This window comes from Haliotis rubra, unplaced genomic scaffold, assembly GCF_003918875.1.
Source record: "Haliotis rubra isolate DU_JTF1 unplaced genomic scaffold, ASM391887v1 Scf138, whole genome shotgun sequence".
Taxonomy (NCBI): Eukaryota; Metazoa; Mollusca; class Gastropoda; order Lepetellida; family Haliotidae; genus Haliotis; species Haliotis rubra.
Window position 1 is genome coordinate 173,074 of NW_025765314.1, and position 72,089 is coordinate 245,162.

General features: G+C 37.7%; 2 protein-coding genes across 2 annotated transcripts; one reads left to right on the forward strand and one right to left on the reverse strand.

The window, feature by feature from the left end:
- Positions 1 to 6,505: 6,505 nt before the first annotated feature.
- On the forward strand, positions 6,506 to 9,250 carry LOC124268433. The gene is made up of 6 exons (XM_046703393.1): positions 6,506 to 6,676; positions 6,910 to 7,039; positions 7,683 to 7,862; positions 8,201 to 8,231; positions 8,384 to 8,410; positions 9,115 to 9,250. The coding sequence occupies exons 1-6, from the start codon at positions 6,506 to 6,508 to the stop codon at positions 9,248 to 9,250; spliced, it is 675 nt and encodes a 224-aa protein (XP_046559349.1).
- On the reverse strand, positions 7,343 to 27,022 carry LOC124268434. The gene is made up of 20 exons (XM_046703394.1): positions 26,949 to 27,022; positions 25,336 to 25,438; positions 24,812 to 24,935; positions 22,557 to 22,682; positions 21,975 to 22,119; positions 21,566 to 21,673; positions 20,515 to 20,552; positions 19,756 to 20,179; positions 18,209 to 18,344; positions 16,415 to 16,504; positions 15,751 to 15,933; positions 14,921 to 15,386; positions 14,469 to 14,646; positions 14,085 to 14,168; positions 13,514 to 13,636; positions 12,912 to 13,010; positions 10,292 to 10,354; positions 9,496 to 9,569; positions 9,223 to 9,224; positions 7,343 to 7,354 (listed from the first exon to the last, which is right to left on the reverse strand). Exons 1-18 carry the CDS (start codon positions 26,959 to 26,961, stop codon positions 9,547 to 9,549), a joined length of 2,526 nt encoding a protein of 841 aa, XP_046559350.1. The 5' UTR covers positions 26,962 to 27,022; the 3' UTR covers positions 7,343 to 7,354; positions 9,223 to 9,224; positions 9,496 to 9,546.
- Between the last annotated feature and the right edge of the window lie 45,067 nt (positions 27,023 to 72,089).

Consider the following 72,089-nt stretch of genomic DNA (forward strand, 5'->3'; position numbering starts at 1 on the left):
AGCTTTACAGTAAGCAACGTAGCTTTACAGTAAGCACCATAGCGTTACAGTAAGCACCGTAGCGGTACAGTAAGCACCGTAGCGGTACAGTAAGCACCGTAGCATTACAGTAAGCACTGTAGCATTACAGTAAGCAACGTAGCTTTACAGTAAGCACCATAGCGTTACAGTAAGCACCGTAGATGGTACAGTACGCACCGCAGCATTACAGTAAGCACCGTAGCATTACAGTAAGCACTGTAGCATTACAGTAAGTACCGTAGCGTTACAGTAATATTACAGTAAGGGCTAGGCGGGCTGGAGGGCACACAGCTATACAAACTTGTCAAACCCGTGTATATATTTTAGTTTTATTTAGTTAGTATTGTAATACTCTTCCCAGTATCATAATAGTTCGCTTCATGTGTTGATATAGAACAATCCAGTCCCTGAATACAAAAGGAAACGGGCGAATGCCAGGAAAAGAATGGGGAGATTAAGGCAAAGGGTATGTCTTTTAACTTTAAGACACTGTCTACGTATATTTATGTTGTGCCTAATAACTAAGTTTGTGTTCGTATTCGTTCATGCCCTTCGTTCATGCCCTATAAAGTTTACATTTTAAAAGCTTTCCTAGAGAATACATATTTTTCTATATGAAATAAATACAATATATTCAAATTCTTTATCATTGTTGTTTTACTTGCCTTACTTTACATTAAGGTGCGGAATTTTTGTAAAATTCAAGGGATGCCACAAATGGCCCTAGTGCACCTCGCAACCGAGGGAACATTGAAGGTTGTTGGTATGCTTTTTTTACATTTCATCTGAAATCATATCCAGATTGTTAATGTCGAATAGCCTGACATGCCGTCTTGGGTGTACACAAATAGAGCTCTCGTCAATGCTGAACTTCTTAATTACTGATATAGTATTTAAAAACAAAGTATATGTGCTAATATAAAAAACGTTTCGCTCAATTGAAATAACATTTCGTTCCCATATTGTAAAATATATTATATATAAGTAAGTGGACTATCTATTGAAAAAACTCGTGTCTCATCGCTTTACCATAAAATACAATCACTTAAAGCTTTTAATGCCTTTTAACTTAATTATATTAAAACAGGACACCAAGATATGGTTGAGGCTGTTGGCCGCAGCAACCTGGTTAACATACTGAATATTGCCCGGTAGCGCCCGCTACCACTCAGGAAGGTACGTGCTCTCACTCCTCATACTTTACTTACAGTAAGAGCATAACATATATCATGTTAAATACCACCTTATTTAATTTGAAATATTTTTAGAGGAAAAAGTCGACCTTCGACGCATTTCCGTGGCGGTGGACTACGCCGACGTCCGGGACGTCCACCTATTAAGACGAGCGGTCACTCAGGTCACAATTGACAAAGGTAAAGTCTGTGCGTTTTGGGTGCGTGCGTGCATGCTTGTGTATCGTCACACATAAGAAAGAATTATTCAATATTATTTATACCATATTATTAGAATTACCTGCAATGTAACATATATGATATAATCTATCCTGTTGTTCCCAGGTGCCAAGGGATCCCGATGTATTTGGGGAAACGAAGGCCTTCGGCCTTCTTGGTGGCCTGAGGGTGTGCCGTTTGTGGCGCCCTCAGCAACACACACGGACGATGGTATGCTTATCACACAAATCTCCTAATCTCAAACTTTTACTCAGGAATGGAAATTATGTAAAGTCCACTTCTTTCCCAGAATGAAAATCGATGTTAATTAAGGTCATGTACTAATAATCTCAAGTACATGACCTTTTAATGGATAACAACTTCAGCATAACAGTCACCTAATCACGTACCCATAAGTAGCACTGGTACGTCCTTACCAGCAATAGACAGTTGTCTCCATGTCCTTCCAACGCATACCACATGCCTCGCAAAGAATCAATAAGTACTTTTTTCCAACTGTATCCTTAAGAATTCATATGGAAATAAATATAGCAATGAGCAATGATATATTTAGTTAATGTTCTTCTCAACACGGTCCTCGCTGTAGTCGACGCACAGTATATAGTGCTACTGAGAAACATGTTATTGCTTTCATGTGGATGCTTCGTGTAGAAGTCGTCAATAAGGGGCATTAACACGATTGTTGAAGAAGGGGGGTTCAATGCAACCTGTATCATATGTATTATTTATTCAAAAAATAATAAAAGTGTATTTGTAATTATATTGTGTCATTCTAAAAGTTTTTTCAGTGATTAAGTTGTAAATAATATTCATGCTCACGCATATCGGTTACACTTTACAATTATAGAAACAAATAAGGTGTTAATAATCACAATAATCTTCGATCTCAGCTGGCACAAAACATCGGCTGCAGACGGCAGACAAGATGAGACATATCATGTGCAGCTGGAAACGCCACGTGATATCGGTAATATACATGATATATTATATTCTTTTTCTGAAAACCATAAATTAAAGTATATTTTAAATTATCTCTCTAGCCGAGTTATAGTTCAGGAGGCTGTCTTAAGGGTTCTCCCTCACGGGCCTTGTTTTGAGTAACTTTCATTGTTGACAAATTACGAACGGAAATGGATTCTATTTATTCCTTTTTCAGAAACTTAATTCTAGCGGTTATGTCAATTCGGCCGATAGCCATGAAGTGGTATTATCCCTGTATTTGCGTTGTTTGTTGAAGTTTCTATTTAATTGTTCCTTTTCCTTTCAGTTTTCACAATACTAACCAACATATAGAGCACTGTCTTGATATAGACATGACTCACCTACACCATCATTCCAGCGTGCAATGTACACAATACTCCATTAACTGTAGGTAACTTTTACATTTTGCCGGTAATCCGCCCAATATCAATCTGGCAATTTTGCTAATTTCCAAAGTTCTTACCCCAAACTCTCGATCAGATTTCTACAGTTCTTAATTGTTCTTAATTGAGCAAAACATATTAGGTTTTATTTAGTTTATATACTTTCAATGTACAGCAAACATTATGCTTGTACATAATCATTTTTGTATGTTTTGTTACGTAAGAAAACAATGCAAACAATGACATTAAAATATATTATGGAATATTAGGGTTATAGTTCGTGTCTTTCATTGGTGTTCTCACCATGCACAGCTAACAAGAGCATCTGTACTTCAATAGACTGACTGACTGAGTTTAGTTTTACGCCGCTTTTAGCAATATTCCAGCAATATCACGGCGGGGGACACCAGAAATGGGCTTAACACATTGTGCCCATGTGGGGAATCGAACCCGGGTCTTCGCCGTGACTAGTCAACGCTTTAACCACTAGGCTACCCCACCGCCCACTTCAATAGAACATGTCATATCATATATTGAATAGCTGGTATCTACTCATCAGAGTTGCCAATTTCTACAATTATGTTTCTTATTTTATAGTTTATACACTAACTTCGTTATGTAATGAATCAATAATTTTTGAATGATATAAAGTTAATTGTAATAAGTTCAACATTTAATTGAAGCGTTATGTTTACGCCTAAGTGCATTTCGGCACACATATTCAAAGTAAATTATCCTCACATTACATATTTTTTTGTCTTATAGCTTTGTGTCTAATGGCTATATTTATATTTTAGCTTGAACAGATAATCAGCAAGAACCTAGTAAGTAAAATCATTCATAACAACAAAGCATTAAAACATATATCCATTTTGCGTCAGAAAGGTAACAGGTCAATAAAACAATCTGCCATGTAATAAACACCACATACATCCATGTTGCATCTGGAATTCTGCTGATTTCTTTGTATTTGTACCACGTATTAAATGCCTGCTTCAATTACAATGCAACTAATACACACACAGGATCAATGCCATGTGGCCTTCACAAATCTCATTTACCCGTTTACTGCTTGTTGATGAACTTATGGCGCTTACAGGTGTAGTGAGGACGTTTCCTTACCTAAACAGTGAGATGTTTATGATAAATACACAGTACCAATGGAAAGTGGCGCTTACAACTGTAGAACGTCCGTTTTCTGACTTAAGCGCCTCACAGGTACACTGTTTGCCAAAAGTGAGATGGTTCTAATAAATACGCACTTCATGAATCACATGTGGTGCTTACAACTGTAGAGTGCCCGTTTTCTGACTTAAGCGCCACACAGGTACCCTGTTTGCCAAAAGTGAGATGGTTCTGATAAATACACTTCATCAATCACATGTGGCGCTTACAGCTGTAGAGTGCCCGTTTTCTGACTTATAAGGGCCTCACAGGTACACTGTTTGCCAAAAGTGAGATGGTTCTAATAAATACGCACTTCATGAATCACATGTGGCGCTTACAGCTGTAGAGTGCCCGTTTTCTGACTTATAAACGCCACACAGATACACTGTTTGCCAAAAGTAAGATGTTTCTAATAAAAACGCACTTCATCAATCACATGTGCTTACAGCTGTAGTGTACCCGTTTTCTGACTTATAAGCGCCACACAGGTACACTGTTTGCCAAAAGTGAGATGTTTCTGATAAATACACTTCATCAATCACATGTGGCGCTTGCAGCTGTAGAGTGCCCGTTTTCTGACTTATAAGCGCCACACAGGTACCCTGTTTGCCAAAAGTGAGATGGTTCTAATAAATAAATAATAATAATAATATGGTAATGTTTGCGCCTAGAATCCAACACGATGCTGCTCTCTGGCGTTACATTATTACCCTGACGGAATTGTACTTTCAAAGCTGCTACTAAGCGCTTCGCGCGACCGTATAGGTCCGTACATCCGCTTCCCAGGTACCCATGTTAAACAGCTGGGTGGACTGAGTGCAATGTGGACGAAGTGCCTTGCCCAGGGACACAACACAGTATGAGACCCAGGTCACAAATTCTGGTGTCTCCACCGGGATTCGAACCCCGGCCTGTGGCGTGCGAGGCCAGCATGCTAACCACTACACCACTGTGCTCCACTTCACATGTGGCGCTTACAGCTGTAGAGTGCCCGTTTTCTAACTTTAAGCGCCACACAGGTACCCTGTTTGCCAAAAGTAAGATGGTTCTGCCAAAATCACAGTAAGATGTTTCTGAATAAGCGCCACACAAGTACCCTGTTTACCAAAGTGAGATGGTTCTGATAAATACACTTCATCAATCACATGCGCTTACAGCTGTAGAGTGCCCGTTTTCTGACTTATAAGCGCCACACAGGTACCCTGTTTGCCAAAAGTGAGATGGTTCTGATAAATACACTTCATCAATCACATGTGGCGCTTACAACTGTAGAGTGCCCGTTTTCTGACTTATAAGCGCCCCACAGGTACCCTGTTTGCCAAAAGTGAGATGGTTCTGATAAATACACTTCATCAATCACATGTGGCGCTTACAGCTGTAGAGTGCCCGTTTTCTGACTTATAAGCGCCACACAGGTACCCTGTTTGCCAAAAGTGAGATGGTTCTGATAAATACACTTCACACGTGGCGCTTACAGCTGTAGAGTGCCCGTTTTCTAACTTAAGCGCCATAAACCTATACAGTTGGTAACAGGCGCCCAGAGTAAATATACAAGATCAGTGACCTGTAGCAAGTCCTTCTTGAACTAGTTTCAACTCGTGTCGTATATGAAACTTAACGAATTCCATCTAACATGCTGCCAGGAACCTCTCAATGACACACCGTTGTTTTCCCACTTGTAGCCACCAGCCGAAAATATAAGCCAGCAATCCCAAGAGAAATGCTGCGGCTTGGAGAGCGCCATGAGAAAGGTAGATTTAGACAGGAACATTTGCTTAAACCTACCCCGTCATTATCCTCCAACCTACTCACATAGAAGGGATGCGTCCCAAAAGGTTTAGACACTTTGTAAATGGCATGTGGCGCTTACAACTGTAGAGTGCCCGTTTTCTGACTTATAAGCGCCACACAGGTACCTTGTTTGCCAAAAGTGAGATGGTTCTGATAAATACACTTCATCAATCACATGTGGCGCTTACAATTGCAAGAGTGCCCGTTTTCTGACTTATAAGCGCCCCACAGGTACACTGTTTGCCAAAAGTGAGGTGGTTCTAACAGAGAACAAAATTCGAGTAAACGCGTTTTAAGAGTCATATTTTTGAAACCTTAGAGCCATATGAAATAGTCTAGAGTTTAAACAATCATTTGTATTTTATTCGCCTACAGAATGATCCCAGTGGTGCCATCTCTGCAATAGTGGATGGACTCTATTGTATGAAACATTTGGAGGACATCGAAGCGGGAGGCATCTTTAAATTCCGATTTGCGCCAAACTGTGTGCCCAACACGAGAAGGTATGGTGATAGTAAAGCGAGTTGGTATTCGTATATACTCTAGCATTGTTTCAGCTGAATATAACGGTTATTTTTTTACATAATTAGGTCTGTGCGCAGCATACGGCCTACAATGACATCCAATCATGCAACATGGTCACACGTGTGAACTGATCTGTATCCACTCTCTAAGGCCATGGTTGCGCCGTAAAGTCGAACATCACACTATAACTATACTGTTTAGACATTTCTTAGTATTAGGACAAAAATGAATCAAGTCACTATATTTTCCTACAGGCAATTTGTCGAGGTACCCTCTTCAAAGGTAGCATTTGGGGAGGGGAGCTCACTTTGGGAAGTATTCGGAGGATTCCCCGATGTTCTTGTGCTGGCCACTTTCGCACATGGCTTTGTGCACAAGGAGCATTACGCTCAACAGGTGAGTATTTACCAAAAGCCAAAAGTCCTTTGTAAATGAGACATTCTAAATATCAACAGCTCACTTTTTGCGTAATATTGATACCATTCCCCGCTCTGTAATTCGTGCTTTTTATGTCGTTAGTTGAACTTATTCACGAAGGAATAAGCACAAGATGTAAATTTTGCCACAGCACATGTTTTTGGCCGAAATATTTGTACACACATTGACGTACATGTCCAATATATTATCAGCTCATCAAGTTGGGCGAAACAGCCGAATCTTTAGGCGAGCGTTTCGGCATCCGTGCCTCCACTGAACAGTCAGTGGAGGATGTGGTAGCAGCAGCAACGGAAAGGATCCTAGCTGGTCCCAGCATGCCCAGTGAGTATTTAAACAATTATGTTTAGTTTTCCATTATGTTGATGACATCTGTGTATATATTTTCTAGGACTCACTGGTACCTACTTGCAGTGGCACCAGAGAATGCATGGGTTGCTACAAGTAGTACCAATGCCATCTGTGTATATATTTTCTAGGACTCACTGGTACCTACTTGCAGTGGCACCAGAGAATGCATGGGTTACTACAAGTAGTACCAATGCCATCTGTGTATATATTTTCTAGGACTCACTGGTACCTACTTGCAGTGGCACCAGAGAATGCATGGGTTACTACAAGTAGTACCAATGTTGATAACTAATGCATATACATTAAACTTTATATTGATGTTCAATTAATCTTTTCAATAAATATCCCATGTTGTTGTTATATATGAATGATTTACTGAAGTTGACTCAATTTCATAAGCGTATTATTATAAAATATTAGGAGCTATTCGTAACTTTGTTTCCTTTCTTCTGTGTATCTGTAATGAACAATGGTTAGGGTGACTTTGCAGTGTACGGACCTATCTGAAAGCGTTCCACGTTTTATGAACTTTCCCCCGTCTTGGTGTTCGATTACTTCTAAGCGGGGCGTTATAAAGCTTAAACAACCACTCACTGAACTAACTTCTGCAATCCAGACATCGGAACCATTATGCTCATTGCTGGGGCACTAAAGAGGGAGGTGGTCGTGCACATGGAGGATAGAAAAATTTCAGCACCACCGTGCACATGTTTGGAATACTTTGAAGGCGAGGAGGTGCATGTGTACGTGGACAGAGGCAGAAGGGCCTACTATCTGACGACAAAAACTGGTGATGGTATAGAAACAAAACTGTAGTCTTGGAAATTTAAATACTTGCAATGTTTGTTTGCTTGATATTTAATGCCGCACTGAGCAATATGTCAGTTTTAAGATGGTGGTATGTAAATAATCGAGTCTGGACCAGACAATCATCACTGTTTATGCTACTCGCCTATTAGAATTATGTATTCATAATTGTGTTGCATGAAGATCCTTTCAGCAGATAACGTTGTTGAAATTGAAAGGGTTTTGTAACTTTTAGTTAAGGTATATGCAGCGATATATGAAACAAGAGATTCCAGCTGTAGTCACCTGTATACCTTACTCACTGTACAATGGCGTCTCTTGTTGCAGAAAAGACCCACATCATGAAGGAGGCGAACAGGTATGTACTAGGTAGTTATTAACATGTCAATCAAGAGTCATAATGACTAGATGTAACTAAACATACAAAAGTAAAGAGAAATTTTCATGATTAGTTTATTCCGTGACCAGTTTATAACCAGCATGATAACCTGTACTTTATTCCTGCTGCAGATTTGAAACAGAAGATCCTGACAGAAGGTGGGCAAATTTCGAAAACACATAAACTGCCACTGCATCCGGCCTGACCTAATTCATATAATGCTTAACAGACAAATATAACATTTTAGAAGAATGAAAGAACTTACATCTCAAAGTCTTTGATAATTGTTCCAAAGTTTGTTATCCTGCTTTTGTCGAGACGATTCCGGCCATAAAGAAAATCCTCTAAATAAATGTTAAAGAGAAAACTTGACCCAAGGAGGAAGGCTTCAGGGACAATAAATATATGCAACTATCTTTTTCAGAGTCATACTTTATAAAAGGCTTTTCGTAACAGCAACAGAACTCAGAGCTGTTATGGCTAATGAATGGCTTGACGACCATGTCGTCGACACCCGTCTTTGGTAACTATCTGCTTTGTTAAAAGAGAAAATATATTGGAAATATACCAGCGGAAAGATTAACTTTCAGTACAAGTTAGCAAACACTTACAAAACATAAGAGATCCCTTTACTCAAAACCGACCAAAACATTGCATATCATTGTGCAATTCTATTCCAAAGTTCACTTAGGTATCGTTCTGGTGTATAAAGTCTTGGAGGTTGTCATTTATGAAAATAAAATTTAAAACAAACGTTGTTCGACCTTGCCAACTCTTTGAATAGTTCATCTTTGATAAAAGCAAAACATTACAAGCTCTTCAGAAAGATCAACAATTTATCAATATTTTATTGTACATTTAGCATCTTCAAAGACGAAAATGACGCCGAGACGGTGGTCATGCTGGCAACCACGGGGATTCTGCTCCAAGCTAAAACACCACAGTACCAGTCAGTATCTGTTTCGCGAACATCTTGTGTCATCACTAATTTACAGTGATCTTTTACTATGTATATATTGTTTGTTGCTATTTTGAGTACGCCCAAGGAAGTTTGGCAGATAAGCAAACTCATTATTCTTTAGCGTTGACTATCGTGTATGATCGTAACTAGGTCGATGTTCCCCAAAGTTCACTCATGAACTACAAACTAAATGTTTGGGCCGAGACATTAAGACCCCCATCCCCATCGTTGGCAAATAACCACAATGCATTGTGTCACTGGGCTATTGTGTACATGGATTACCTGATCCTTCACGTGAAGATCCTGTCAACACTCCATTGTTTACAGGTCACATCACATGGCAGCACGTGTGTGTCCTATACAAAAACATTTGTTTTTCATATTCAAATTGTGAGTGGCACATGCTAACGGCAGGTCCTTAGATAGAGTCAATTATGTCCATAATTTTCACATAATCAAGACTAGATATTCTATGACTTTTGATGTTTCACATTTATGATAAAATAGAAAACTGGTTTATGTTAACTTAGAACTTATGTTTTCCAATCTGATATATCTTCTTACTACCTATAACATTTTCATCTGAGATTCCCTATTGTACATATGAGCATGACCAATTTCTTTTCTTCTCTTCCTAGGAAATTGAAGAAAATGACATGCTTCCTGGGGAACATGATTGTTCCCATATGCACAGGGTAATCATATGTACCGTATTATTTGTCTTTCATATTCAATTACTGGGAGTGAAAATTACCTAAACAATAATATGTTATTATCACTACCTGTGTGCAGGAATTACTACAGTTAGTACCATTGGCAACTGTGGATCGTTTTTCTAGGACTCACTGGTACCTACTGTCAGTGGCACCAGAGAATGCATGGGTTACTACAAGTAGTACCAATGCCATCTGTGTATATATTTTACTGGCAGTGGCACCAGAGAATGCATGGGTTACTACAAGTAGTACCAATGCCATCTGTGTATATATTTTACTGGCAGTGGCACCAGAGAATGCATGGGTTACTACAAGTAGTACCAATGCCATCTGTGTATCTATTTTCTAGGACTCACTGGTACCTTCTTGCAGTGGGACCAGAGCATGCCTGGGTTCTCTGTTCCATGGGAGGGCGGTACCGGGTGCTAGAGAGGAACATAAAACGGTAACACTCTGCAACATGTAATCTCTGTTTAATATTTAGCTTCACTTAATGTGTGACAATACATTTATTTAGATGTTATTAAGATTACCAAGATTAAACATATAATATATCTATAGCATGTCAGCACTATTCCAGCTATGCAGTTGTGATCAAGTGTTGGTCAGCATGCAAAACCACTAAAACCATGTGCAGTAATCCATGTCATCTTTTTGGTTACATGCAATTGGCCAAGCGCCTGACCAATCGATTCTCCACAGTGGTTGGGTTCTTACACCAACAGATAAAGGAAGTAAATGTTAAGACATTACTGCTCTCATTTCCACATTCATTTCATACACATGAGTATATAAACAATATCAGGAAAATATTCTTTACGAACCTATCAAAAGAATGAAGATATCATAATTTCATTGCAGACTACTAGGAAAGACATGTATCTACCCTAAGGTAAAGTCGAAGCTTCAATTCAATGTATTCATCAATTTTACACAAGCATATATATACACACCCGTGCATTAATTAAGCACCATATGGCATAATGCTGCAGAAAAGTTAGGGTGTAGCCATCAATTTGATCAACCTACAGTTAAAGAAGCTTTATCCATTAACAGGTTTACAAATACCACACATGAAATAATTATTACATTCACTTTTCAAAATAAGGTAACTTGTTTTAGGACGGGAAAACACACGTTTCTGATATAGACAGTTATCCTAATTAAAGTACTACGTTATTTCAATCATGTTTTCGTTTTTAAAATATTATATGCTTGCTCTGTCAAATTATCAATATTATTTTTCGGAAAGTGTGTAGATTTTCATTTCATACAAAATTAACTGGCAAAAATACAGGGTGGTGCTTACTTTATGCACGGATGTATATCATTAATAATCCAACAGTTTCAACAACAAATTAGAAAGCAATCACATTTAAGATATTTGATGAAATGTATTAATACTTCATTCTCGAAAACGTCTTAAAAAACATGCTGGTGTTCAAATGTAAATTATCATATCAATAACAATTATAATTTCTAGGTTCCTAAACAGACAAATGGCCGAGACTGTGGCGTGTTCACAGTGATGTATGCTGTGGGTCTACTGAAGGTACACCATCATGTCTGATATTATTAAACAGCAATTTCTCTGAAATAAATCAGTGAGATGAGTCAGTAGTCAAAATAATTTAGTTGTTTTTTTTTTTAGTCAGTAAAGGACATTTTACGGTAATCTATTTGAGTAAAATGTGACTATTCTTACATTTACAATTTTTTTGGTTTAATTTTATATGTTAAATGCAGAGTACACCCTCATCCAACACAAAACAATTTCTTGTACAAATTTACAAATTACTAATGAAACTGTTTTGTGCCTTTTAAGGAAAGCAATTGGAGCCAAATACAGTGGCCAACACTCGTGTCATCTGACATAGAAGACACGGGGAGACAGCTCATACATGACACATTAATGAAATGGTGCTGTTGAATACAAACGTGAGTATGCCAGAAAAGGAAAACAATTTATACATATATAACATTATGTTTCTTTGTAAAAACATCTCTATTCATAGTGAATCAATATTAAAACCCTAAATGTGTTGGTGTTGCTATACCTGGTAACCTGATGTTTTTTTATATCTGTAATGTTTTACAGACAAAATACATTCAACATGAGCAAACTGAAACAATTGTCAACGTGAGTAGAATACATAAAACTGAATAACCACCAGCATATACATATGTACAATACGGTGGAGAAACTCTATGTATGTGCAGCTCAATTCAATTTGCATATTTATAATGCAAGAAACAAAAAGTAGGGGACCAATGAGACATCAACATGAGAGATCAGCTCTTACACAAAATTACTCAACAGCCTCTAGAAACACAATGAAAAGTATCTATTTATTTGTGAAGGCACTAGGAGAAACTTAAGGTGATATTCTGCATAGGTAAGGTCTGTTGAAGCAAGTGGACTTGAAATTACCAAATACCAAGTGTATTTCTTGCTGACAATCATTATACCAAAAGACATTTTGATAAATGACAACTTAAAGCAATAAATGTTAACCTTACATTTTCAAAGTTTGATTTTTTCTCAGATGACCTCATATTTTCTTTAATGTGACCTGGCATTGACATTGCAGTGTACTAAGTAAAGTACCATGGATCAAGGGACATAACAATTTTCAAACTCAGCCTGTAGGTCTTAGATAAGCATGCAGGAAGCATGATAGTAACTTCAGTAGCTTCTGAGAAAACTTGTCCCCATTGCACACACAATGTACGGAGTTGATAAGAATGGAGCAAAGGCCATAACTCTGTTTGGATGTACAGTGATGGTCCTGTTTGAACAATATTTCAAAATGAAAGTTCTTATTTATAGCGTTGAATACACTTTTGATAGAATTTGGAAGAGGGCAGTATACTGTTTTAGTTTATTTTCTTGCTTTGCTGCCATTGATACCATGCTTCGAAACCAAACATAAAATTTACAGTGTGACATAAAATGGTCTACATCCATGTATGAAAGCATACTTCTTAATTTATTCAATGTAGCATTCCGTTGTTCAGCTACTTGAGTATTCATGCTTCTGTATTTATTGTATTTTGATAGATTGTATCCATCATGACAACCTGCAAACAAAAAGTAGGTCAATGGATGACTTCAGAATTTTATTATCATAAGAGGTATGTAGCCAGAGACTTATGATGGTTACCAAACCAAAATATGTGAAGTATTGACAATTATGCTACTGTCACAGAACAATGCTGTGCATTCAGACAAGGATAAGGTTACAGGTATACTACCACCAAATGGTTATATTACCAAACATATTGCTGATGAAATAAATAAATGATTGACAAAAGCATATATGTAAAAAACAATGACATACACACAACATTACTGATTCATGAAAAAGTGCTTTTTAAAGGTATTGGTAAACATTAAATGATTCAAAAGACTAAAACCCTTCATTTGAACTTCATGTATACTGAAAATTAAAACACAGACAAAGGTACCAGTTCAATGCTTGCCTGATGTTTCAAAGCTTGTGTATACTGCTATTAATATTATGATGCATTACTGTCATGATTTACAATAAATCATAATGAAAACTGACTTTAAAAAAGGTTACCTTTGTGATTTGGCCAGTGGAATCGGTCAACAACAAACCAGGTGTTTTTGAAAAAACCTGGATCTCGGTTCATACAATATGCATGCAGGTTACATACATTGTCATAGATGACCATCTTGGGAGCTGTGAATATAGATATGCTGTTGAAATGTTTTGGTCATGATAGGCATTAAGAAGTTGCGTATTTAAGTAATATTTTTTATATCAACTTATCTGTTGTCTACACACAGGCGAGGGCTACACCTCACCTTCTCGAACTACATGCAAACTTTGGGCAGGGTGTGTGTACATATACAAGTTTTATTGTCATAGCTAACAGCAAAGTCATGATTCAATTTAGTTCTGATTTATTCTGAGAGCAACATTCAAATAAAACATACTCTGATCACAAACATCATTTTCTGCATGATAAAACTAGTGGTTTCAGCCATACCAGGGTAAAGAATATATACATGCTGAAAAACAATTGAGTGAACTTTATTTACCCAAGGCTGTAATTATCAATACATGTACAAGACAAGCATGCAATGACATGAGCTCTCTAGAAACTGAAAGAAGGATATCAACTCACCTTTCTTGAACCGTGTACGGAGAAGGGTGAAGGGAACATTTGGGGACTCAGCATCCTGCATCATTCTAAATCCATAGCACACACCTACAAAAGATGTTTTTGTGAACAGATTATAAGCATTCACCCCAGATTATAACCCTGCATGTTAATCCCATAATTGTGTTATTGGTTTATTAGTTAAGGACTAGAAAAACATTTGAATGTTTGTCATTATTATTACCTTGGGTGACCTTGATATTAATAGAATGTCTTTTGAATGAAATCACCTCACTTAGTATAATGTATTGCAAGTATGATAAAAAATATTCAAGTTTGTATTGAGTTCTATTGCATAAAACTTTATGATGAACTAGTTGATGAGACATAAGGCCAAACAACATTCACCATGTTGACAGGATAAAGTGAACAATCCTGGGGTCAGTGAATGATGACTCCCAGGACTTTTCCTGCAGGGTCCCCTTTGGTTCTTGTCATCCAAAACATATGAGCCTCTCCGGTTGCAGACATTCAGTGATGGAAAGTACAGGGTCCTCATGTCTGGATGTGCTTCTGATTCAGAAATCTATGAAATAAGATAAATTACTTTATAAGGTGAAAGTAAAAATCCATTTAGTTATATTTCATGAGAAAATATAATGAAAAGTTTATGTAATTCTGGGCTACACAAATTCAAAATTTAATACTAAGTGATTCATTAATAAGAAATTCTTGTATCATGGATATGGAAAAGGTATTTCAGGTGCAGATTACTTTCGACGTACTCCATAAAATAACATCTATCAACAAGTAACAACCATTTAACAATTCAAGACGAAGACTGAAATTGCTGTACATGCCTCTAAATCATGTTCATCGACCTTCAAAAACTGACCCACATTTTCTACAAAAGCAAGCAACAGGGGACGAACATAAGCAGGAGTTTCTGAAAAATGAGACAGCAGTGAAAAGAGTGTTGGGACTTTATCTTCCAAAATGGCCATGTAAGAGATGTTATGTCTAAAATTTGCCCCTTTAGACTCATCCATGAGAATATCCAAAACAATTTCATCTTCAATATGAATTAAAGCCAACAAAGGATAATCCGAGCTCAAGGTACAAATGATAGAACTGAAAATTTTGGGGCACTTTCCATAATGAAAATTTGAACCAATTTCTGAAAACAAAGGCTCCAAAAAGGGTGTATATGTGGTCAGCAGCGTCTGAAGCTCCGCCATTTCCTGTTGGGTGAGGCTGCGAATTGTAAACTGCCTCAACAGCTTTCTACAGCTCTGATTCTTGATAAAGACCCTAGAGCTGAAAGTAGTATAAACACAATTTGGACATAAAGCATTTGTCACAAAAGTAAGTGTTCAAAGTTGGGATCAGGATTGTGACATATAAGCAATACGAAACACGTATAATAGCACCTCAGGTTTGGCTGCATCTATGTGAGAATCAACTTGTGTTTAACATCCTGACCATGCTTGATGTGCACTTGGTGACAAGAATTGTAGATATATAGTACTCAATAACATTGCATAGAGTTTTGTTCTGTCATTGTTTCCACCCATGTGCAGTGATCCTGGCATGACTATATAAATAATATAATTCTAGATATAAATGCATATCTATATTAAATCTGTGGATACTTTGTCAACACTAATAATGAAACTGTTGTGTTACTTATCTTCCATCCAGATTCTGTGGTTCTTCTTGTGGCATCTTCCAGTCCATGTGGGTGTTTTTGATCCCCAGGGTGACACCATCCATAATGACTACCTCTGGTGACTCCCCACAGCAGGGGCACTGGAAGCCCTCCTCATAGGATATATCCAGCAAGTCCAAGTATGCATACCATGCATATCGGAATCTTAAAGACAAAGTTAATGTTGTGAATGTATGTGTTGATAATTCATGTTGAAAATATATGAATAATGAAGTTATTGTGTATGTGAGGTCAATTTCTGCAATGATGTACCTCTCGTCATGATTACCTATGATAAACACTATTAACAAAATGTTCAAGGTAGATCATCATTTCACACCATCTTGGCTTTAGGCCTGTGTTAATAAATGTTTTGTACAGACATGGATCAGTTTTGGGAACCGAATCTGAAAATTTAACATAATTTTAGTCATTGTATTGTGACTTCTGAGATTGTTGATACTGATTTGATTGACAAAGGAACTTGTTTCCTTTTTACAGTAGGTGTATGGATATCAAAATTGGGCAAAATACATGAATATATGTATGAATAGACATATTGGGTAACCCCTAACATATTGAATGTTGCATGATTTGACTTGTTGTGCAAGCCATGACAGACAAAAATAGTTGTTAAAACATAAACCTGTAGTAGGACAGTTGGTTACTGAATTCCTGATCACCATTTTCAGCATGCTGCCACACCAATGTTTTATAAAAAGAAGACAGTGTTGTTCTGTAAAATAGAGGAATTTAGATAAGTGCTTGTATCCTACACAACTATATCAACAGAATGATAATGTAATTTTTTAAGTAAAATTGATATTTTATACTTATCCTGACTCATGATCTTTTGCTTATTTCCCTTTCCCTTTCGAATGGTAGTAGAACACTTGAATCCCTTGATGTTCCCGAAGCGGACGTATAAATACTCACCCACGTGTTACCTCCCTTCCTCTTTCCCTCTTTCAGCTGTGAAATCACAAGTGTCTTCAACGGGGAGGTTGGGAGGTCTTGTTCGTCATGAGTCAGGATAAGTATAAAATATCAATTTTACTTAAAAATTTACATATATTTTCTTTTCATGATCTTTTGCTTATAGAATCCGTCGGAATAGGTGGTGGGTCAAGCCACTGGATTCAACAGCTGTCCTTAAATACGTCCTGTATCCCCCCCCCCCCCATGGGAACTGCGAACGGCATTTCCTTGGTCCTGTTCTTCCAATTTGCGTAGTAACTCGGGGGGACCACTCCTTGTCTTACTTCAATCTCAGACAAGTTGAATCATGCTGATTCATGTGGTTATAGATAAACTAGTATTCTCCTGTACTAGATATCTTATAACAACCCATAGATTATGAAAAGGTCTTTTTCAAACACAATTTTATACTGTCCACACGTGTAGCTGGAACACTGCTGGGTTCCCGTGGACTTGCTTGGTGTGCGGATGTATCAGTAGGTTTGGCCAATATGGAAGCTTGATTACTGGGCTTCCTAGGTTTTCTATTAGATCTGGAAACCATGCTCTCGCTGGCCAAAGGGCGCGACCAAAGTCAGTTGTAGCGTCTGAGTCTATTTGATCTTGACCAATACTTTTGGCAGTAGTATCGGGGGTGGAAAAGCGTAGCCGTTTAGTCCTTCCCACGACATGCTCAGTGCATCTGTTGCCCAGGCTTGAGGATCTGGAACTGGTGAGACGAACGTCTGTAGTTGTTTGTTGAACCTCGTGGCAAACAGGTCTATGGAAGGGAATCCTATTTCCCTTATGGAGCATCCATTCCGTAGGTGACAGGTGTAGTGGGGGTGGAAGACTGCAGTCGTTCCGAACTCTGACATCAACGTCTGGTACCTCTGGAAGCTCTGGGGCCGCGGTCTCTTCCTGAGTTTCCCCTGTAGTTTACAACACGATGAAAACACGACTCAAAGTCAATATATTTTAACAAATTTGTACAGATACTAGATAATGATTATAGCAAAATCCATACACAGCTTAATTTAAAAGAATAGGCCTAAATAGAAACGATAAATTGCCGTATACGGGACTCCAGTGTTCGCCCAACCATCCGCTTGGGCGAAAAGGGAGAGAGCGACAAGTATGGGCACGTCACATGGTACGTTTGCGCGGGAAAGAGGAAGGGAGGTAACTCGTGGGTGAGTATTGATACGTCCGCTTCGGGAACTTCAAGGGATTCAAGTGTTCCACTACCAATCGAAAGGGAAAGGGAGATAAGCAAAAGATCAGGAGTTAGGATAAGGAAAAATTTGTATATTTATAGCATATGCTGTAGATAATGGCAGGGCAATTACTGCTGCTTTTGAAATATGATTTATGCAACATTTTTTGTGTGAGTTTAACATGTTAACACTCCAGTTTTATCTGAGATTAAATAATGATTGCGGAACTTTCAATGCCCTATGAAATGTAAAAATTCACATATTACCCATCTGTGAGGAACTGTTTGGAATACTGTCGAAAGACTTGGTGTGAAACCATATAGGTTCCCATGTTGAGAACATGCTGATCCCCACCATCAAATTCTTTTGTTCTTTGGCAGTTGCTGCACTGTCTTTCAAAAACTTAACAAATTGGAAAAGAAACATGTTTTCTTATTATACTAATAACCTGAATAGCGGTGTCCTCTTACTTAGCCAGATTCTGTCAAAACAGGTCTCTCACATAGCCAGAGTGGGATTTGGCTGTTAGTTTCAACAAATTGCTCACCTAGTGAGATTAGTGAAATTTGTAATTAATGTGAGATACTTGTACATTGATATGGTATTATTTGAACTTTTTTTTGAGGATTTGAGGTAATGCTCAATTGGTGACATTAGTGACATCTGTATTTAAGTGAGATACATTGATATGGTATTATTTGAATTCTTTTGGAGGATTTCAGGAAATACTCAATTAGTGATATTAGTGAAATGATTTTAACTAGTCCAAGATTATTTATGCAAAAATATTTATTATTCCGAGCACAAAGATTTAGGCCTCTGGTTTCAAAAAGACGCAAATTGGACTGCACAGATAAATTCAGTACTCCATCAAGTTTCACCAATCATTATCTTTTTATATGTAACAACTATGATGCTATAAAAAACGATTTGTTTTCTTTCAAACATGGATATAGCATAAATGACGCTCCATATGGTAACCTAGAAGTACCTAGATCTAAACATCATATTATTATAAAATCAGTACATAACTTTATTATCACTTTAAGAATATTTAATCAATCTTAAGTTTTCATCTAGCCCTTTGCAGAACTAAAAGTATTTTTGCTGTATGGATGCTATATTGCATGCTTAATATTGTTTATGATATCATGTACTTTTGTAATAATGTTATGCAATACAACTACAAGTCGCATAAATGTTATTTTGTCTGGACAGGCATTATTATAAGCTTTTTGCTTGTTTGCCGATACAGTGTGGGAACAATATATCAGAAATAGATATGTTTAAATCGAATTTTCATATTACAAAAAACGCACACAGACTTGCATACATCTTAAATAATGTTACATTGTAGATATCGACTATAGCCCATGAACAAAGGCTCATGCTTCAGTGGCTAATTCTTATTACCTGGCTCGCATCTCTCAGTCTCACATAGCCATAGTTCTATGTTGTCTTAACAAGACCTTTTTGGTTAGACTCTGGCTGAGTGAGAGTGAACCTGAATAGCACTTAAACCTTTAAAGCAAGTAAAAATGTAAAAAGTAACAAAAGCCCTATCGTTGTTCTAGTTGTTTAACTAGTAACCAAATGTTGATATACTGGTAGGACAAGTGAAAGAACAATTTGAAATTGTGCATGAATTTGTTAATATGCAAAAATAAACATTGATCAGACAAATGACCAAGTGTAATGTTCTTCTTTTCAATAACATGTAATTTAAACCACTTACATGAAGCTCAGGTTTTTTTCTCAATTTAGACATATTGATGTTTTTGTAAACTGGAATTAAAAGGAAACATCTGCATACCTCTAACACTGGATGAAGTGGTTGCGGTGAACATCATTGAGTCCAGGCCATCTGTGAGCTCACCCCAAGGAGATCCACAAACACAGATGCCTGATGTGTCTGGGGCAAAACTGTTTTCATATGTTCCTTGAAAACTAGACATGCTGAAATCTATTTTTTTTTTTGATATTGGATAAGGGACATATCGTGCCCTGAAAGATGGTTTTGATGACAACAGCTCTTTCAGTACCTCAGCTAATGAGTGCCCAGAACACTTGATGGCATCTGTATGTGGGCATGGTGCCTTTTTGCATACAGAACATGCTAATGAGTGCCCACCTTGAAAGTTTAAGCTGACAATGGCATATGACTCGTTGGATGAGTTACCGGTAGATATGTGGACACACACAGCATGTTCTGTTGACAAAAGGGGATATAACTCCACCTATAGGATAAGAAGACAGGCCTGAGACATGCGAAACATTTATAGGCATTAAGGCACACAATGCATAATGTCCTAAAAAAACATAGTATGCGAAATTTAACAGCTTGAGATTACAATAGTAAGATAAAAACATTGATAAACAGTATTTGTGATTTGAAAAAATGACTATATAGTATTATGATATAAATAATCTACTTGTGTACATATGGGTACAAAATGATTGAATTTCTAAACAAAATATACAATAATTATCATGTTTTCTTTAAATTCAAGTAAACATTTAAACATTTACATGTAATTGTAAACCTGAGCCAAAAAATTTCTCGTGAACTTACATGATCATTGGACTTGCAATATTGGTGATCTGACACATCTAGATTAAAAGAATAAATATTGTATGAAATACAACAGTAGTTTGCCAAGATTCATAAAATTACATGTGCACTTACACTATAAAGTACATGTAAGTGGTTTAGGCTGTACAATATATTCCAACTGGAACAAAACACCAAACAGGAAACGGAAGGATAAATTCACAAACCAAAATATTCTATGTGAATCTCTTAAACACTCTTTGAAATGTAATCAATGAATGATACAGCAAGCATGCACATGGCATAATGGTGCTTTCTCAATACCAGTATAGTGTATTATACATAACATTATAGCTAAAATACATGGAATTATCATGAAACGGCCCTCCCATTATCAGAAATTTGCGGTCCGCTGCAAATGATATTGGGACCGCTCAACCTTAACGACGGGCCACTATCAGTTCTGTTGTCAAGTGACGTCATGGTTCGACATTAATTGTCTTTCGACTGGCAGATATTCTGGGTCAAACAAGTCAAAGCAACCCAAATTCCCGCTTTAAATAGCGGTAATATTGGCTTTCTTGTTGGTGCTAACCTTAACAAATGCACTATTAAGACTGTTGATGGACTAAAACTGAACACTGTCATAGTTTGGCATGTTGCAGGCTATGGTCTTGTCAAAGGCCAAGGTCGAATATGGTCACTTTCTGTTGTGACGTCACTTGAATTGTTCGATGACGTAATTGCATTCGGGCAGTCAACCCCGTCAGAAGTTGATTTGGGTAAACTTAGTCAAATTCCTTCATTGTTTCCTTTTTCTTTTCAACACAAATTCCATGTATTTTAGCAATAATAACGGTAATGCTATTTTTGAGGGCATTATCATTTGCAGAAGCCCTCGGTCTTTTTCAACTGCCCTCCTTCGTCGGGCAGTTAATGGAAGACCTCGGGCTTCTGCAAATGATAATGCCCTCAAAAATAGCATTACCCTTATATTATAGTAAAGCCTGAGGAATACCTTAAGCAATGTAACTAATTTTTTAGCAGAAAAAAAAATTGGGGGTTCAAATACCATTGACAGAATGGGAATTGTAGTCATCAGTCGTGATGGTGCTCCTTAACAGCTCTCTGCATGCCTTGATATGAAGACATTCGACATGATTGGCATGCTGATCTAAATCTGCAATAACAATCAGAGGAAAGCTAAAAACGTTATTTGCTAGTAACATATGTTTACTGTATCATGCAAATACCAAAGCAAACATCTACAATGAATGCTAAAGGTAACAAGAGATAGTAAGCCTGTAATTGTAGAACATTTACTTTGTTTCACTACTTCAGACATAATATGAGGTGGATGCAAGTAACAACAATAATGATTTGGTGTCTTGTATTTAACTGATATTTAAGTACATATTAATACATATGAATGTTATAAAGGACCCATAGCTTTTTACATTTCACAAACTAACATAACAAACCTTTGATTTCTTGGACTGAGCAATTATACGGTTGTTCAATGGCAAACACCAGTGTCTCCCTTGCCCTTTCACACTGGCAAGCATAGACCCAGGTATTTCCATCACAACACGTAATGTGCCGTCTCCGAACAATGTAATAGACATCCTAAATACAAAAAAAATATGTAAAGGTTTAGTGAGACATGAGACATAAATTGATAAAACAGATATGTTAAATAATGAATCTAATTAGAGGTAATTGGGGACAAAACATGTACATTTAAAAACCGATGTATAACTTGCTTTAAAGCTTTATCTAAGATACATTATTAAGGGTAAAATGTGTTCTAAGGATGGGAAAGAAAGAGAGATATGTAAAATTACATAAAACGTTATTGCATCATTAACAGGGGAGAATATAGGGCCATGGCGCTTTAGCTGATGTGGATATAAAGAAAATCTTCAGTAAACATTTTATTGTAATGTACAATAAATTTGGAAAAAAATCTTATTTCTGAGCTTTTGCAACGTTGGGTGGACAATGAGCCATGAAACAAAAACCATTTGACAATGGTGAGATGTAATATTATAAAACTGAACAACCTTCAATTTGTTACATGTCTGGTCAAAGTCTTGCAGGGCAAATGCAGTGTGATGGGGGCTGCACGGAGACAGGCCTTTACCCTGTATCAGCAGGTGCTCATACTGCCTTAGTGGTGTGAGTGTATACTGAAAGGCAAATCAAATAGACAAGAGTCATAAGAAGATGACATATACCCCCAGTATGATGCAATTCGGACATGGAAAATATGTAAATAGCAAAGGATACCACTTCAGGGTGAGTTTGATATATCTATGAAGTTTAGTGGAAAAATATTTAACGGTTTTCAAGTTATGCTCCGGAAACAAAATGATTACGTACAGACTGGACGGACTGAGACATGAGGTGTTGACTATAAACCCTGGCATAAAAGCATAAAAATGGGTAGATAAATTCAACTTTCTATAACATTTTCTGACGGACCCTTGGGGGGTGGGGAAAATGACTTTCAGCATTTTAGACAGGTGGACCTGTGTTGACCAAGGCCTGACCCAAGTTAACACTGGTTAGCTGATGGTAACCATTTACATGATACTCTGATTGCCCTTGGTTGCCCATGTAACTGCTGAACACGTGGGGTGTGGTACCCTGGTTAGCAGCCTCCATGTGACATGCAGTAAAGAAAATTAGTTTCAATTTTAAATTCAATTATGAATAAAAGGATTGTGTTATGTAAATGTTGGTTGCAGAACAGTGTACAACAAGGACTGGTGGGCTTGGAGTGAGTATAATGTGTCTGAGTTGGGTATTCATGTTAACTGTGGCATGGTAAGTCTGGGGTAGTACAAACAGTCATGCATACACACACATGTACATCGTCATATGATCGAAATATTCATAATTACAACTCTAAACCTCATTTTATTTCACCTGCTAATTCATGGAATTATCTTCCCCAAACTTTTATTGATGTTTTTGACATTTAGTTCATCTCTGCAAAAATTTAGTAAATGGGATTAGGAGTAAGTTTAAGAAAGGCTTGATCTTCCCCAGAACTTTTATTGATGTTTTTTACGTTTAGTTCATCTCTGCAAAAAATTAGTAAATGGGATTAGGAGTAAGTTTAAGAAAGGCTTGATCTTCCCCAGAACTTTTATTGATGTTTTTTAACGTTTAGTTCATCTCTGCAAAAAATTAGTAAATGGGATTAGGAGTAAGTTTAAGAAAGACTTGGGTTAGTAGACATTTAGAAAGTGATACTTCCTGGAGACATATAGTTAAAAGTTTCGAAGGGAATGACAGGTAGAGGGAACAACGAAGTAATGGTTAGGCTATGCTGATATATTGCAGGCACATAAAATGTGAAATAGATAATAAATGTAGTTGAAATGCTTTTGTATACAAATATTATTTAAAATAATTAGTAAGGAGGCGTGACAACCAATTACACATTCATGGAAAACACCCCATGACATTTAATCATTTTCACTTATCTGATAAATTTGTAAGAAATGCTTGCACAATAAAATTTAGCTACTACCTAATTGTTTAGTTAAAATAGATGGGATAATATAGTTCATATGAATACACATGGTATAAAAATTGGCAAATAAGAACATTTCTGTTTTCAGAAAATGACATTCAGACATAATAGATGCTGCTTATATTCTACACAGTAATGTTCAACTAGAAGAGATAATGACTTCTAATTTGTTTATGCTAATAAACTAAGAAATTATTGGTAATAAATATACTGATGGAACCATAAAAGCATCCCTTTATATATTGTGGCATTTTCACCCACAAAGCATGCAAAGAACTTGGAAAAGGATATCAGGACACTTGTACTTTCATAGGTTCCCTTATTTGTTTCCATCAGTATATATGTTATTCAACACAGATACATGACCAGAAATGATTTTGGTCACCAAACACTATTCTAATGCAACAAATCACAAATTGACAATCACGTCATTGACTATTTGTATACGATTCGTTATTGAAAATATAATATTACCACACAAGGGGACATCACCTGCAAAAAAGTACGAAGAAACCACAAAGCATCGCATTCTTTGGTATATAAATAGACCTTATAACATACAGCCGAAAGGAAGTTCAGTTAGGTTTTGAAATGTACAGGACCAAAAGGAACGCATACTAAATTGCACACTGATCATGTGAAAATATATGAATGGCTGAAGGGGTGAGTTTGGTTTAATGCGTTTTAGAAATGTTATTATGTAATACAAAACAATTATACAAAGTGAATTGCCACTAGCTAAGGAATTTAGTTCCTAAAGTTTCACATACCAACCTCAGATTCAATGACTGTTTTAGGAGTAGAGAGTTCTTGATCAGACGGACCCGGCTGTTGCTGGTGATGAATTTGCTGATGCTGCGGTTGTTTTGGGCATGTTGACTTTGAAGCCTTCTGTGCACTAGAGGAATTAAAAATAAAAGGAGACACTAATGCTTACACAGAATAATGGAGCTAAACAATAAAGCCTTCATGGCCAATGGGAATAGATTATTTTTCTGGGAAGAATGGAGATATGACACATCAGAATGAAGAATAAGGACGATGCTCACCATACACTAGCTACTGAATAGTGAGAGAGTGAGTGAGTATAGTTTTACGCCGCTTTTGGCAATATTCCACACTGAACTAATGTGGGGGAAACGAACCCATGTATTTGGTGTGATGAGCGAATACTTAAACCCCTCTGCAACCCCACAGCCCATAGCTACCGAATAAATATGATAGCTGACATGACAACTGTAATAGCTGCTGAATGTATAATAATAATTAATTATGATAATAATGAATATCATATTTACACAGTATCACCCTTCCTTAAATTCCTCCTCTTTCTTGAAGTTTGACTCGGAACGATTATATTGTCAAAGTCCTCGTTCAGCTGGAACCGATTTGGGATTATGGCTACAACAAATAAAAAATAAAAGAATTTGTAATGATTAGCCCATGAAACACTGATATATGGGATATATGTAATTTTAACATATGATCCCTAATTCTACAAAATATACTGTGTTGTTGACATAATTGGACCCTATAATACTCATATTTGGTAGCTATATTATGCAAAATATTGAAGAGATGATTGGACCTTATATAACATTGATATGAGGTTTTACTTCTACTCAGCACAATACATGTGTTTCAGTGTTAATTAAACCCAAGCACTTTGACATATATTCACTATATTATGCAAAATATAGTTTATTCAGCAAATTTACTGCCAAAATGTAGTAACATTCCAGGTTACTGAGTAAGATCTATCAGGTTTGGGAAACCTACCTATCGGCCTATAATAGGCCAAACGGGATATAATAGGCCGTTCCGCCTAATTTGCTACAGGCCGATTGGCCTTTAATTATGATATTCATCAAATAAATTTGAAGTGGTGAATTTCCGCATGAGGATATTAACATTATTCAAGTTTTGATGTGCTAAGGTTTTCATTCAAACCCTTTTTGAGCATTTTCATCACATAATAAAGAAGTTTGGAAATTGCTAATTTAATATAAGACTATAACATTTTTGACAATTTTCACTGAAAATTAATGACATAGATATTCAGTTTTAGTTGTCAATATGAAAATCTGTGCAAAATTGTGTTCTTAAATGAAACATCTTTTCCTGAACATTATATAAATTTCCATTTTATCCAAAAACTTATTTTTTGTCAAGCTGAGCAGGTTCATAACTGTGCATCTCCAGGATCTAATAAAACCATTTCGTGCGGAAATTGATAGTTTGTGAACTGTTAATAATAATGGTCAAATATAGCCTGATCGGCCTACAGCAAAATAGGCAGAACGGCCTATATCCCGTTCTGCCTTTTATAGGCCGATCGGTAGGTTTCCCCAACCTGTCTATTTGCTAGACGCAAGTTAGTGGCCAAATGACTCAAATAGTTACAATAATCAACAGTTAAATAAGGGCCAAGCTAAGCAGGTACTAATGGCAAAGTTTTGACATCATTTGATGACTGGTTACATCATACCTGTCAACTCTCACGCATTTGGCGTGAGTCTCACGCTTTATTGACAAATGTCACGCTCCCACGCCTCCAAATAATAATCTCACGCATATCTGGTAGCCAAAAATAATTTCAAAATTAATACGCATTTTCGTTCGTTTTTGCGTAAAGTTGAACATTGAAAGAACGCCTGAATGAAGAAGTACTAAAACGATGTTTATGCGAATGATTCGGCTTATTATTATTTATTAGCATGCATCTTTTAGTGTCAAAATAATGCCACCAGAATGCTCCAAATGCTCCTGAAAATCACTAAACTTCATTTTCGGGGCAGGGGCCTCCCCAGGGCATCGCCCTCAACATGACCCCGGCTTATTTTTTCGGTCTCACTCTAAACAATCTTTAGGGGTTGACAGCTCTGTTATATGTTATATCAATGTAATTTACCTGCATGATTCATCTTGAATTATCCAACGGTGGAAGCGGAAGTTCAAATATGAACATGGATTACTCCCTTGTTGATCCGAATGACACCTTAAAAAAGACGACATTAATGTATATTTCGCAATAATATAGTAACACAAATATCAAAAAGCATTTTCACAAGTTTTTCATAATGTGGTTATTAGATAATGGGTTAATGCCGATGTATGTGCGAAGTGTGAGATTTGAAATACTTTAATATGACAGGCGCGTAAGTGTGGCACTTAGCCATATTCCAGGCTGCTTTAATACATGTGTCAGCGAAGCCGCCATTTTGTAAAAAAACGGTCAACGGTAGTGATGTCATACGCCAACATTGTTACAAGTACATATTTGGCAATTTCTTTGAGGTGAAGGTCGGTTGAAAAAGCGTAAACACAATCGCCATGTCCCACCGATTACACATTCAGTGTTATAATGTATATTTTGTGTATCATTCAGACATTTTTTCATGAAACTAATTTCATTATCTACATTTAGCCTTGTTCTATATCATATCCGTGGATATAGGGTATATGGTTTTTATTTTTTAAGGTTTTTGTTTGTTTGAATAATATTTACAAAAGAAATTGACATAGTGAGTGTAGTACACCATATTTTAAACCCTTAACAAGTATTAGAAGAACAAACGTAGGCATAACTGCAACATGTACTTTAGGCCTATCATGTGCAATATTCGCCATTCGGACCAATATTACAGTTTCATATGAACACGTTAATGAACAGCGATTTAATTTAACCTGACAAGTAAAACTGACAATATTAATGAAAATGATTTAGATATTTTATGAAATGTATATGCACCCATATTTAAAGGAATTGTGTTCATTGAATTGGTTATTCATTGAATTTGATGTATATTTCGTTTTATTTGTCAAAACAGTGATTCACTTTCATTGTTTTCGATAATATATCAATTCATATTCTTATCCTAAAAAATCTATTCAGGTGTTGCGAAATATCCTTTATCATTTACGTTAAATTGATGCCAAACAGGTACGCGTGTTGTTCATATTAAGATACACAGTCAAACCGGATTTATTCAGGACATTATTTAAATGGTAAAATCAGTCATTTTAAGTTCTGTCGAAAGAGTGGTAAATTCTCAGATAGAAACCCGAAACCTTTTATACAATTCATGGAAATTAGGAAATATAGGTGAACGTCGCGATACATATGACGTAATCAATCTTTTCATAATTCCAACATGTCGTAGTACTTTTAATGATGCCAACACCGCGAGAATACAAAGAACTAAAATATCGGATAGGGCAAAAATCGCTATTCTCGTTATTTCAACTTGTCATCTTTTCTTATAAATTGTGAAACTACCAAAACGTATCCGTCACATATAATCTTTTCAGTAATTCCATTACATTTAAAGATACGGCTAGTACTCGGTTAATAATGATGCAAAATGAGTCAAAATACATCTACACAAACAAGAGAATATGTGAATCAAAGAACTAATTTACATACATAGAGGCCATATCGGATGTTGTACCTTGTCATCTTTTCTTATAAATTGTGAAAACTACCAAAACGTATCCGCTATTCTCGTTATTTCTCATGTTGTACCTTGTCATCCATTTTAAAGATACGGCTTATAAATTGTGAAACTACTACACAAACAAAGACGTATCCGAACTCACATTCGGGGAACTTTGTACTGAATAGTTTGGTTCACAGTGAACGGAACATAACGAAAATATGGCGTCCATATCCACAACAAATTCTCTCCAAGTGATCTGAATTACATTGACCTAGTGTTACTTAATTTACTGTTTTTTAGCGCATAACAAAACTATGGGTGCTGAATCTTTTTTGCTTTCAACATGTCACTTGAACCATCTGGTTCATCAAGAAATGAAAAGAAAAGACGTTTTGAAAATGTCGATTAATCTACAAATATTTTTGTCTGATGCTGATTACTGGTCTCTTTTGCTGTTTCTGGGATTTGTGAGGAAGTTAAAAACGTCTCCCGTCTCCGTAGTGGTTCCCTTCAGGTGGAATGTGCACAGAGATAGCAATCTCTACAGGCTTCAATCGTTACAAAGCTCGTTGACTGTCTGACTTGACTGAAGAGGATATTACTGCAGAGCGTTTTGATCAGGGCTGCAAAACGTTTCACCGTCAACAAAGAAGGTATCACTACGAAAACCAACACTTGTCTCTTAACTTTGCATCGCTGTCGCTGTCAATAAAAAGATATTTTAACATCAGATTTAAAAAAAACCAAATTATTATTCCATTTCATACATGCATATATAAGGCAGATATGATATATGGACAATAAACATTTCAGTGATCAATAATTCGGTCATGTCATTCAGGTCATGGATAAGCGTAATGGGTACGTACAAGTTTTAACTGATTACTTCATTTATACTATATATAATTCACAATGACACGATATAATTTAAAGTGATAGCTGATAACACTGTGATTGATTATTTTATGGCGCTTCAAAGGATAGTTCAGGCAGTTCCATCTTTTTTTAAAAGTCACTATATCTGTTATTGTTTCTTGCTATGAATTGTTCAATTTTACAAATGTCCTTTATTGATGAGACAAATCTGTCAAATGATGGGGAAAGGTGTTGAAGACTTGAGATGTAGAACTTCCAGCCTCCTTCAATGACTGTAACACATTGAAAATTAACTCTTAGTCATCCGCCATAATCCAGCTAAAATGTCAACGAACAAAAGCCGAAATAAACAACATAAAGAAGCGGAAAGTCAGTCCTCCTCTACCTCGTCAAACTTAGACGAATATGTTACCCGAACGAAGACAGCGGCGTCTGAAAAAAAAGATCCACAAACTGTCGACGATATTAGGGACGTGAAATCGCACATGGATCGATGTCTGAGGAGATTTACCAGCGGTATTTCGGCCAAAATTGATAACATAAGTACAGACATCTCCCAGCTGCGAACCTCTTTGGACGAAAAGCTAAAATCAGTACAACACACGTGAAATCAACAACAACAAAAGTGAAATTGACAAACTGCGATCTGAATTTCACGATTTCACGGCTGAAGTTGAGAGAAAACTCTTACAACAAGAACACTGAGTGAGAAGAAAATCTCCATTCGAACCGATTTGCCTGTCATGATGAAGAAGAAAAGGTCACACCTGGCGGCAAAGGGCTATGAACTGAGACATCAACACAAAGTACAAACACGGATTATGGAAAAAGGATTAGACATCAGTCTACAATATCGCCGAGACAAGTTCTCCACCTGGAGAGACATTGGATTGGAGGATTCGATCGATGATCTGACTCGCTAGTGATTTTTAGAGACAATCGTCGACAAACTTCTATTATGTGTCTCGCTAACACGTGTTTGTTTATAAACAAAGACAATGTGACAGTCACGTGACGACTACAAAGTCACATGACAGTTATTCGTGCATCAGAAGGATTTCCTTTCATTTGTTTTTCCATTCTAACTTTTCTGACGGATATATGTCATAAAACGAATGACGGTACGTTCCAATACTCAACGGTGACTCTTATGATAGGTATATGTTAAAATGTGGTAATGTAAATGCAACTTGTACGACAATGTGACAGTCACGTGATGACTACAAAGTCACATGACAGTGATTTGTGCTTCAGAAGAATTTCTGTTGATTTGTTTTGTTTTTTCATTTTAACTTTCCCGACGGATATATGTCTTAAAGGGAATGAAGGTACGTTCCAAATACTCAATGGTGACTTATATGATAGGTATATGCTAAAATGTCCTAATGTTAAATGCAACATGTACGAAGTGATGCAAATCATATGGGTTAATCCGAAATGTCCGTTTTCCGATAGTAAAGTTTTGTTCTCTTAGTCTTAGTTGACAGAGCTAATGTCATGTTATTTCTTTAATTAGGTGGACGGCAGAGTATATCTTCTTTGTGTTTCTAAAAGGTTTTAGTAGATATATAATGATGGTTCTATTACAGGGTACCTTTATAGGCTTATGTCTACGTAATTCCGCTCCCAGCGCCTAGTGATTTTCCAGCAGAGACATCATTCGATGTACAGCCAAGTTCGCCAACCTAGACCCATTAAACTCGCAAAGTGTATATCTTTTTCAGCAACCACTGACTAGACCCTCGACATGCTGGAGTGGAGTTTCCTTTATAGGGTCCCAACGCGTCGAGGTCTTATCAGTGGTTTATGCGCGTGTGTCCGTACGCGTAAGTCGTGACACCCAGTTTTTGGAATACAGAACTAGTTTCTACCTAGTTTGCCTTTAGGGTTCTGCCTAGTTTCGCATCTAGTTTGTACCTAGTTTGCACCTAGTTTGTACCTAGTTTGCCTAGTCTGCCTAGGGTTCTGCCTAGTTCGCATCTAGTTCGTACCTAGTTTGCACCTAGTTTATACCTAGTTTGCCTAGTCCGCCTAGGTTCTGCCTAGTTTTCCATATAGACAATTGTGCAAATGCAGATATATAGTACAAACAAAATGCCTCCGAAAAGACAACTATCGCAAGACTAAGTGGAGGAGATTCGCAAGATGCGTGGACAAATCTCTGCACAAGAAACGAAACAACTATTTGGAATCGGTTCAAATCGACTACGCAAAATATGGAATACAGAGGAAGATATGTAAATACATACAAAGCCCATTTCTTCCTCCCCCGCTATAAATCCGAACTCCGGCACATCCTTATTGCCAACCGCAGAACCGTCCACCAACACCATCTTGTCCGCTGGCGAGATAGCTCCAAATCCGACGTCTACCTCCAGCACAAATCGTGATTGCCTGCTGCAGAACCGTCGACTGCGCCCACCGGCCCAGGACTTCTACGACTGCTTGGGGAGGCCTGCCGAGGCCTCGGTGGTGGAACAAAACGCGACAATGTTGTCGGCTCGTGGGAGCAAAACCACGAATTTGTTGGTCGACATCTTGTCGAGGCTAGACAAGGACGACGACGACAAAGAACTCCGGGGAGGAAAAAGAAAGTGTCGAGGAGGAACAAGAAGAGACCGGTCTGATATCGAGAAGGTGCGGCAGATGGTAGAATCGGCCCAAAGGTGGACCACCCCTTCGCTAGCCACCGTGTTTCTCTGGAAGGTCGTCTACAAGACCTGGAAGAACAGCACACCGCCCTAGCACGCCGCCCACATATCGGTCGTGACGAGAAGACAGAAACGCCCCAAAACAGTTTCTACGCCCAAACCCACTATATGGAGTAGAGAAGTCGATGTGTGGAATGTAGCCTTTTGAAAAAAAAGTATTGTAGTAGGGTATACATAGAAACTATGCGTTTGTTTTTTCGTCCGGGCGTTAAGCCCTATTTTGTCGGATCCTGCCTCCATGGAGGGATGAGTTCGCTCATTGACGAAGCTAGATATTGTCACGTATGTCGAGGACACCTGAACAGGGATTCGTGTGAGATCATTGTCAAATCACCGGTTGATACCGAGGCGCTGCTCTGGCAACGCGTGCAACTTAAAACTTAGAATCGATCCAAAAATCAACATCCCTGTGGTCTTCCACAATTTGAGAGGGTATGATGCTCACTTGATCATGCAGGCCATCTCGAAGGTCGGCGGTGATATCAAATGCATCCCAAACAACATGGAGAAATACATCTCCTTCGCTCAACGGTCTGAGATTTATTGATAGTGCCCAGTTCCTCCTGTCGTCGCTTGACAGTTTGGTCAAGGCCAACGATACCTTCGCCATCACCCATCGATACACCGATGAGGCAACAAGGCCTCTGCTGCTCAAAAGGGCGTACCCGTACGAGTACATGGACGATTTGACCAAGTTCGACGAGACGCGATTACCTCCCCTTGACCGATTTTACAGCAACTTAACCTAATACTATATCTCCCAGGATGATTACCACCACGCTCAGAACGTATGGAACAAACTGGGTTGAAAAATCTGGGCGACTACCACGACCTGTACTTTGAAAACGGACGTGCTGCTGCTGTTGGAGACGCTCAGAAATAATTCATCAAAAGGACAATATTATAAGATTTTTAAAAACTCTCCTTCACTCGACAAATACTTACTGCTATCAGAAAATATATGGAAACCTATTCTATTTTTAAAACATCTAACCATAAATTGCCAATAGAATGTGGGAGATGGACGAATCTCGCAAGAAATGAAAGAGTATGTAACCTCTGTAACTCGCAGTTAACTGGGGATGAATTCCATTATATCTTTTAGATGTTCATATTTTAAGCCAACAACGTATTACTCCCTAGAAAATAGTGTTTGATCCTTCCCTAATCTCTCTACATATAAAAATTGATGTCAAGTACTAAAATTTCAACAATCAAACACCTATCTAAATTTATCAAATGTATATGTTCTAGTTTTCAGTAATTGCGTATATTCCCTGTCATCTTCTTTGCATATTTTGTATATTATGCATTCCATTTTATGTACTCATGTGCCACCGAGGAGGTTCCATCTTTTGAGTAATAAACTCTGAGGTGTGTGAACAGCCTGTACGGCTGGGCCATGAGTCAGTATTTGCCTACGGACGGATTCGAGTGGGTTAATAGCGAGCATCTTAATCCGACAAAACATTATGGCCATCCCAGACAACTTCGAAATAGGCTACCTGTTCGAAGTGGATTTGAACTATCCCGAAGCATTGCACGAATTTGCACAACAGTTATCCGATTGATGGTCGATCGAGACTGGATGTCCGACTATCAACGAGACTTGTTGGGCGAGAACACACTGGCCTAACGTGGAAAACTCGTCCCGAACTTGATGAACAAAACCAAGTATCGCCGTGCACACTATCGCAACCTGCAGCTGTACCTGTCGCTGGGTATGAAGCGGACCAAAATACACCGAGTGCTCAAATTCGATCAAAACCCTTGATGGAACCGTACATTCGGTTGAACACTGAATTGAGAAAACTAGCCACGAGCGACTTCGAGAAAAACCTCTACAAACTCATGAACAATTCGATTGTTCGGCAAAACCATGGAAAACTTGAGGAAACGCGTCAACGTGAAACTCGTGCGATCGCACCAGGAGGAAAAACTCAGAAAACTGATCGCCAGCCCGGCATTCAACCGAAGCAAGCTATTCGATAACGACTTGGCAGCGCTCCACATGAACAAAGCCACATCAAGCTCAACCGACCCGTCTACGGGGATGAGCATCCTCGACCTCTCAAACATCTCATGTACGATTTCTACTACAACCGACTCAAACCACAGTATGGCGATCGATGCGAGCTGCTGTACACGGACACCGATTCCTTTGTTGTTGAATATACGCACCGAGGACGTGTACGAGGACATGGCGAAACACAGCCACTTGTACGGGCTTTTAATACAAGTAATGGAGAAGTTTGGATTTGGTCCAAATATGATAAAATGGATAAATATATTGACCCGTAACACATCAGCTTCTATCATACAAAATGGACATATGGCATCTGTGTTCATGCTTGAAAGGGGATGTAGGCAGGGTGGTCCAGTATCACCCTATCTCTTCCTTCTTGCAGTGGAGATCTTAAGTATTATGATTAGAAGTAACCCTGATACCAAGGGTATAACACTTAATAATAGTGAACAGAAACTGGGACAATATGCTGATGATACACAGCTCTTTCTTGATGGATCAGATAAAAACCTTAATACCTCAATTCAAATACTAAATACCTTTCATAAAATGTCAGGACTCAAAATGAACATCGACAAAACTAAAGCAATATGGATAGGCTCAATGTCAGACAGTAAACTCACATTAGTCAGTGATTTGAATCTTGACTGGCACCGTGGAAACTTTGAAGTGTTAGGAATTACATTAAATGCTTCACTAAATGACCTTTGGGTGATAAACACAAGAAGACGCTTAGAACACATAAATAGATTGCTTGGTAGTTGGCGAAAAAGGAATTTGACTTTAATTGGGATTAAAACCCAAGCTATTTCAACTTTAGTACACATCTTTTCCGCACTTCCTAACCCGCCCAAAACCTTTATTAATGATTTGTACAGCATAATCTTCAAATTTCTGTGGAGTGATAAAAATGACAAAATTAAAAGAACAACCATCACTAGAAATTATCATGAAGGTGGCCTCAGAATGATAGACCTAGATTCTTTTATCAATGCCATGAAAGTATCGCTTTATAAAGAAGAATAAAAGCTTTAATAACATCTTTCCTGTAAGATATTTGTTAGCTCTGGGCTCATATGCGGTTGATTGTTTATCTGAGTCAGACAACCCTTTTTGGAGAGATGTTCTTTTGGCCTGGGGATATTTTATAGAAAACACAATCTAGACTTTGAAGATATAAACCAAATCATGGTACAACCTCTGTGGTTAAACCATCACTTTAAATCCTCATGTATGATATAGAATTGGTTTGATCGTGGTCTACACAGTATCAGAGATATTTGTGGTGAAAGTGGCTTTCTCAGCTTTGAAAAAATCCAACAGGCGTACAGAATAAAAGGAACTTTCCTAGATTTTCAACGTTTATTACACAATATCCCAGATACATGGAAGCATCTTATTAGAAATAAAACACATAACTTATGTCAGCTAAATATCAACAGTATTAATCTCGATATGATCTCAAATGATACAAGCTCAAGGATATTTTACGATAAATTAATTAAGAATGATAATATTCCCAAGGTATTGGAACGTTGGAACTCTGTTTTCGATTATGATATCAACTGGAAAGAAGCCTTTGTTTGTTATAGAAAATGTACAAATGATTGCAAGCTATTAGACTTTCAGTATAGATTTATCAACAGAGTAATATACACAAAAAAAGAGTTACTGAAAATGAGGTTAGTTAATGATGATCTATGCTCTTTTTGTAAAACAGACTCTGAAAATATTTTACATGTCTTCTATGAATGTCAGATTCTGTCAGACTTCTGTCAGACTTCTGTCAGAAAGTTGAACGTTTCATTAATAACTATTTCGAAAGTAATCTGAAAGTAACAAAATACTGTGTAATGTTTGGATTATCCTCAAACACTCATATAGTTAATCATATCTTACTCATAGCCAAAATATTTATCTACATCTCAAGTCTTCTTAACATCAGAGTTGATGTGTATGTCCCAAGTCCACTGTTACAAAGATTTTAGTCATGGGTCAAACTCTTGTCGTGGCTCTGCGATCTGTCATCGTTGTGTTGAGAGCCATGAGAACACATGTGATAAGGATTTTAAGTGTGCTAACTGCCATGGTGCATTATCAAACTTCTGCACCATCTGGCAAAAGGAATAAAAAGTAATGAAACTAAAATGCAAAATCATCCCATAAAAATGAAATTTGCAATTTCATCAAATATAACATACTCAGCTGCAGGCACTCGCTCTGTAGCAACATCCATGTTACATGACAGGCTGACTTGTTATTGGTCAAGACAGAAAACCCCATTTCTTTCAGAGAATAATATCTGTATATTTAACGATGATTGAACCACTCATCTTTATCCAGCGACTGGAACGTATTCTGTCGTAGTTTTGGCACTCACCGAATCCACAATATAATGAATTTGAAAGGACGGTTCAGGCAGCGACGATACTATACAGTGTTCTTCAGATATACTTAATGACATTACTGAGCAAGTCCTCTATAATTCCATATATTCATAAACCATGGTTCAATAATGAATGTAAACAAGGCGGAAAGTGTAGGAAGAAAGAGGATCTGCACAACATGAAGTTTTTCTTATTCCGACACTAGGAATAAGAATGAAACCTTTCCTTCCTGCTGCTGGCATTGAGCTACAAAATAAATCTCCCTCACGCCTGCTTTCTTCTCCTCCTTGGAAATTAGTGACGCCAAACATTGACCACATTCAAGAAATGCGAAACGAATGCAGTATAAATTAGAATTTAATTAATTAAGAAGTAAATACGATACATTCAAATCTTTATTCACAGATGGATCCAAGGATGGTAGCGCAGTTGCTTGTGCCACTGTCATTTGATCCAGAACAATATCTTCTCGATTACTAAATAACAGCTCTATTTTCATGGCAGAAGTAATCGCCACATTATCAGCTCTTAAACGGAGGGTCAGAGCCAGAAAGGGGGTGTTGGTGGTGGTAGATGGGGATGCCCCTAACCTTTGGACTTCATGATTTATGTGCGTCCCCGCATCTCCGAAATCCTGGATCCGCCCCTGAAATATATTGATAAAGACCCTAAATATGAACAATATGTATTAATTCCCTCTTGTGCCTTGAGGCTATTGATAATCCCACATGTAAACGTTCACTTTTAATTGAAAAGATTTAAATATATAGAGGATATTATAGTGCCCATGTCATACTATGTTTACGACATGAGTGCCTAAACGTTGGTATTTCCCGAGCGAGGGCGAGGGATATACCGATATTTAGGCACGAGTGTCGTAAACATAGTATAATATGGGCACGAATATAATATTCTGTTTATTACCGAAGTCGTCAAATTGAGAAAAACCCACCCAAATTTACTTTCAAACATAGGCTACACACGTTTTTGTGTCTGCACTGATTGGCATCGAGTACGGGTACAGAAGTGAAATGTCATCAACCGGCCGTTTCGGCTGTCTCCCATGGTACCATCTGGGAACTGCTCATTTGTGACGTCATTCGGACTTTACGTCACAATATGATTTGAATGACGTCATCACAGCTGACGACGTAACAATACAATGGTGTGAGCGATGTTCGAATGTATTGATAAGCAGCGAATTTCCGGGAATCGAATACCATTTGATCATGTTTTTCAACCAATCAGATTAAAGAACACAGTGACCTTTGGTTTACAATGTACTGTGAAGCATTTCGAGTCGGGGGTCATCTCAAATTTAGATATATCTTTTTTAAAATATTTAATCCTCGCAAAGACATGAGGGCCTTTGGACGTCATAGCATTGTTCATGAAGTCACGTCACCATGTCAAAGTGACATTTTGCCCTAGAGCATCGTATGAAAAATATGAACCCCGATATTGTCGCCTTCGTAGGTAATAAATAATGATACCGTGTGTGTGCGTGTGTCCAAATGTAGTTGCTGTAACAAATCCTAATTGCACAACTGAATGAAAAACTGATGACGTCCTCGTTTACCTGTTCTCTGAGTTTTGGAGCCAGAATACTATCAGAACACTTGTATCTCTACAGTCAAGTCTAGACGTTTCGGCATCTAACTTTTGCCCGAAATAAGCGCAACTATTTGGACTACTTCCCATCCTTACTGAGGAAAAGTAGAACCCATTTCAGGGAGCACAGCAAAAAGGATCTCAATACTTCCAAGTTCAAAGAAATACATTCATCAAAATGTGGCATTATGGGTTATGTCAGTTCAGATTGTTTGCGTTCCTCAATATAGTGTTGTAGGATCTTGAGTCATCTCACAACTATTGGATAGACAAGGTGTTGGTTGGAGAGCACAAATGCTGATAGATTGGGACCAGGATAAACCCTCCCAAAATACTCTACTTTTCGGTCGAGCCTTCAGCTTAGTCTTGATGTACTAACTAGACTTGTCAGTGTCTAGATGCGAAACATTAGTAGGATACACAAACATTTTCGCGAACATCATGACAAATTGATCGAGTTGATAATTTTAGTAGAGTTGTGCTATGAATATGGACACAGATTTTATATAAACGTTACTCGAATATTTCGATGCTTCCTCTGTTAAACAAACGTGTGGTTGTTCATGGCTGGAGGGAGGGCGTTTTACGACAGATGTACTTGACAAACGTTTCTCGAATTCCATCAATTCGAAATGCATAGATGATAGGGTTGATCACACTGTTGAGCACCAACAGGAAAATAATACGTTCAGGGTAGTTATAGAGGAGTATGAATACCGTAAGTTCGGGCGTACTGCCACAGACAGGAAGAAGAGATATTGTGGAGTATTTAGTATGAGAAATGGGACAACGACGCTTGCACTTGTCAACGTTGCCTTCATATTCATCTTTATCTCGTTGATGTACTTTTCTCTACCCACGAAGTTCGGGATGATTTTTTTTATCTGTTGCCTGGCAACAAAGAACATGTAAACATTGCAGAGAAAGACCAGGATGATGCAGGGAAGGCTTGTCGCAGCAAACACAAAGAGACTCATAGAAGTAGCGAGAAGCAGGAAGTTGCACTCTTGGATGTTTGTGTCGGCCAAACTGTAAGCAGATACCACTACACAAACAGGAATTAGCCACGTGACCACAGCGGTGGATATCATGACTCTGGTTTCATTGAGTCTGTAGTGACGGTAAGGGAACTTCACAGCGATAATTCTTTCCATGGATAGAACGGTGATAGTGACAAGAGACACACTTGACGAAAGGGCCACAACACTGTATCTGATAATGCATTCAGTGGTGTTGTACAAATGGTTGTACACAACAGCAGAGTGGTACGTGAAGAAGAATCCCACCATTGTGTCAGTCACAGATTGGTTGATGAGCAGAAGACGAAGGAAGTTCTGAATCCGTCGACATTTTGCCAGCGTGACTATTGTTAGGACATTCTCTAGGATCACACAGGCACCAATCAGAATTTGTATCGGCATTACATATGTTGGATAAGAACCGTATTGGCAGATGATACATATATATGTCATATTTTGGTCATTGTTAGGAACCGTTGTTGACGTGTTCATGGTTGCTATGATGCTGATCAAGGTTAGGATCAGTTGAAAGTCCTTGGAAATTTGATTCAACTTGTTTACACACTTCGGTTAGGATCAATAGAAAGGCCTTGGAAATTTGATTTAACTTGTTTACGAACTACAGTTTGTCAGCCCAAAGTGTGTCAATGTTGATGAATACATCGGTTAAGGGTTGCAAAGATTTTATAGAAAGTGTCTCAGTTTGCTCCCATGGCATCAATGACAAATTTTAGAATGGATGTGAGCACCCGTGCTTCAGTTTGTTCACAGCTCTTTAACGATTCAATCGTCAAGACAGATTCGCCTTTTGCTGATTCACCCGTCCACGAGTCTCTCACTGTTTAAGGTTAATGGGGCTACTCCTTCTGGCTTGAAGACGATTCTCAGAAACGTCTGAAAAACAAATGGAATCAAATGTACATTAAGCAATTTAAAACATAAAATTATCACTGATAAAAGACTCCACAAAAGAAGACATTTAACGCCGCAGTCAGCAATATTCCATCTATAGGACTATGATTCTGGACCAGATAGTCCAGTGACTGACATCATAAGCATAAGATGTCTGTAGTCTGTATACCTTTACAAGCATCTAGGCAGTCAGATCCCTACAATACGATCCTGTTTGTCGTCTCTTGGACAACATGGATTGGCGAAGACCTGGATTTTATTATGAGCTGTAAAGGCACAGACTATTATTAATAAATATATTATGTTTTAGAATCGTTCCTCAACTTCGATCAAATCTGGCTCGACATTTACGTGAGGCGTAGATTTATTGATACAGGGGACATGTAGCTGACATCTGCATCCTCCATCCATCTGTAGAGACGCCAGATGAAATTACTCACCGATTGCGAAATAAGCAATAAAGATCTAATAAAATCCCTACCTGTCCAAGGACCCCGTACTGATATTTTCTCATAAATTTGCATGACAACAATTAAGAACTCCAATCTGTCGGCGTAATGGCCTAAAAGACATAAGGATGTGGTGAAACTTTTTACTCGTGATTATATGATGATCTTTCTCGGTTTGTTTTATATTGTTTTTTCTCATATATATGTATTGCAAATAAAACGTTTTCCTTGAGTGTTCATTGCACGGATATTCTACAGGGAAACGGGAAACCTTTCCGAGTACAACAATGTATGTATGGACACATATTGCTCGAACACTCTCAAGCATGATATTGTAGAAACCTGTATTACACAGTATTACATTCTAGGTCTTCACCACTTCTATTCCCACTGTGTCTTATAGAATGGGAAACTTCAGGAGAATTGAGGGGCGGTGGGTTAACCCAGTGGTTAAAGCGTTCTATTTCTCTTAATGGAAGCGAAATATTTGACATATTGTATTCACTTAATGCTGCTAAAGCGAAGGGTCCCGAAAATATCAGTAACCAACTTTTGAAATTACTTGCAAAACCACTATGTAAACCGCTTACAAAACTGTTTAACTTGTCTTTAGATCTCAACACTTTTCCCGCAATCAGGTAACTTGCCAATATAGTACCCCTTCACAAGAAGGGTAGTGTCCACAACTGTTCTAACTACCGACCAGTGGCGCTAACTAGTAGCCTATCTAAAGTATTAGAAAACTGTGTTTTCAAACATGTATATAATTTCTTTAGAGACCACAATATAATCAGCAATTTTCAACCTGGTTTCAAACCAGGTGATTGTAGATATACCAATTAGCTGGTTTATATCATTCTATTAGTACAGCACTAGGGAAATAACACTGAAAAAAAGTCCACATTTCAAGCTTCCAAGACATTTCCAATTTTGGAAAGATGATGTTTCCAAGACATTTCCAATTTTGGAAATATGAGATTTCCAAAAATTTCCAATTTTGGAAATGTCCACAAGGGGAGATAACTGGTGGGTGATGGTAAATGATTGTAGTTTGCACGCCCCAAGACCTAATCCATGTTAATAGATGAGTGATTCAAGGCAGTTAATTCCCAAGGCGTACTGCCTTGTAAATTCATGAGTGAGTCAAGTCAGTTAAGACGGCCTCTGGAAGGAAAACCAAGTTCCAAGTTTCGGGGTGTTCTCTTTTTGCCTGCACGTACTGTTTTGAGATTGAAATTACTGGACCGTACTAATCCTTACAACAATGGGGATTAAAGCTATAGTCTGTTGTAGAAAAGCAAGTATGCCAGCGCTTGTTGGTAAACAGTAAAGTTTATCACATTTTGTTTATTGCATATAGCAATAGCAAATATACGAATATGCGTTATTTGAAAATATGGTGACATTTTTAATTTTACTAATATTGCATGTAACAGCATATGCATACACAATATTGCATGTATACAAATATACAAAAATGAATTGTCTGACAAATATGATGAAATTTTAAATCAGCAAATACATAAATAATCGTTAAATGTTACACCAGGAAATATATACTTTTGTGCACTGTGCAGTATACATAAATACATACAAGTGTATTGTTTGTTTCATATGACACAATAATCACATTCACAATCCAACCAGATTGTGCAGTTTTATAACCCCATGCCTCGATCATGTCATATTTGATTACTTTTAATGACTAAGTTGACTAATCATTATGAACTGTGTTTAGTGTGGTCGGCTAGTGACCTTGGTGGTGAGTTGATACTGAACTCCACTTGCTTGAACATACTATAATTGTGCAGGCACTGAACTGTTACCCCTGATCCGCTTATAACCAAGTAAAGTGCAGGCAAAAAGAGAACGTTATAACCAAAGAGAATACACCCAAGTTTCTATGCCTCTCAAAGAAGCCTGTGGAAGTAAGTTACATCTTTGAAGGGCATTTAGAAGTGGAAATCATAACAAAAGCAAGATTTATGGATGTCAACTTCTGTATTGTGACCTGATTTTTACCTAATGAAGGAGCAAGCATACGCTCCGAAACGTCGTGTTATTCACAATAAAGAAGTTGACATCCATAAATCTTGCTTTTCTTATTGAAAAGGTAAGTTATTTAAATCTGCTGAGCTGTAGGTTTGTTAAACATGTCGCGATGTGATTATCGCTCTAACACACCTGAGAGATTCGTCAACAGTGTGGTATGCACAGGCGGTGAAAGTTGTATTGTATTGAATTTGGTTGGTTGCATATTGTGAGCTGTCAATTTGTATGAATGTGTGAATGAGGAACCTTGCATAATTATGACATTAAAATCAGACTGAAATTAGCATGATTCCATGGTCAATGTCGCAATGTTGGTGAAATGGTAGTATACGGAAGTTTGTTTCAGATTTTTTATAATCCCTTCTTTTATGCAGATAAAATTATTTAAAAATTAACAAATAATGCCATGCTTCTCTCAGAGTGAGGGAAGATAATTTATGTAGTGTTTCTTATCAAATTGGATATTTCTTTTTCGTCTGAACAGAATTCACAAATTACGTATGTTTTTCTGTGAATGTGTGTGCATACACTCATATATAACATCTAACTTGATAGGTATTAAAATCAGGCCGTTTGTAACCATAATGACTATATTGGTTGGAACACTTGAAGAACGAACTGAACTGGAACAGTAACATTTCTCATGTCATCATGTGAGATTAAAAACATTGAATGAAATAAATGCTGTACGATGAAATGGATAAGAGAACATTATAATGGCATAAATGACGCCTAATGACACATGTAATGACAATAAATATATAATCATTATGTTAGTTAACTCATGACCAGACATATCAAACTGATACTGATAGATTTATATCTAATATGTAAAAATACAGTATTTCTTAGTACCTGAAATGATTACACGAATTCGGAATGAGATGTTTCAATCTGAAATCAAATTATTAGGATGCAGTTTACTAAAGTAGAACTTAAGTAATCTTCAAAAGTTTGGTCATTCGCAAACTGAATCAGATCTCACTTATACTGCAGTAAACAGTATGGGGATACATAACGAAGCATACCACTTAAAGGTCACATGCAACCAAAAAATCAAACATAATTAAAACACAATTATCACTTATTCATGACATATAATATACATTGCTGGTTATTTAAAAACATCTAAACAAAATTATAAGCGTACAATCGCAAATCAAAAGTGCAATATTTTGTACTTGGGTTTACTTCCCAAGAAACGAAGCAGCCAGGATACCGAACCCAGTCAGAGCGGGTGGGTGTGCACTCAAGTGTAACGGCTGGTTTATTTGCAGATGCCTTCACGGCTCATTGTGTGTGTATATATAGAGATGTTGGGTTTTGTAAATACATGCTCATTTTTGTGTATAACATTTTGCAATCAACAGACATCATAACATGTCATGTGTACAAGTATCACACCTGCCTGTCTGTGAAGAACTCGAACAGAACAAAAGATGCGTGAAATAGTCTATACACTCATGGGGATCCTTGGGTTGAGGAGAAATTGAAAGAAGTGGTATTAAAATCCTTCCTAAATTACCAAGCCTTGGAAATATGAAATTTCCAATTTTTGAAAGTTTTGGAAACATGATGTTTCCAATTTTTGAAATTTTCGGAAATATCATATTTCTGAATTGGAAATTTTGGAAATCACCATATTTTTTCTTGTGTAAATTAGAGCAGTGTTTTGTGATATTGGCAAAGCATTTGATCGCGTTTGGCATAATGGAATAATTGAAAAATAAAGGCAAGTGGAATTAGGGGCACGTTGCTAACTTGGTTTGAAAACTTCCTATCTAGATAACAGAACCCAAAGAGTTGTCATTAACGGTCAGACTTCCGATACCCAGTCTGTATTAGCTGGTGTACCACAAGGCACCGTACTGGGTCCCGTCATGTTCCTTGTTTATATATATGATTCACTTGTTGGTATCTCAAGCAACATGCGTTTATTTGCTGATGATACCCCCCTTTACATAATCATAGGTAACCCCGCCGATGCAACAAGAATATTGAACAATGATCTTGATAATCTGTCTGAGTGGGCAAATGAATTGCAGGTATCGTTTAGTCCTGAAACATCAGTGGCTATGTTATTCACTAAAAACGTAATACCTAGTGCTAAAACAGATTTAATGATGAATGACGTAAACATTAGAGAAGTTGACTATCACAAACATTTAGGGCTATGGTTTCAAAGCAGTGGTAAATGGTATACGCAAATCGAATATCTAGTGAAAAAACTAGTCCTTTGATAAACTGTTTACGGAGACTTAAATATAAACTAAACAGAAACTGCTTAGAAAGGCTGTATAAATCATTCATCCTTCCCATCTCTGACTACTGTGACTTCATTTGGGATAATTACACCAAAGAACAAGGACTAGTTCTAGACAAATTACACCTTGATGCTCCTTGATTGTCCAAGAGCGTTCGGTTGGGGTACTCTCGGATGGTAGTTCAGGATGATGGACAAGAGACGGACGACAAAAGTCAGCGGTAGAGTTGAAGACAGCAGCAGCCATGTTTATTATGGTTGGGGAATAATGGTAGAAATGGTACATAAGATGGAAATCACATGACAGAACGCACATCGGGACCGAGTGGTCAATGTTCCCGATGTGGAGACCCGCTCTGTCACTTACACACATTCAGAAGTCGGACGGCGATTCTTCATCGTCGACGTAGTCGTTGGTAAGGCGACGGCCTTGGCCGTCGCCCCGACTAGCGCACAATCTGTCCGCTTCCGTCGATGATCTGGGTCGTCTCGTCTCTGGTCTCCTCGTCTCGTCTCTGCCTGGTCTCCCCGAGTGACCATGTCAGTCAGGTTTTATACATATGGACATTAAGCCACGTTATGCAAGGTCACTGACCTATGTACATGTACATACGTAAGATCCGCCGACGGAGCGCGGTGTTAATTGGCATTTACTGATAGAATTAAGGGTCCTGTCCGGAGGGGGGTTTATGATAAGAGGGCTACACCGAATGATTGCTGAATACATTAAACAGACAAAGGGATAGAATTTCGGTGCACTTTGGATATATATTGAAACAATTATGTTGTTTGAATGTATGAAGTTTTACAGAAACTTATTGAAATGGTTTACTCTATGACAACATCATAAGTGGGGCCGTCAGGGGTACCAATCATAAAACATTATACGAAGAAACTGGTATACCATCTCTCTTTGAAAGAAGAAAGAACCATAAGTTGTGTAATTTTTATAAGATGGTACATGGCTTAACACCAGAGTACTTAACAAGATTAGCTCCACAAAACGTGGGCCACAAAACTCACTATTGCCTTCGTAATGCCAGAGATATTCAGCTAGAAGAAATTAGACTAGTACAACACTCTAAATCTTTTCATCCTGGAATATTCTCGACGAATCTGTTAAATCGCAGAACCATTGTCTAAATTTAAAGTATATCTTATTGATTACAATCTTAATCCCAGAGCTATAAAATACTTATATCAGACATAACCAGTACTTCTACCGCAATGGATTCTCTGTTGACGACATACTGTATGGCAAAGATAACTTATCCAATACTGATAGAGAATTAATTCTTAAATCCATTTATCATTGCATAATTAAATCCAAACGTTTTATTAATTACACATAGAATATAATAAGAACTTACATGTTTTGTTCATTTTGAAATATGCTTCTTTGAATTATATATCCTGTTTAAGTTGTTTTCTCTCGGGAGAGGCATTAATATAGGCTAGTTGGGCCTGTTTGCCAATCCTTTTTGTTCTTTCTGTATTCGTTTTCTAATGTATTGTCTTTATTTTGAATAAATACTGTTTTAACCAAAGAGTTCGCTCGTCACGCCAAACGCCCGGATATTTGTGTGAAGCCCATTTCTGGTGTACCCCGCCGTGATATTGCTGGTATATCGCTAAAAGCGGCGTGCAACCAAATTCACTCACTCACTCACTCACAAGAACCACCAAATGTTTCTAATCAAAGCAGCTATAATTTGCGAAACTCCGACAATCTCCAATGTAATTCAGGGCGTATATCTTACTTTGAATAAATCTTTTCCCCGTCTACTGTTATAGCATCATGGAAAGAAACATCAATTAAACAAATGTACATGATACATCAAATTATAAACCTATACCCCTTACCAGGACTTTCCATATATAGGCTTGTGTTTATGCGAGTCCCTGTACTAGTTGTGTATCCATGAATTTTGAGAAATGCCTCTCCAGATATTTAATTTCTTCAGAGATAATAATGTATCTACAGACTTACATTTTTCCCTCGGCAAATCAACGGCGAATAAGCTCCCATATATGTACAACTTCATCGCTGGGACCCTTGATGAGGGAAAAGAAATAGGAGCTGTGTTTTGATAAAGTAAAGCCTTTGATAGAATGTGACTTAAGAGTATTATCCATAAGCCTCAAGCCCCGGGGTAATTTCTTCAATTTGCCTGAAAGTTGCCTAAACAATAGAGGTAAGAAAATAAGTATTACTTGTTATGCCTCAGAACTGAAACAGATGTCGTACCTCAGGGATCTATGCTTTCTCCACTGTTGTTTGTATTGTATATTAATGTTTTTCTTAAGAGGAAATAACGGTGTTTTTGGCTGACGATACAACAATATATATGACATCATAGATGATCCAGCTGTGGCAGCCACGCGTATTGATAATCATTTGCTTTACAATGTCACGCTGCGACAAGTTATGGATTGTCGCATTGGGGTAGTCCCGTAAGTTCGACCTTTGGGTCGAGGTAAAAATCCTTTGATGTCTGATGTTGTGACAACGGTGTTGTTTCAAGGGATTAAGACACTGGTTTTCTACAAAATGTAAAATGTGTTCGCAACAAAATATGACATGTGTACCAGCGGGTTTAGAGAGTGAGTTTAGTTCACTCAGATCATTGGTAGTGAGTTATTGTATTTCTTACATAAACTTGCATGCTATAAGAATGTTGGAACTGACAGTTTTCGTCATCATTTCCACAACTTCCGTTATGGTAAATGCACAATACCTTTCTGTAATCTTTAAATGCTTACATGTTCATTGTGAACAAGAATGGATCTCGTGGAGATGCATGCAGGAAAGAGCTTCAACAGTGAGCGACATAATTTCCAAAATACCTGGAGACCACACCCCCGTCCCCCAAAAAAAAAAAAAAAAGTAATAATAAAATAATTTATAATAATAATAAAAAAAGCAAGAAAATGAAACGGAAAAGTAAAGAATAAAAGAAGATAAAGTACAGAGATTCAGAGATTTGGAGAAGACTAGACACCTTGTAGTTCAGGCTTGCAAATACCGACCTGACATTGAAGGAGTACCTGGACAATGCCTCCTATTCTATGAGCGAGTGAGTTTTACGCCGCTTTTAGCAATAGTCCAGCCATATCACGGCGGGGGACACCAGAAATGGGCTTCACACATTGTACCCATATACGGAATCGAACCTGGGTCTTCAGCGTGACGAGCGAACGCTTTAACAACTAGGCTACCCCATCACCCCTCCTATTCTATGAAGTTGTTGAGCTCCTGATTCTTGGTTCTGATATATCTGTGTTGCCTGTACATTGTGCTTGCACCGTATATGAATTGTATTTATCTAATTTAATTCCAAAGGCAATGGTCATTTGTAGTGCTATAAACTCTTTTTCATAAACAATGTTAGATTAATATGTATTGTATGTTATTAAAAGTTGCTCAATTTAGTGCTATAATTTTGTTTATGTATATATTAGGTTTTATGAATGTGTATTATTTATTATGAAGACAATAGAAATTACGGTCCCAATGAATGCTTAAATAAAAATGATATTTGTTCAGTTTTTTTCCTTTGAACATTTTAGCATTAACCGTGCCGTTGTAAAAACATTGACTGCCCATTGTCTAGAAGCAGTCGACTTTAAAGACATACCCCTGCAAACTGACCAGTTTGTTTTTACACCCATCCAAAGGTCGGACGGTACCTACAGTCCGTTTGAGACAAAATGATACCGATGAATTGCAATCTGACACAAAAACAAATAGACATAAAAATAAAACCAACGCGGACTGCAATAAAAAACAACAGACCAAATCTTGAAAAAAATTGGATAATTTGTGTCACCAAAATAAAAGAGTTGTTTAAGAAACTGTCATAATTTATTAGTGCGTTTTCCAAGTTTGTTACAAGGGCGCAGTGGCAAACTAACGGAACAGCGTGAAACGCGAGATGCACGTGCATTAGTGACGTCAGAGACGTTTGATTACTGCCGATTGACAAAGTGAGAGAAAATGAAAGTCTATAATTTACAAAGTCTATGATTTATTCAAGGATGAAAATGATAGGGGGTGACCCAAGTATGCAATTACTAAGTACATACAGCGCACTGCCTGTGTAGCTGGGGGTACGTGTCATCTCGCCAGCTCAAACATTTGTTGAGAATCCGTTAACGCACGTGCATCTCGCTTTTCGCGCTGTTCCTTTAGTTGCCACTGCGCCCGTGTAACAAACTTGGAAAACGTACAAATAAATGATGATAGTTTCTTAAACAAGTTTTTTATTTTGGGGCCCCAAATTATGCAATTTCTTCCTAGAGTTGGTCTGTTGTTTTTATTGCAGTCCGCGTTGGTTTGATTCTTTTATGTCTATTTGTTTTTGTGATAGATTGCAATTGATCGGTATCATTTTGTGTCACACGGACTGTAACCGTCGAGCTGAATATCGGCAAATCTGAAATCGTAACATTCACATTTAAAACCCATACCGGTAACAGACTAACAGTATTTATGAATGATATTTCTATTCAAATACAATATTTTATCCGAATTGTAATTATATTATTCGAACTACCACTCGAATCTGTTACTGCCGGCAATAAATCGAGGATTTGTGTGGGATAGACTTCCAACCACTCTGGAAATTCAAAACAAAGAAAAGCAAAAATCTTATGATGCAGTTTCTATATATTTCTCTGTAAATTCTAAAACCTTTTGTCTTAATTCTGGAACCGTCTATCCTAGTTTAGAATTGTAGCATCTTTGCTTGGATATATTTCGACATGCTCCTTGGCGTGGGTTTAGAAAAAACGACGCAGCGTATTCTTAACCCCAAGCAACCTTTCAAAGAAATAGCTCTTCATTTTGTATCAGATATTCCTAGAAATGAATACCCATTTTTCCACACCAAACACTACAATTGAGAATATCTTAATATAAAATAAGACTTGGACAACGTGAAAAGGTAAATTTGAACAACTCATGAGCTTTTAATAAACAGAAAAGCTTGCCCTTCTGTGTTAAATAGTTAAGTTATAACCCTCTTGTAAGCGCAACAAGCGGCCTGGTTAACACTGGAGGAAACAAAGACACTGGTCATAACTGATTCCCAGTCTGGTTTGATGTTGCTTTGTGAACAGCGAGCAGAAAGTGACTCTTAGGGACTGATGATAAATATTTGGCTGAACTGAAGATTTAAACCTCATGTAACTATACTACTGATATCGTGTTCACATGTTATAGATGTAGAAAACGAGAGTTTGGTTAATGCAGCGTGACTGTTATTCAGTTCGCTACATGCTAGTGGTGGAGGAATATAAGTCTCAATTAATACAGACCACTTTGGTGAAACTTATGAACACGAACATAATCAAGTGAGTGAGTGAGTTTAGTTTTACGCCTCTTTTAACAATATTCCAGCAATATCACGGCGGGGGACACCAGAAATAGGCTTCACACATTGCACCATGTGGGGAATCGAACCAGGGTCTTCGGCGTGACGAGCGAACACTTTAACTACTAAGCAGCCCCACATAATCAAGGCGACTCTGATATTTAAATCCATGATCAAAGGTTTTGGAACGCTAAAAGTATCTACGGCAATTATACGAAATTTGAAGTAAGAAATTACATACCCGAGTGAACCATAATAGGCAGCGTGAGGGAGAAGACGATCTTGATCACCCTGACTAACTTGGGTTGCCTCTATTGACAGTCAATACCCGCCTCTTGTTTGACGTTTGAAATATGATAACGGTCATGCCAGGAAATGCGCCATAGTCTCAGACTGTCAGAGATCCATTCGTTGTAATTACGATCATTACGGCAAGCTGGAATGAAGTATTGCCTGGACACTACAAGAGATCGATACATTCATAACTAACCTTACTGGCGTTAATATACAGTCGTGTGATACTACTGGAGGTGATGCATAACCACCGTGGTGCGACCTATTAATATAGGTTTGTCAGATTGATTTAGAAAAAGATTAAATGCTGGTTCGGGATAAAGGATTTATAGAATTCAATGATATAATACTGTGTTTTCAATTTTAAGTAGATTACAAGTTAATTTTGCCACACTGATTTGTGTTTAAAACCGAAAGGGGAACCGTAACTTGAATTTAACATCTGTGTTCAGCAGTCATTCCGATTGTAGGAAAAAAAATCAGGCAAAAAGGAATCAGGAAAAATAGAAACGGAAAAAAAGAATCAGCTTATATAAAGGCTTACAGTCAGTATATTGTTAAGGGATTAACTGGCTTCCAATCATGCATAATTGGTATCCGACTATTGTATGAAAAATGTATTTAATTCCTCTTTCAAAAGGGGCGATGGGGTAGCCTAGTGGTTAAAGCGATCACTCCTCCCGCCGAAGGTCTGGGTTCGATTCCCCACATGGGTAAAATGTGTGAAGCCCATTTCAGCTGTCTCCGCCGTGATATTGCTGGAATAGTGCTTAAACGGCGTAAAACTAAACTCACTCAATTTTTCAAAAGCTGTAAATCTTCAATCACTCGAGGACATGACGGTACAGAGGTACCCATAACGCTATACGGTATGTGTGAAAACATTCCAAGCAAGCACAGTTTCGGGAATAACCGGGTCCGTGTTTTTCGCTTTTAATGTACTGTCATGTTCTCATTTGTTTGTTTGCTTGTACTTATTGTTGTGATTATATCTTGGTTGGTTGTTAATGTCCAATACAGGAAAAACATGGTTTTGTCTTGACGCATGAGCAGGTTGCCATACAGGAATACTAACACTCTGGGCTTAGATCGACCAGTACAGGCGCCACCATTCCCTGATTCAGCATCACACACAGGGCCCGGTGGGAGGCCGCATCTGTACACCTGTAACTATAACTCAGGTGTTATAGTTAAGACACACCCACACACCCACACTCCATCGCACCTTCATATACACCCCTCCCTGAGACTAATTGTTGTGCTAACCATTATCAATACCATAAACGGATCAACAATATTTCATTATGTGCAGGTGGTAGGGTTGGTGTTCGATTCCCCACACGGGCGCGATGTGTGAAATGTTGCTGGCATATTACCGACGAAGACCAATACCACCCAGACAAATGTGTATCAGTTCTTCCCGTGTTGTGAAATGCAAGTTTGCCCACAATGCCGAACTGTACTGAAACTTTACTATAAGCTTGGAAAGGAATTATATGATATGAAACTCCCAAAAATTTCAGCCAGACCACAGGGCTGGTTAGATGTAAAACTTGCCAGCCCTAAGTTTTAACCCGAACGTCGGGCAGGTGAATTTGAGAATCTGGCAGTACGTGTTGAAAATAACCCGTCCCGGTGCAGTCGGGCAGACAGGTATTTCGTACGCTGGTATAGTGTGTGTGTGTGTGTGTGTGTGTGTGTGTGTGTGTGTGTGTGTGTGTGTGTGTGTGTGTGTGTGTGTGTGTGTGTGTGCGTGCGTGCGTGCGTGGGTGGGTGCGTGCGTGTAATTGTAATAATAGTCCGCTTATATGGCGCTCATATCCAGGCACATTGTCTGCTCACGGCGCTACGTACATGTGCGAGCATATTTCACTGTTTCATCTTTGTGTATTTTGTTAAAGAGTTTCACCTTTTCTAATGATTCCACTTGTGTACTTTTATGTGTTCCGACGAATTATGGAGTAGATTAAGTTTTGTATTTTCTTTCTTGGCGTAAATGTGGCAGGGGACATACTTTGTATGTCTGAGTATTATGATTTGTCTGCACCAGTTAGCTTTTAAGTATTGTTAATAATCATTATTCTCTATCTTTATTTCAGCATCCAACAGGCGCTTACATATGCAATGTAAATACATATTTTAACATATTGCTTCGTTTCATATCACTTTAGTGGCTGAAATGAAATAGTTAATAATTCACGTATTTTAAATAAGTTTTTTGATTTCAGCCCCTATCAGCGCTGAAACAGTTCATCGCGTAGTTTTAATAATAAAATCAACAGTGTTTACTCATCCGTGACAACGCGTTACGAATTGTCCATTCAAAGCTGCATGCTTTTTATATGTAGTCATGTAATTAAATATATATACCACACTCCAATGTTGCTTACAAAGCTGTGATATTTTATTTACTACTATCTGTTTTAGATATAATATAGTGCCTTGTGTCTCATAGGCCATATGGCCGGATGTTATATTTTATTGAATGTTTTAAAGTTTATGTATGTTTTATGTATAACATGTGACACAAAAATAAAAATATTTTCTTCTTCTTCTTCTTCTTCTTCTTCTTCTTCTCTTCTTCTTCTTCTTCTCCTTGCATCCTCACACGTCATATCGTCACCAGACACGACTGACTGACTGACTGACTGACTGACTGACTGAATTTGGTTTTACGCCACTTTTAGCAATATTCCAGCAACATCACGGCGTGGGACACCATAATTGACAAAACTTGTGTGACAGACGAACCTGCAAGCATAGCCGTCAACTAAATTCTCATCAGGTTAATAAACTAACTATCTTAATTAGTGTTTTTGCATAGCTAATGTAGCAATGACTCAATAAGTAATCATAAAGGGCCACTGATCCAGAGCAATTTCCGTGGACTGGTTGTTGCTTTAAATTTTGTTATTGTTTTTCTCCCGTGATACCCGGATGATATCCCAGAATTCATGACTGGTTCGTTACCTCTGCTGCTCCACCCTCATGCGCAATTGATAGTATAAGTATAGACTGATAAACAAAGATGAAATCTTTTTTACTCTATAATCTTATGTTGATTTTGTTGTAAAATCATGTAGACTTTGATGAATAATTTGGTTTCCTATAGAAATATATTCACATTGATAAAAATGATGATTTTGATGTAAATTTTGTATTTCATAGTAATGTTGACGTTATAAAAATGTTAACGTAAATGAATGTTGAATTTGATTTAAGAAATAGTTTGACCTTGAATTTGCCGAGAAGCCTGATACAATAGCATTGTTTTGAAAGTAAGGCTAGCTAAGTACATGGGGAGTCTTGGGGAGGGTAGTGAGTTTGGGTTCACTACTAGTCAATCTGAATGTTGTATTAAATGGCATTATTTTGATAACAAATGAAAACATTTTAAGTTTAACCATCTGCCAGTGATAAAAAATGTTTGGACTGAAATAACGAAGTCAATGTACGTCTTTATATTTTGTCTTATAATCCTAATTAGTTTATTATCATATTTGTATGCATTTTAAAACTTAATAAATGCACACGATCTGCTTATACTTAGTGTATTTATAACATGATTGTAATATCTATACATTTTATGGATTGCCAACGTGTATCATATTTCACACACATGCCCTGAGTTCTACCTAGTGTATGTTGTCTGTCTCATTACACTTCACGGCAAAAAACATGATTCTGTTGAATCATTGTGTTTTATGTAGTTTGGCCATGAAGCCTCATATAGTTCAATGATGATCAATGAGTCAATTCACTTCCTGGTTTACAAGTACCCCGCTCTGATATTGCTGGACTATTGCTGTCAGCGAAGGACAGTAAAACAACCAGTTTATCACAGATTTCAATATAAAACTAGTAATTAACACTAAAATACACTAACTATAGAGGACGACACGATATAAAAACAGGCTATAGATCGCCAACAACTGTAATGATCAACGAAACAATGAAACTAGAATCATGACTGGGTTACCACAATGTCCCTTTGAGTGTCATATGTGACTGAGACATTTACAAATGCACAACGTTTACATTGTTATTACTAACATAGACATTTCTCGCAGCGAATAGCTGCAACATTGCCAATGAGGCGTTAAGTAATATTTACTCAGGCACACATTCTACCGAAATATACATAAAAGATTCATTATATTTCGAAACATGTTCTTAAACTCTGCAAGAATGTAGAGGAAAACGAAAATCTAATCAAAAAGATATTTTACCAAATTCGCTAAAGCATAGTCCAAAATACACCAATTGATATGAACGTGAAATTATTTGGAAATGGGGATCTACCTACACAAGATAATATAAAACTTTTTAAATAAGTACAGGTCTGTATATAATATATGTTATACCAAGAGATTTATGTGGACTATAGTGTTATGTTTTCTTTTCTACTGCTCTGTTTATGTCGTGTAGTATAAAATACAATTGAATTGTGTAAATATCTGGTAGAGGGTGTCTTAAGTGCAATAAATAAGTACAATAAAATACTTCAATTTCATTTTTCAAAGACTTCCAACCACTATGGAAATTCTAAAAAGAAAATCTAGATAATCTATCACGCCGTTTCTAAATCTCTATAGATGTATCTAATTTCTAAATGTTTTTATCTTAATGCTGGAACTGTCTATCCTAGTTTAGACTGAATCACTGAGTTTGATTTTACGCCGCTTTTAGCAATATTCCAGCAACATCACGGCGGGGGACACCGGAAATGGGCTTCACACATTGTACCCATGTGGGGATTCGAACCCGGGTCTTCGGCGTGACGAGCCAACGCTTTAACCACTAGGCTACTCCCCGCCCCTCCTTGTTTAGAATTGTAGCATCTTTGCTTTGATATATTTCGACATGCTCCTTGACGTGCGTTTAGAAAAAAACCCGGCACAGCGTATTCTTAACTCCTGGAAGAAATTGATTTGATTAATGATTTTTGATTAATATGTTCTGTAAGTAGATGTATTTTAATGATTGGTAGTTTAGATTGTTAACTTAGATTGTTAGTGGCTGTACCCTCAAAGGAGGTTAAAGTACCGTAAAATTATTGTCCTCCTGAGAGGGTACGTAAGTCCCAAAACTTTCAAAGTAAAATATAAATTATCACATTTTAAAGGTAGTATTTTTGTTATTTTAACTGTTGGCTAAAGTTTCCTACAATCGCCAGCGGCTGAAGGGATGGTGTAAATCCAGCTAGGATCCATGCAGGTAGCAAAAGTAATGTAAGTCCCCATGGCTCCTAGAATGGTGATCTACCTTCAGTTGGTGGCGATCTATAGCCCATTTTTATATTGTGTTGTCCCCTATAGTTAAAATGTTTTAGATTCAATTACTAGTTTTACATACATATCTGTGATATTCTAGTTGCTTTACTGTCCTTTGTCGGCAGGTTTTATAACCTCTCATGTTCTCGTCATGATATGGCTGAAATATTGCCGATGTGACGTTAAATAATAACTCACTCACTCACTCACTCTTAACTCCTGGACACCTCTTAACGTAATATCGCTCTTCATTTTGTATAAGTTAATCCTAAATATGAGTACCATACACTAAAACTGGTAATATCTTAGTATGAAATATAACTTGTACAACATGAAAAGGTAAATGTGAACAACTCATGAACACTTAATAAACATAAAAGCTTACCTTTCTGTGTTGAATAGTTCAGGTAGAGCCCTCTTGTAAGAGCAACAAATGGCTGAGATAACAAAGGAGGAAACAGAGACACTGATTCTCAGTGTGGCTTGTGGTTGTTTTGTGAACAGCGAGCAGGAGGTGACTAGTCGAGACCAAGGATAATTATTTGGCTGAAATGAGGATTTTAGCCCTAATGAAACTATAGTATCTACGAACTCATATCATGTTCACATGTTATAGAAGCTGAGAAAGTGAGTTTGGATAACGCAGCGTGACTGTAATTCAATTATGTCACTTCATGCTAGTGGTGTAGGGAGATAGCCTCAATTAATGCAGACCATTTTGGTAAAACTTAATCAAGGCGACTGTGAGATTCAAATCCATGATCAAAGGGCTCTGGAACGCCAAGAGGATACACGGCAATTATACGAAATTTGAAGTAAGAAATTACCTACCTGAGTGAACGATAATAGGCAGCGTGAGGGAGAAGACGATCTTGATCACCTTGACTAATTTGGGTTGCCACTACTGACAGTTAATATCCGTCTCTTATTTGACGTTTGAAATATGATAACGGTCATGCCAGGAACTGCGTCATAGTCCCAGACTGTCAGAGATCCATTCGTTGTGATTAAGATCATTACGGGAAGCTGGAACCTTCAACTTCAACTTCAACTTTATTCTCATAAAACCACCATCGGTGGTACAAGAGCAAAGAATATACAATATTTACAAATGTACATAAACATAAACATCATGATGATGAGTTATTTACGTAACAATTTATACAAGTGAGAGATAAAAAGTGATAAACATTTGCTAAGTTTAAAATTGACAGGTGACATGACCTTGTTAAATGTTAATAAATTTGCCCAATTGTGATATTTTTGGGGGATGAATGATTTTCGGTAGGAATTAAGTGACGTACATTTAAAAAGATAGTGGAAATCGTCACCAACTAAATTACAGTTACATAGTTTACATAATCTTTCTTCTCTCGGTATGTTCTGCCCTCTGCCGGTTTCGATCGGAAGGTTTAGATTTGAGGTTCTAAATTTCAAAATAGGGATATATATAGAGTTTGGAAATAAAAGATATTTTTAAATAACCAATGTGTTTTTTAAATGTTGATAAAAAAGTCCCTTAGAACTGGACGTTTATCTTCTTGCCATTTTTGAATAAACTGATCTGTTAGAATTTGCTTTGCTTTCGAAACTAGAGACTTTGTAGAATATGCTGAGGGATTTACATACATTTCGGATAAACCGATTCTGTCTAATAATTGTTTTATGGAATAAAACCAAGGGTATGCCCTTGTGTGTTGTTCATAATCATGTCTAACATATTGGTATAAAACACGAAATAGTTTGATTGTCTCAGTGGACGCGAGTTTATGCCAAAAAGACAACATATTAACATAGATTCTTATATTTAATGGGGCTCTACCAAATTCGCCATAAACCATAAAGTTTGGGGTGGATTTTCTGAGACCGGAGGCCATTTTTAAAAACTTTAAATGAACACTTTCAATAAGTTCTGATTTCTCATACCCCCATATTTCGGATCCGTATGTAAGGATTGGTGATATCATGACATCAAAAGCTGACATGAGACAGTCAAGTGGTAGATTTACATTTCGTGCTTTCTTTAATAGACAGTACATCGCTTTTGTGGCATTTCCTACTACTCTTTTAATACTGATAACCATTCTTTTATTTCTATGGAATTCTATTCCTGAATAAACATAGCTATCAACGATATCTAATTTTCTGCTTCCATATTTAAATTCTAATCTTGATGTTTTAGCCGGCCCAGCACCGAAAACAACGACTTTTGTTTTTGATAAATTAACGTTTAATTTCCAATTTCCGCGATAATCATAAAATGAATCTAGCGATTTTTAAGATCTTCTTTCGTTTTTCCAAAAGGAACAGTATCATCAGCATATAATAGTACTAAAAGTTGTAAGAACACTTGTAATTCATTTCCACTGGACATCTCCAATTTAACTCCATCGCAGCCGCGTTCATACAGGTGGTTTTCTAGATCGTTTAAAAAGATTGAAAATAAGAGCGGGGACAAATTTTCTCCCTGGCGAACACCTTTTTCACAAGGATAATAACAAGAGGAGTCATTGTTGAATTTTACAATTGATTTAATGTTATCATACATGTTTGTGATGAGCGTAAGGAATTTACCGTGAATTCCAATCTTTGTATCTTCGTCCACAGACCGATTCTCCAAACAGTGTCAAATGCTTTCGTGAAATCAATAAACGCGCAGAAGAGTTTTTGTTTTTGAGTCGACATTATATTAGCAAGGGTATGTAAAACAAAGATGTTATCTATGGTTGTAAAATTCTTTCTGAAACCCGCTTGTGCAGGGGTAAATAAATTGTTCATTTCTAGAAATTCCGAAAGTCTAGCATTTAAAATACATGTGAAAAACTTTCCTATACAACTCCAGATTGTTATTGGTCTATATGAATGGGGGTCATTTTGATCGCCTTTATTTTTGTATACGGGTTTTATAATACCAATAAGCCACGATTCGGGAGTTTTCCGGTTGAAAGTATAAGATTAAAAAAGTCGACGTAAAACGGGGCTAGAATATCCACTGAGTCAATTATATAATCATTTTCAACATTATCTAATCCAGTGGCTTTACCTCTCTTCATTTTTGTAACAGTACTCTTTATTTCTTCTAGGGTAATATCTTTATTTAATATGCTACAATCAAGATCAAAATCTGCTTTTCGTGTGTGGACTCATTTCTCTCGTCGTCATCTTGGTCGCTGACATTTAAAGCTCTATAATAATCATAAAAGAATCGATAGTAGGACATTTTTCATTATCAGTGGAGCGTCTACCTTTCAGGGCATTCCAGTATTCCTTTGGTGATTTCTTAAATTATTTCTAAACGTTCTTTGGAGTGAGGTTTTATGGATTCGGACATATTTCTCTAAACATTTTTTGTAAGCTTTCGGTTCTGTACGGAGTCTTTGAACATTGGCGGGGGTATTGAGTTTTTTAAATCGGCGTTTTGCTTTATTGAATCGGCGTCTAAATTGTCTACATTCTTTACCGAACCAAGTTGTGTTTTTTTTTTACGGTTGATGTGGTGCGCGTGTGTTCTCGTACCGAATTTTTTCACGTGCGGCGTTAACTAGCACGTGCGCGAGGCTATCTGAGAGCTTGTCTATAATCGACAAGTCTGCGTGGTTGGATAACGAGCGATGTGCGAGATCTGTAAGTTTATTTACTTCATCAATATCTATGTTTTGCCGATATTCAACTTTCTTTTCTACATTATAATGTTAAGGTTTCGGTATATAATGTTTTTGAGGGTTTGGGGCTTGAGAGAATGATTGTGAGTTATCATTTGCTACACCTTTCAAGGTGAATGATATGGGGCAGTGAACATCTGAGGTCAAAGGTGTATAATCCAAAACGTCAAATGTTGTAAATAGTTCAAGACAAAACGGAGAAGTAATAACATAATCTATATTAAACATTTGTCATTGCTGGTGACTTTGCCCACATTTCTATCTTCACCCATTCTTCTGTTCAATAAAAACAAATTCAGATTTTTACAAATATCTATCAATTTGTAACCAAAGTTATTTACTTTTCCATAATCCTGCGAGGACCTTTCTAATGGGAGATGGTTCTTATTTAAATACCTTTCAGGAGAAATATCTTTGGTTTCGTCTAAATCAAACTCGTCAGTGAGGAACTTATCATACTCAGTGTAATCACATAACGTACTTGATCTTGCGTTAAAGTCACCCATAATAGTGACATAATCACTCATTGTTAACATTTCCAGAATAGAACTTTCTAATTCAGAAAAGGTGTCATTTGTAACGTATTTTGAGCCTTCGGGTGGAATATATACAATTCCCAGAAAAATGTCATTATCAAGTGTAAATAAGTCTTTATATAATTTTACCCACATTATTTTTCTTATCTATTACATCAATGAAATTTTTATACTTATTTCTAACAGCAATTCCAATACCGCCTGACTTTCTCAGTGATCTAGTTCTATGATGTAAGTATAAGGTGTAGCCTTGGATATGGAGATCATCTAATATATCAGTCTTAGTTTCTTGAAAGCCAATAATGTCTTTTGTTTCAATTAAGTTTAAAAATTCTTCATATTCAAGTCTTTTGCGGAGACCACATACATTAATACTTAAAAATTTAATAAGGGTAAAGTTATTACAAAGAGTTCCATGTCAGTCATCATCATCATCAGCAGCAGCAGCAGCATCAGCATCAATTTTATCAACATCATTATTATCAACATCATCATTATCAACATCAATGTTACCAGCATAATCAACATCAACCTCATCAGTATCAATATGCTCATCATTACCATGATCACCATCAACATGGTTAGCATCAGCATGTTCAACATCAACATGTTCAACATCAGCATGACCAGTATCATTGTGATCAACATCAACATGTTCAACATCAGCATGTTCAACATCACCAGTATCATTGTGATCAACATCAACATGTTCAACATCAGCATGTTCAACATCAACATGTTCAACATCAGCATGACCAGTATCATTGTGATCAACATCAACATGTTCAACATCAGCATGTTCAACATCAGCATCACCAGTATCATTGTGATCAACATCAACATGTTCAACATCAGCATCACCAGTATCATTGTGATCAACATCAACATGTTCAGCATCAGCATGTTCAACATCAGCATGTTCAACATCAGCACCACCAGTATCATTGTGATCAACATCAACATGTTCAGCATCAGCATGTTCAACATCAGCATGTTCAGCATCAGCATGTTCAACATCAGCATGAGCAATATCATTGTGATCAACATCAACATGTTCAGCATCAGCATGTTCAACATCAACATGTTCAACATCAGCATCACCAGTATCATTGTGATCAACATCAACATGTTCAGCATCAGCATGTTCAACATCAGCATGTTCAACATCAGCACCACCAGTATCATTGTGATCAACATCAACATGTTCAGCATCAGCATGTTCAGCATCAGCATGTTCAACATCAGCATGAACAATATCATTGTGATCAACATCAACATGTTCAGCATCAGCATGTTCAACATCAACATGTTCAACATCAGCATGTTCAGCATCAGCATCACCAGTATCATTGTGATCAACATCAACATGTTCAGCATCAGCATGTTCAGCATCAGCATCACCAGTATCATTGTGATCAACATCAATATGTTCAACATCAGCATAGTCAACATCAGCATCACCAGTATCATTGTGATCAACATCAACATGTTCAGCATCAGCATGTTCAGCATCAGCATCACCAGTATCATTGTGATCAACATCAACATGTTCAGCATCAGCATGTTCAGCATCAGCATGTTCAACATCAATATGTTCAACATCAGCATAGTCAACATCAGCATCACCAGTATCATTGTGATCAACATCAACATGTTCAGCATCAGCATGTTCAGCATCAGCATGTTCAACATCAGCATCACCAGTATCATTGTGATCAACATCAACATGTTCAGCATCAGCATGTTCAGCATCAGCATCAACATGTTCAACATCAGCATAGTCAACATCAGCATGTTCAGTATCATTGTGATCAACATCAACATGTTCAGCATCAGCATGTTCAGCATCAGCATGTTCAACATCAGCATGACCAGTATCATTGTGATCAACATCAACATGTTCAGCATCAGCATGTTCAGCATCAGCATGTTCAACATCAATATGTTCAACATCAGCATGTTCAACATCAGCATCACCAGTATCATTGTGATCAACATCAACATGTTCAGCATCAGCATGTTCAGCATCAGCATGTTCAACATCAGCATCACCAGTATCATTGTGATCAACATCAACATGTTCAGCATCAGCATGTTCAGCATCAGCATGTTCAACATCAATATGTTCAACATCAGCATAGTCAACATCAGCATCACCAGTATCATTGTGATCAACATCAACATTTTCAACATCAGCATCACCAGTATCATTGTGATCAACATCAATATGTTCAACATCAGCATCACCAGTATCATTGTGATCAACGTCAACATGTTCAACATCAACATGCTTAACATCAACATGATTCGCATCATTGTGATCAACATCAATATGTTCAACATCAACATGCTTAACATCAACATGATTCGCATCATTGTGATCAACATCAATATGTTCAACATCAACATGCTTAACATCAACATGATTCGCATCATTGTGATCAACATCAATATGTTCAACATCAACATGCTTAACATCAACATGTTCAACATCAGCATATTCAGCATCAGCATATTCAACATCAACATGTTTCGCATCATTGTGATCAACATCCACATGTTCAACATCAACATGTTCAACATCCACATGTTCAACATCAGCATGTTCAACATCAGCATGACCAGTGTCATTGTGATCAACATCAACATGTTCAACATCAGCATGACCAGTATCATTGTGATCAACATCAACATGTTCAACATCAGCATGTTCAACATCAACATGTTCAACATCAACATGATTCGCATCATTGTAATCAACATCAATATGTTCAACATCAGCATGTTCAACATTAACATGTTCACCATACTCGGGAACGTTTGTGAAAATACGGTTGTCCCTCATTGAGCGACATCGCTGATCAATGATGGCTTCTCGGAGACTGATGTTTTCGGTAGACATTTCTTGCAAATGTTCATTTACAGTTTTCAGGTCTTTCTCTAGGGTTATCTTGTTACATTTAAGTTCATCATAGCTGTCACTGATGAACCTGGCACTCTCCTCTAAAGCACTTACCCTTTCTTTCACATTCTCTAGAGGTTCTATTTTCAGCGTCAGTGTGGCAATGTTACTCTTAATATCAGCTACATCTTTTACAACTGTGTCTAGTTTAGATAATTTCTTGTCGATAATCTCTAGTTTGGCTAGGATGGCTGATGTTGTAGTATCGGGACTAGGCGGGAGGGGTTGACTGAGAGGGTTGCAATGAAATGGTACCTGGCTGGTTGTATACTGTGCTGGTGGAGTTGCATATCCTGTATAGTATACACAATGGGGCTACGGGACCAGGTCCCTCCCAAGAGCTCAATTTAAAACATTGAGCCCTTGGGAAGTCCCTAATCCCGTAGCCTCATTGTGTATACTACTACTGAGGTGCATGCAAAATTTGACGAAAATCGGTCGAATAGTTTCTGAAATATTTGACTTTTAAGTGAACATGGGGTTGGTAGGGTGAAATGTTTGTTTTTAATAAGTTTTTGTTATGTACGATTTGATCTGTGATAGTGTCTCGTAGGCCATGTGACCGGATGGTATACTTTTTAACTGTTTTATCTGTGTGACACTTTTTAGCAATATATACCATGTGACACTTAAATACAATATTATCTTATCTTATCTTATCTATCTTACCTAACTGGCGTTAATTGATTGTATACAGTCGGGTATATCCGCAACCGTACCTTGAATTTAACTCAGATTATGTTATATACTGAGTCAAAAAAGAAACTTCACATTCTTCCTCAGGGCACTATAAAAGAACAAGAGATGGTAAGATGGTTAAATTGTTATTATTTCATTGCTGAGATCTGTGTGATGTACTCGATACACTGACAGTGCCATAATCAGTTCCATTAGGCTACACCGCCGTTCCAAAACATGGGTATACAGAATGTCAAGTCACAAGAATAAAAATGCGAAATTTCTCAGTTCAATATCGTGTATGGCCGCCCCGCGCATTCACAACTGCCAAACACCGTCTCCTCATCGACTGCCTGATGCTTGTGAACACGTGGTTGGGGATTCTGCGCCATTGCTCTTGCAAGGCAGCGCCAAGTTCCTGCAAATTCTGAGGTTGGTTCCTAAGACCACGAAGCCTTCTCCCAAGTGCATCCCAAACGTGCTCTATTGGATTAAGGTCAGGGGACCTCGATGGCCAGTCCATGACGTTGATTCCAGCCTTTTGAAGGAAATTTCGTCTCGACATCGCGGTATGCGGCCGAGCATTATCATGCTGGAACTGTAGATCTGGGCCATGAGCCGCCATGAAAGGAACGAGTTCAGGGGTGAGCACCTGGTCGCGGTAAGCAGCAGCTGTGAGGTTTCCACGGATGACCAGAAGTCGGGAACGGTTGTTCCCACAGAAAGCACCCAACACCATGCAACTTCCGCCCCCGAATCTGTCGACTTCCTGTACACAACATTGGGCATACCGTTCACGACGTCGTCTCCATACTCTATGCCTGCCGTCCGCGATTCTGAGGGTAAACCTGGATTCATTGCTAAAGACGACTCGATTCCAGTCTCTCTGGGTCCATCGGAGGTGACGTTGGGCCCACAGCAGACGGTGACGCTGATGAAACGGCGTCAATATTGGCCCACGATATGGACGTCGAGAATGGAGATTGGCAGCCCGCAACCGATTTCGAATGGTCTGTGAGGGGACAGTCGACCTCTAAACATCTCAGCCCTGGTTCGTGCAGCCGGCAGAAATCTGTCACGTAGGTGACGTAGGACGATTTGACGGTCTTCTGCTCGTGACGTCACACGTGGACGACCCGACTTTGGGCGATCAGAAGTGGTGCCAGTTTGTTGTAGACGACCTCGCAAGTCATACACAGTAGGACGGCTGCATCCCATTGCTCTTGCGACGTCAATAACTGATCTTCCCGCTTGCAACATGCCAACGGCACGTTCACGTTGCACATTTGACAATCGTGGCATTTCAAGTACAGTTAGAACTGTGGTTTAAAAGTGTTTTTTCAATTCTTGAGGCCAATGCAAACACGTGCATATGAAGAAAACTTCGATGCGAAGATCACGTGATCGACTGCACGTGCAAAACCTGATTTGGCACTAACGTCATTTGCACGACGAATGGATGGGTTTGAGTGGGTTTTGCTAACGTTTTTCTAGAGTCGAAATAGGGATCTCATTTCGGATACATGGATGTATCATCAGAGAAAAATTATTCATAATTTTTCAAATTACATTTTGTGAAGTTTCTTTTTGGACTCAGTAATATATTTGAAAACAGATGACTAAGATTTATATAGTCAGAAGTGGGAATACCCTCAAATGATGTCGTCCAGGCAGTAGATTAAAGAAAGGAAGAGGTATGATAAGGACCGTTCTTGGCCCATTGCATTTGGTATTATTTCAAAATGATACTCCCTCGTAGGACTCAGGTTAGAAACGGTCCTAAACACGCTTAGCTTGTGACTGGCAATGAACGTGAATTGTGAGACTGCTGAACTGCTCAATGCCCTTGTGCCCGGATATCGTAGGGCTTTGCTCATGATGTCAATCATCGGTTTCATTTGATTATTTACACACCTGTGGAAACGCTGGAAAAGCGGAATGTGGGGCGCAAACAAGCTCCCTTGTTATCAAGCTAATATAAATCAAACAAATTTGACCTTGCTAGTTGCCATAGAATACACCAAGCCACTATACGGACGGGATCTAATCCTACATTCATCTGTATTCAGCAGTCATTCCGACTATTGTATGAAAAATGCATTTAATTTTTATCACGTTTTTGTTTTTCTCCTCTGTAAAGCTGTAAATCTTCAATCACATAAAAGGTAAAAAAGCCACATTTCAAGTACAAAGCTCGGTGTCGCGAGTCGCCGCGAAAGCCACATGGAGTAAGAGAATCAATACCGTTTTTTCAAATAAGCGTCACCCATTAATCACAATTGATTTAAATTGTTTTAGTGACCTGTCTTTTGTTTGTTTAGTTAACATATGATAGGCGGCTTCTTTATTCTCGTTGAAGTTTTTGTTAACACATGATAACCTATATGTTTATTTTGTTCTTTAATCTTGCATTCTCTGCCTCTATTGTAGATTCTATTATCTTAATTCCTATGTATAGAATCTGTTCTGAGATAAAATGATACATGCTAATGTGTCATTCTATGGAAAAGCGCAGTTTCAGCTTTGCTCTTAAGAAAATTTCATTTTACTTTTTTTGGTTTTTTATGTCTTCATGTAAATTCTATTGTGACTTTTCCACTTTAAATCCAAATGTCATTACCGCAACGACGGCAAAAATACTGATTTTGGAAAATCTAGTCATAAAGTTTGCTTAAGAACAGCTATGAAATGGAAAGAGTTGTGAGGAGTCACATATGTGGCTGTTTATAAGTATGTTTGTACAATAAATGGCCATTCTTCTAAATTGTTATATATATATATATATATATATATATATATATGTGTGTGTGTGTGTGTGTGTGTGTGTGTGTGTGTGTGTGTGTGTGTGTGTTTTAGCATGAATGTAAACATAATAACAGAGGCAGCAATAGCTCTTATCTCAAACAGTTATTAGAAAAGGATAAAACATTGAATTCCTTTGACCCTCCCATAAGTTAAAATGCTTCAAAGAAATAATTGGTTGTATAATCATAAATAATTCGTAAAAGGTGTTAGAATATTTCGCAAAAGGTGTTTGAGTACCCATGTGAGGCAGCTAGTCGAGTGATCTGGACTTTTCTCCACGAACAATTCAAGTGGATTTTTAGATTTTACGTAATGAATATTTCAATATTTGATATCCATTATTTACGGTAACATGAATTAGCTAATAGCGCATTGCCAGGAGAGCCACATTCATACGATCACTTAACCATGCCCATTGCCGGTTGAGCCATATCATTTTTAATTCTGTTTTTTTTTCTTAAATGTGGCTTTCCCGGGCTATAACCAACGCTACAGAGGCACCCATAACAATATAGGTATGTATGAAAACATGCCTAGCAAGAAGTGCTTTTCGCTTTTATTGTCGTTTTCTGAACACCACAAAAATTCAGTGTAATAAAGTGTAATAGTGTAATAAAGCACACTTTCCCCCTGAACTATTATTGTTAAAGCACGAAGACGATTGCGTCCGAGTGCTTTAACGTTATAATAGTTCAGGTCGAAAGTATTTCTTTTCTAAGATGCCAAATTTACTACTTTCTAAGGATAATTACGATTAATCTATGGCAGAAAACAAAAGACGGTGTCGGTGATCTAAATTAAGAATCCTCGCATAGGGCTATCTGGCGCGCTGTTCTATTGATGTATCTGCCCCCTTACGTTAAGACGAACGTTACCAGAAAAAAACAAATGATAACAGTTTGATGGCGGTTTACTTTCGGATGAAATATCTTCTCTAAATTATTTTAATTACATCTGTGCTTAACGTAAACCATATGGGGCAAAATGAACGTCGCATTTCTACTACCAACGTAAGTTTAGATCAGTACATCCAGTTGAAGCTGAGTAGTCAAGCGACATTCCACGATTGCCTTGTGGGAATGTAAACATTGCGAACGTTACCGTGTCGCTGAAAACTTGTGAGTCGAATTGAGACATTTTAACCGTCGGAAAACATAAACGTAATGTTTCCACCAGTGATGTTAGCTGCGTGAAGCAACTGCAAACCAAGAAACGGGATGCAACGAAGTAGTTTACTGTAGGAGGCTGTACGAGGCGATGACAACTGACATGCATCGTGACGTCGCTTACATTGTGACGTAATGCAAAATCGATTACGAGGGGCACGTCGCTTACGCAGTGACGCCAATACATTGTGACGTAATGCAAAAAGTGCACATTATCGTCTGATAAAGTATTGTCGGCGCCTTTCACCGAAGCATCTTAGAATATATCTTAGTTGGTTGTTGATTTCCAATTCAGGAAAACATGAATATGTCATGACGTATGAGCAGTTGCCATACAGGAATACCTACATACTGGGCGAAGGAGGATATTTATCAAATCTATGTATATTCACAGCGTTGATGTTGAGGGTGCTAATGACTGGGCTGAGATCGGCCAGTACAGGCGCCATCATCCCGTTTCTTCATCATACACGGAACCAGGTGGGAGACCGCATCTGCACACCTGTAACTATATCAAACATCCCGTTTAGTGTATAGTTACAGGTGTGCAGATGCGGTCTCCCACCTGGTTCCGTGTATGATGAAGCAACGGGATGATGGCGCCTGTACTGGCCGATCTCGGCCCAGTCATTAGCACCCTCAACATCAACGCTGTGAATATACATAGATTTGATAAATATCCTCCTGAGTTATAACTCAGGCGTTACCCCCCACGCTCTATCGCACGTCCTTATTTATCTCTCCCATTATATAATGGGCTAACCATTATCAATACCATAGACGGATCAACAATATTTCATTATGTGCAGGTGGTAGGGTTGGTGTTTGATTCCCCAAACCGCACGATGTGTGAAGCCCATTTCTGGTGTCCCACGCATTGCTACTGATTGCTGTGACGGAATTAATAACTAACAACTAGAAGTAACCAATTAGGATCAATCTGATTTTACTCTTTAAACTTTTGTTTATATTATATCTCTGAGAGTCAGCGCCGTACATTGTACATATTCACAGAGAAATCTGATGTCTGTTTTTCAGAATGCTCTCAGTTGTTTTGTCAACAAATGTATTCTGTATATTTTCTTGATCCTGCAATGCTTTAGTGTATATTTACATTATTGACTGTGTTGTAACTATAGCCGGGACAAGTATTAATATGTGTGACCTTGCATATTTGATTAACAACCACTGTTTGCTGGCTGTTTTGTTATTAACGTGTAATGAGTTGAGTGTTACACAGCCATTGCACATGTTCATACATGAATGAGGAAAGTGCAGGTTCAAATAGTTGACAGTCATGCACTTTGCGCCAAACTAGACGCCGCCAAATACTAGTCTGTTCTCTACAGTGCCATGCTGTACAACTCCATCAGCCATGCTGTACAACTCCATCAGCCATGCTGTACAACTCCATCAGCCATGATGTACAACTCCATCAGCCATGATGGACAACTCCATCAGCGATGGAACTGAGAAGGTCTATAACCTTCCTTGTCACAATCGACCACGTCTCCGTGAACATCACAGACTCTACGGTTTCCCTGTTTTCACACAGGCCCAATCATAGACTGACAGCTAGTCTCTGAAATGAACACATTTTACAGAAAATGAAAGTTTTTAAATTAAAATTAAATACAATAAAAAGGAGCCCAGAGACTTTTCAGAAACTGCGGTAATCTAAACTTGCCACACATTCTAGACTTGCATGGGCTACATCGGGTATATTTGTTTCAGGGCTTGTATGACAGATTAGCTCTGGTAATGTTCTGGCTTATATTTACCGGCTGATCATTCTCTTCCCACAGAGGTTACTCCTGTCATATCTTCCTACGTAACCTCTGTTCTAATACGGCCATATTTCCCGGTTCTCATAAAATCCCCTAGCGGCAAAAGATCGCAACACGAATTATCTCCCTTCTTTCTATCCAATCAGAACACGCGTTACATCGACTTAGATTCAACTTGACTAACACAAGCAAATGTGGGGCCACAAATATCCCCCATCTGCCGGGGACTTGTGTTGATATTACACACAAGACGTTTAAGGTTACACAACACCAAATGTTTTCCCATAGACTTCTATAGTAGCCTTATATTTTTTTAAAAATAATCCAGGCTATCAACAGCCATTCCATGTGCACATGGGTACACTCTGGCCTTTAAACTACCATAAAAACACACTATCTGGCCAACTTGTCCGGCTCGTTTTGCGAGCACAGGAAGCGGAACACATCAACCCCAGATCCGCACCAAATGTCACCTACTGGAAAATATCTGTACACACAATAAGCATAAGTCATGGTGATGAAGATCACAGCACTGAATACTTAAAATTGTGGTCAGTTTTAATTACTGGTTGGATATGCTTTTAAAAAACATAAACATCTTACACTATTTCATCCAATCATAGCTGTCACATGTCTTTATCTCTTCATTTGTTTACATACGCATCTCGCTCAGTGAGCAAGTGATTCTCATTTAGTGTAGTATAACCTGTAGGAAAATTTAGAAACATTTGCCCTAGGCAAATCTGTGACTTATGTACTGTATATACATGCAACTTCTCAGAAAAAATATAAAACTGCATGAAGCTTCAATACTTTTTCCTGTCCAACATATCTATATGGCACAAGAATATATGGATTTGCTGCACTGACAGAGCTGTAAGAGTTATATCATGTCTATTTCACCAAAGCTATACAAAATGCACTTCTGCATTAATAGAGAAAGTTTTAAATCATACATATACCATGGGAGTTTACTCTATTTCACAAAAAGGGGCCATGGGTTAATTCCATGCATGACTGGGACTGCCTTGATCATATCAATCCAAACTATATTTTGAACGACAAAAATCATTGAATTCAGGCCAGAAATTGGACAGGTTTAACATTAAGCAGCTTTAACATCCTGACATATGTAAGGCTGGATGATGAACTTTGCCAGAATGTAATGAGTGAGGGGTTGGATTATGCCTAGCAGTCTGAAACACTGACCACAGTACCCTGCCGCCTGTTAGTCGATCAAGGCAAATGACCCTTTCAACAGATGAAATCACTTTTAGACCACAGCATGATAAGAACTTACACTTGAATCTATTGATTCATCAAGCTAAGACTTTGAAATACTTCCAGAAATTCAAAACTATTGACTGTGTATTGTTTTGAGGCTGTTACACTTGCCAACTTCATGTATAAGCCAGTTTAGAGGGAACAAAGTGAAAAAAATCCACATAACTTTGGAAATGTATTGGTTACCCTGCCCTAAACTGAATATTTTTAATTACAATTAACAGTATTTGACAATATCAGCTAAAAACAGAGCTTCTCTGCAGTAATTTATGGGTTACTGGGTTAGAGAAAGACACAATGTATTTGGGTAAACAGGGGAGATAATTTTAAGATATCGAACACTCTCATGTCAATAAAATGTGAATTCAGACCCATAATATTACATTGCACAAGGGTCAGTTGTTATTATTTACATCTAAGCAGCTTCTGGGATTGATGTACAGCCCTTATTTCATGTCTGGGAAGCTGAAATACTACACACTGAGGCATTAAGGGGACACTGTCAGAAATTTCTAATGTATGAGGATGACCGAGTGATGGAATTTGGTAGTGAGACATTTTGGTGCCTTAACTGGACTGGGACACTTAAATGTACTATATGTACCTACATGTCCAAGTACTGCAACTTCTACAAGGCGGTGAAGCATATCGAAGCAAAGGGAGTATGCTTGATTAGACACTGCCAACAACAGACTTCGGCCGGCATGTCGAAATACCACATTGGATGTGAAGGCTTCTTTTTCTGCTGTATTTGTGAAGATACACCTCCCCATTCACCAACAGGCATTCTACAAGCTGAAAATAGTGTTGAGATTACATTAAATGTCCAATCATAAAATCTATAACAGCAATGAGACAGTTGTTAATAAAACATTTTGAAAGTCCTATGGGTGAAAAAAGGGGTATATTTTTAAAAAAGGAAAAGAAAATTAGGTCGTTGCATATTCAAAAGGGGACAGGCAGAAAGAATTGATCATATGCTACACTGTTTGCATTTAAAACAAGGGTTTGTGACATGTTCTGCTGTCAGCAGTGAACAAATTTCATGATATTCTTATCATTTGACTTCAAATTGACCCTCAGGAGATTAACTTAGACACTCACATTGTTGTGGCAGTGGTGATTTTAACCTAATTTGTTGTCAAATTCATCAGTTCCAACAAATTTAGAAGCCAGGGAACCACTACTTGATGGTAAGACTCACCGTGAGGGTCTTTTCCCACTGTTCGACCACAAAACGAAGCAACGTTCATATTCTGGACACTAAAACAATCTATTCCACTCAAAACAGCCCTATCTTTACTCCCAGTACCTTTAAATTTGCCTCTACATTAATGCTAACATGTTTCCATGGTGAAATAAACACAGGAAATCATGTAAAGTATGAATTACTGAAAAGTGCTCGAACCCTACAGGTTACACAACACCAAATGTTTTCCCATAGACTTCTATAGTAGCCTTATATTTTTTTAAAATAATCCAGGC

Bases quoted from the DNA above. Each gene is read 5' to 3' on its own strand.
- LOC124268433 (XM_046703393.1), top strand. From the start codon at position 6,506: ATGAATCAAGTCACTATATTTTCCTACAGGCAATTTGTCGAGGTACCC. The intron at 7,863-8,200 runs GTATAGAAACAA...CTCTTGTTGCAG, and splicing joins GACGACAAAAACTGGTGATG to AAAAGACCCACATCATGAAG. The intron at 8,232-8,383 runs GTATGTACTAGG...TTCCTGCTGCAG, and splicing joins ATCATGAAGGAGGCGAACAG to ATTTGAAACAGAAGATCCTG.
- LOC124268434 (XM_046703394.1), bottom strand. The intron at 15,934-16,414 runs GTTTATGTTTTA...TTTGTCTTTAAG, and splicing joins AACCAACTGTCCTACTACAG to ATTCCGATATGCATGGTATG. The intron at 13,637-14,084 runs GTGAGTTGATAT...CTATATTCACAG, and splicing joins CCGTACACGGTTCAAGAAAG to CTCCCAAGATGGTCATCTAT.